This window comes from Dipodomys spectabilis, unplaced genomic scaffold, assembly GCF_019054845.1.
Source record: "Dipodomys spectabilis isolate Male_0828 unplaced genomic scaffold, ASM1905484v1 ptg000207l, whole genome shotgun sequence".
Classification (NCBI taxonomy): Eukaryota; Metazoa; Chordata; class Mammalia; order Rodentia; family Heteromyidae; genus Dipodomys; species Dipodomys spectabilis.
Genome location: NW_024870884.1, coordinates 11,843,423 through 11,915,511, shown reverse-complemented (window position 1 = coordinate 11,915,511; position 72,089 = coordinate 11,843,423). Strand labels below are relative to the sequence as shown.

Here is a 72,089-nt window from a genome sequence, read left to right as displayed (position 1 = left end):
TGTATATGTGTACCTTACACACACCTGAACTCATTTGTACAATTGGTATGCCTGGATTTTGACTACAACCTGTCACCTATGGTCAAGTAGAATTTTCCATTTCTGGCATTGTGTGAACATTTAGGAGCATTTTGAATTTTCTGAATTAGACCTCAGGGAATATTGTATATAATAGGTCTGAGCAAGTATTTTGAAAAGTAAGATATCCAAAGCAAAACAAATGAATGGGGCTACATCAAATTAAAACTTTTATGCATGGCAAAAGAAACAGCATAAGAAACCTAGAGAGTGGAAGAAGACATGTGTAAACAAGCTGATGAGGGCATAAGATGCAGAAATTATAAATTCAGTATCAAGAGAATATACAATTGCAAGTGGAAAAAAGACCTGAATAGATAATGCAAGAAATCTGCAAATTACCAAGCAGGCCTATGAAAAATATTGTTAATTAGGATTATATAACTCACAAAGCCTCAATAGATATCACCCCTACCCAATTAGAAGTCTGCTTAGGTTTAAAGGTTTTGAAGAACATTATATACTATTGGTACAGTAGTACAACCCTTATGGAAAACTGTATGGAAGTATGCTTAAAATTTATAGACATGAGCTAGGAATGCAGTTTAGTGGCAAAGCCTTTGCCTAGCATGCATGAAAGCCTGGGTTCCATTCCTCAGTATCACATAAACAGAAAAAGCCAGAAGTGGTGCTGTGGTGCAAAGTGGTAGAATGCTAGCTTTGAGCAGACGCAGCTCAGGGAGAGTACCCAGGACTGCCCAGAGGACTTCCCAAGGTCAGGCAAAAAATAATAAATTTAAAGACACAATTACCATGGGATCCACTACTGGTTATATAGCAGAGATCAAAGTCCTGTCTGCACTGCTGTGTTACTGCAGCATTACTCAAAATAATTTGAATAACTCACAAGATATAGATTCACCCTAGGCATCAATTGACAAATGGATATAGTTTGCATACACAATGGAATACTATTCAGCCATAATCAAATGCTATCATTTATGGCAATATGCATGAACCTGGAACAGTGCAGTGAGGTACAGAACAATAATCTACGGTCTCCATGTTGAAGCATCTCACCTTGGGAGAATAGTAGTCAGAGCCTGGGAAGATAGGATAAGGAAGAGTGGCCAAAAAGTACCACCTCAATAGAATGGATAAATTCTAGTGTTTGATACCCAGGAGAAAGACTATTATATATGGAATATTTCAAAAATCTAGGAGATTTCCAGTGTTTTTACACAAAGAACTGTAAAGTATTTGAGATGATAGCATTCAAATATGATACTAAGCATAGAAGTATCAGACTCTTCCCCATAGGTATGCATGTATGTCAGTGAAAAGGTTTGAAGAACGACTCACAATCTAAGACCAGAGTAGTAATTCAAGGAAACATCTTAACAGAAATAACATCCAACTAGGCTTCATCATTTTGCATCAGTATGCCACTGAGTTCATTTCAAGGAATACTTGAATCCATTCCATTTTAAGCCTCTCTGCTGAGAGGCCTCCATGACAGTATCTGACTCCAGGGACTGCTCCATGAATCTTCCTTTCCCCCATGTGAGGAGAGTCACCAGCTATCTACAAGGCTGGGCATCTAATCCTGGATAACCATCAGAAGTACAAGGATAAAGAATCGGAGTCTAAGGGATTCTGAATTATTCATAGGGTAGGAAGGGACACCCACCTATAAAATGGGACCAGAGACATGGAGGAACTTCACACTGGATATTCAGACTCCAGAGGAGCTTAGGCCCCATTATTAGCCAAGAACCTACAACATGCCTGTACATTCCAATAAAAATAGAAATAGACCTATCACCTGGCAACTTGAGAGCCTGGTAGAACCAAAGAATGTGACATGTCTTACCTGCCACATGAGAACAGTGCTTTCCCAGCCTATAATGAAATGAGAGCCATCAGACTTGGAGAAGGACCAGAACAGACTGGAGACTCCCAGTTATAACCAGATGCTGCTCACACTTAATCCCAGGGCATTTCAATTCCTTCACTACCTGCCAAATAGGCAGACAATTTTGAGTTTCTACTGTCCCCTTGTCAGTTACTACCTGCAAATACTGGTACCATGGTGTCAGGCAGCAAACCCTTGATTAGAATCTCAGGAATCAACCCTAAGAATCGCACTCACAAATCTCAGATGTCCTTGTACAATTTCTATGTGTGGAAACACAGCTATTACCATAAGCTCATTTCCAGAGGTCAGGGGCATCAGATTAAAGGCAGAGGATATTTCACTGAAAAGGTATTGGGCCCTAGGTATAGCAAGGAGCTTATAAACTTCATGACTCCACTTCTGTAATGGTAGCTGCCTCCAAAACTGTTAAGGGCAATAGCTGGCCACGGTTGAAGATACCAGTAACAGGCCACACAGCAGGAAACACTCTTAAAGTTTTACAGAGAATCAACTCAAGGTCCCAGACCAATGAGATTTACCATGAGCTGTTATAGCATCTGGGTATAATAATACATAAGAAAAAGTAGTAATTGGGAAAAGTAGTTACACTAGGACCCAAGAAGCTGGACTAAGAAAGCCTGGCAAGTCATCAAATCCAGCTGAATGGGACCACACTGACACTCTGTCTACCAACCCTAGGTAACCAGAATGGAGGTCCCAGGTTTGAGCATGGGCCCCACAGGCTCACCCTGTGTTTCCCGGATGACCACCAGCCTCAGAGGGGACACTTCCAGAGCCAAGTTCCAACATCACCTAGCATGACGAGGGCCCAGCCAGCTAGCTTTCCAGATCACCTTTCTAATAATGAATAGTAATCAGAGACACTGGAAAATTCTTCCAATTCCTATTCCACCAAGTCTCTGATGTAGGTGAGAGAGATACCTGGCCAATGGACATAAACCATCTAATAACCAGATCCAGGATTAAGCCTGAATAAAGCAAGAGGAGAGCAAGATGTCAGCAGCTGTTTACATCATCTTCTCTAAGTATTCTCCACACAGACTGTGGAGACCAAATTGACTAATGAAGCCAACAGCTAGATGGAGGGAATCAGATTTTCTGTCATATCTGAGAGTGACTATAGGACCCTAAAGGGATGTAAAAGTATTAGTCCATTCCAAGATGTAATTCCAAATCAGTCAGGGATTGGACCTACCACCTAGACTGAAAGGATGTGGGCAGAGACCAATAAATAAAACTCAAGGTAAAGGGTGGGAAGGACTCCAACCTTTGAAATATAGGCTAGAAGAGCACCTGCCCACAGACACCATCACTCATAGAAGAGAGAAAGAGGTGGCCTGGAAACCCAAGGCCCATACTCATGGTGATTTCATAGTCAAAGGGAAGTATGAAGGAAAAGTAGACTAGACACTGAAGCAAGAGAAACTCTAGGCCATAGAAAATGTGGAGCAAACATGGTCACTCATTGAGCAAGACCACACTTTGAATACTGAAGCAAGAGAAACTCTAGGCCATAGACAATGTGGAGCAAACATGATCACTCATGCAGCAAGACCACACTTTGTATGCTTGGTATATATTACCAAACACCAGAACCCTGAAGAGTGGGCATGGGCCTGGCCAATGACCCAGCACATGCAGGCTCCTCAGGAGTCTTGTCTTGCGGAGGCTACAAAAATATTTTGATTCCAGGGAGAACAATGGCTACCCAGGAGTTGGCAGAAGTGGGTCTTTCTCAAAGCTATCCGCGTCTGAGTGAAGGCTAAAGGCCATTTCCTCTTCAAAATGAAGCTAAGCATTGTTAGAAAAGAACAAAATCCAAGGAGGAGAGAGAAGGACCATTACTATCTCATGGTCATGAAGCTTTCAGCAAAAGAACACCTGCCCACAGGGGAAGTATGGGTCCTGAACTAACTCTGAGCCCACATATGATAGACAATTCCCATGTTTACTATGCAAACAGTAGACAGAGACCACTCCAGGGAGAGAGCTCAAACTGTCCCAGGCAGGCAAAAACCCTCCCTGGAAGGAGACCGATGCTGAGGCCAACAGCTGAGAGCCCCACCCCAGGCCATGCCATTCCATGCCAATACCAAGGACAATAGCAATTTCATGATAAGAGAGGGGTCCTAGAAGAAAAAACTCCAGCAACCAAGACTCAGCAAGGAACAAGGGGCTAAGCTGCATGACCAACCATAAGAGAAAATGTCCATAGCAAGATGACGTTACCTGCCTTTTCATTAATAACAAGAATCAGAGAAAGATGCTGCATGAGCTACCCCTCACCTCTGAGCCCAGAAGAAAAACACAGGGGGAGGGGTCTTGAGAATCACCTCATACCTGCTCTTGCTCAAGCTTCTGGAAGACTCTACCCCATTCTGGCCATTACCTCCTAGGAACATGTACCCCATCTGACTGGGAAGCCTCCAGCAAAGAATCCAAAGGAATTCATGATATACACAAAATAGGCAAGACATGTACTTGGAAAATAATTCTTGAATCTTCTGCCCACAGGAAACTAAGAATTTTTCTGTCCTCATGAACAACACCTGCCATAGCAGAACCCGAAGGGAACAATGTACTTTCAGCTAATCTTATACAACCAAATCACAAGCAGCTCAGCTTCTCAGCAGATCAGGTAGAGCCATGAGATCAATGAAGGCTTAAAGTACTTGAGGCAGTGACCACTTTTTGCTTGTTTAAACCTAAGATCAGCAAATTCTGTCTAGCAGAGAAATACATGGTGGTAATCCAAACACCTAGTTGGTTGTGTGCCTTCATAAGCCCTGAAAATCTTTAGCTTGGGGCTCTCCTCCTAGGCTCTTCTGTGTCGGTGTGTAGGTCGAGGCCTGAGCTGCAGCCTGACTAAATAAAACCTTAGTACAGCCGTAAAGTCTGACTCTCCGTGGTCATCTTGGTGGGGGTCCCGTGACCTGGGTACAACAATCAATGCACATCCTCAGGGCAGGCTGCATGGTTCAGAGGCCATCCATTGTACAGACACCAATGCCTCTGCTGTTTGTTCCAGCAAGACGTGGACAGAGCCTTTGCAGGGGTTCAAGCTGAACATCCAGGTGTTAAAGGTAGATATCTAAGCAACAAACAACGCAACTTCCTAATGGCCAAGCCATTCTTACCAAGACCAAGACACCATAGTGTGAGGAAAAGAAATTCAAGAGTATGTCTCTGCCCCTTGTATTCATATACTGTTTTGTAGAATGGAAACTTCTTTCTATAACTACTTAAAGATAATAATAATAATAATAATAATAATATTGTAAACAAAGAGTATGTGTCTGAAAAATTCTCAATTATCATCTGAGACAGCTAGGCTCACAAAGAAACTAGTGCATCTTTGATGTCTGCTTCACTCCAAAATGCCATTGCCCACATGGGCAGGAATTGGGGACATAAAAAGACAAGGGCAGTCTTGTTTGCTCTGCTTCTACTAAGCACCACTGGCTGGGGTACCAGTCTTGAATGGGAAACAAAGAAATGTGACCTAACTAGTTTCAGTTAGTGGTCTGAAACATGCATTCCCCACATACCAGGTTTCCAGTTTATGTGTAGGTTCTGTCCATACCAGCAATATTAATGCACACTTGTGCATTAGTGAATGCACACTTGTGGCTGCCTGAGAGTCCCACGGAGTCACTAGAAAGGGAACATGTGCTCAGTTTTAACCCCGTCACTACTGGAAAAGAAGTTCCTTTAACACATGTTTCAAGAACTTGAAAGTTAAAGGCACAAGACAGCATGGAAAAAATAACCTTCAAGAAACCTCCCACTGGTGACTTGTTTATCTGCTGCCATGGCGCACAGGTGAGCAGCAGATGGCATGGTCTCTGGGACTGAGATTTCAAGGGCCTCAAGAGGGAGCACTGCTTTGTGAGCTGCAATGTAGGAGAGGATAAATAGAGAACTCTCAAACTGCACTCACCCATTCTGTCCCATGGACTAATTAAAATAGCTACACCTTAACTGCTCCTCTGAAATAGGAACCAAGACCAAGTTCCTCAATAGGCGCTCGTCAGCATCCATGCTTTAGAGAATAAGTTTCATTTCATTTCCATCCTTGGAAAATTCCCTCCAGGGGCTGTTCAGGGGATGGATCCCAGTTTAAAATTAGAAATAGGGCAAGTATATGTATTCATCTCTCAGTCCTTGGTACTCAGTATTAACAGTCACATACTGGCTAGATCAATGATGGAGAGAGGGGATTGTCTCCCAGGTCATGCATAACCTATTAATGTGATTCGCAATTCCTCTCTAAAGTCAAATCAACGCTCTGGAGATTTCAAGATTACACATTTACATTTGATAAATATTTAAGATTTGAGTAATTGACTTAGAAGACAAACTCCAAGGAGGATAAGCATTGTGTGTTTGACATCATTCTTGCTAATATAACCTATTGTTATCAACACCAGCAATTTGAAAGAACCAACCTCAGTGGCTGAGAGGTTACTCTCACCTCACAGAATACAATCATTCCCTTCTATGGTTCAGAGATCAGCCACCTTCCTTCCACAATGGGGCTTTGACTTCTTGGTCCTCCAGTTTTGTTATAGACCCAAAAGTAGACAGGTTAGCATTTCAGGTCCTGGTCTACTGCTTAGAACACGGCATACGAACACAGTCTAGCCTGTGGCCAAAGCGAGAAGACTTGCAGTCTTGGGAGAACCAGCATCTTCTTGAGGATGAGAAGAACCACTTCTCTGCATCCCTTTCCCTAGGATCATCATCTTACTGGCATTGCAGAAGTTATATTTTTGACTTTTTAAAATGTCTGACAGCATTCTTTGGGAACTGGCTTCAGTGTTGCAAGTACTCTTACTAATGGCTCCTAATGACACTCCCAGATGATCCAGACAAGGTAAGACTAACTCACTCTGCAGGTTCTTGTATTAGCACTCAAGTATCCCTTGAAGTCACATAAGCATTCACAGGAATGATCATTGTTATAGAATTGCTGTCTCTAAGACATCTGCTGTATGCAGATAGGTGACCAAGGTGAATACAGTGTTTCATAGGCTGTATCATTATGTAAAACCTAGTCACTGAAACTATACCATGTGTGGAAAAAATATAAGCCTAAATATTTTTCCCAGTTACCATGGCTTATAAATACATTAAGTGAGATATATTGCATGATTTTCCATTTGTAGAATGTAGTCTTTAAAATACATATACATATATATGTACATGTATACACACATTACCCATAAAGCCAGATACTTATGCATGAAATATTTCTAAAAATTAGAACTAATCCTCTCTCATTGAACACTAGAACATTATAGCCACTGAAACATCCTCTCAATACCACTGAGACCTCCTCTCATATCTTTTTCTGAGGTCCCTTATGAAAGATCAAAGAAGAATCCAGAAGATTATATCCTCCCCTGATCAACAGAAGGCAGAGACAACCCTCAGGTCAAGGTCAAGCCAATACTAGTTGGGCTTAAATCAGGCTTAGCTCAAGGGAGAACTCTGTCAAGTCTATCTCCAATAATAAGATCCAGGGTTTTCTCTCTGGTAACCAAACAAGAACTGTTCAGGAACAGGAAATGCTCAGGAAGAGCAAGGCAACACATGGGCCACAGCTTCAAGAAGATGGAACACAGGGCTTCATGGATCCAGCAGCATTAGAATTGGGTCCATGTTCATTTTCTCCCATCCTTAGCACCCACTTGGTATTTATAGCCAACAGACAGCAGGGGAAGGCAAGCAGGGGAGAACTTCTCATGTCTGCATATGCTCGTTTTCAGAGATCCCCAATTTTTCTAAGGCAGCTGTAGAACTGTCATCACTACACCTATACACAAAACAATGTTGAGGAAACAGAAAAGCCAATTATCCACCTGTCATGGATCCCTTACTAAAAGGTGGTGCATTCCTTCAATATCAGGAGCTCATGAGCCTGAGAAAGAAGGGTCACAAGTTCAAAACATGGCCAGGAATGTAGTTCAGCTGGCAGTTTCCATCTCCAACTCCAAGGTGGGGAAAAAGATCCTAAGACCATATCCTACCTTTATGATAACTGTGCTGGCTCATCTATCACCTGTGTCCTGTCAGTTCAAGTGCTCCTGCCTTGACAAACACATCCTTCCATTCTCTTCACAGTGTTAACAAGCCATCTATTCTCCATTCCCATGTCTTCTTCACATCAGAGTATCTTCATACTTCAAACATAAATTTCTATTTGTTTTCAAAAATACTCAAGAGTACATGAAAAGTAGAGCATTCTTGATTGGCTTCAATTGAGAAGAGCTTCTGAAGGTATGGAGATCTCATGTAGACAGTATCCTGATGATTCCCACTAGCTACACAAGGTTGGGAATCAGAGAAGCCTGACCTAGATACCAGAGGGAAGGATCAGCTCTCCTGGTCACAGTCAAATAACTCAAACTTTTTCTTTCTCAAAATGGATTATCTTCCTATCTTAATTCTTCTTAGACATATGCTATGCCAACAAGCTGACAAATGCCTCCCCCAGACTCATCAAGGCCTTTTCTTTCTCCCAGTTTTTTTTTTTCTGGGGATCAAGTCTTTCTCAAAGCCCACAATACATCTGATTTACATCTTAGCTGGACAGGGTCTCACCAGGTCCTGCTGACCACTCCCACCCCAGTTTAGCTCAGTGGACAGCGACAGTGCTTTCATCTGTCAAGAGTGAAAAAGGCTTATGCTCGGGTTCCTCCTAGACTGACACTGACTACAAGGTATACCTGCTTCTCTCAGGCCTACTAAGGTAAAGCTGTCTGCATCCCTGAAGTTGAGATTAACACTGAGCTGACTGCCCGCTTCTGTAATCCTTTCCATTTCTTTTGTCATCTCCAAGTCGTTTTTTCTCACTTCTTCCCTGAATGGATGGTTGCTCTTCCGTGTGACCTTTGTGTGCCCCCTAATAACTTCTCTAATGGCTTTATTCTTAATGTTCAGCCCCTGCCTCCCAAGACCACTTTCCTTAGATGTATAAGCTAGTCACAACCAAGGAAGTATTACTACTGATCTTGGCCTTGAAAAATTAGCACAATTAGCCAGCATGGATGTGCTTCAGAACTGTAACAAGGTAGGAATGATAGATCTAACCAGAAGAACAGCCCCCACCATCCCCTTAGCTTATCTTCCTCAGAAGGACCCTAACACAGCCTGATCCAAAATCACCTCTGTGTCCTAACCATGCCCTCATCTGATGGGCCAGCCTTCAAGCCTTGCTACCTAGCTCTGATCCTCCCAGCCACACCCTCATTCGCCCAGCCACGCCCTCAACCCTCCTTGTCTTGTCTTCAGCTGCCCAGCCAGGCCCTCATGTGCTCAGTCCTGCCTCCTTCCACAGTGAGAGGCTCCCTAGGCTCTGTGGTCATTTCTGCATTGCTGTGGCCCATACCTCCATATACTTTGTTCCTCAGGGAACAAGCGGACAGTTCTGCTATGTTCTAGTTGCCAGAACAAACAGGAAAACACTGCCACAATTTCTTTTACACCAGCTATCTAGTGCCAGATACTACAATTTTTCTGTAAGAAAACACCATCCCCACAACTATTCAACAGATAATAGCCTCAAGGGTATTTGGATGTGAAGAACTCAATTATAACTACCATAAGAAAAACAGGAATTTTCTTATATATCTTGCAAATATTTAAACATATCTAACATGATTCTGCAGATTTCGTGCCATTGCACTCTTCCAAAAAGACAGCAAAATACAGCATCATCTGAGACAGCTAGGCTCACAAAGAAGCTAATGCAGCTTTGATATCTGCTTCACTTCCAATGGCATTAACCTCAGAAGCAAGAATAGGGCAGCCTTGTTTGCTCTGCCTCTTAAGTATCATAGGCTGTGGTACCAGCCTTGAAGGGGAAATAAAGAAATATGGCTACCATCTTCAGTTAATGATCTGAAACAAGCAGTTCTTAGACACTGGCTTGCCCATTTAAGTGTGGGTGCTGTCCACACTGGCAATAGTAATGTTAATGCACACTTTGGCTGCCTGGACAGTCCCAGGGAATCCCAGGAAAGGGAACATGTGCTTAGTTCCAATCCCTTCCTTGGGGGACAAAACGTTCCCTTAATACCTTCAGGTTACAAGAACTGAAAGTTGAAGACACAAGGCACCATGAAAAAAGGAAAAAAGACAAGTTGCCCAAAACTGAAGAACAAACCCTCAAGAAACCTCCCAGTAGCTCTTTGTTTCCCTGCTGACATGGGCACACTGGTGGGCAGCCGATGCATGAGGTCTGGGCTCAAGACTTTCAGGGCCTCAATAGGGAGCGCTGCTTTGTGAGCTGGAATATAGGAGGGGTTAAAATAGACAACTCTAACTGCACTTATTCAGTCCCATGGACTAGTTATCATAACTACTTCTTAACAGATCCTCTGAAAGGTGAACCAAGACCAGGTTCAAGAGGGGACCTATAGCTAGTCATCATCCATCCTTTTCATTTCCATCCTTGAAAAATTCCCTTCCAGGAACTGCTCAGGAGCAGTCTCTCACTTAAAATTAGAAATAGGGCAAGCATGTTTTCATAAATCAGTCCTCATTACTCAAACCAGTATTAACATAGTCACATAGCTAGCTCTACTACAGACAGAAGAGCATCTCCCAGGGATGCCTATCCTACTAATGTGCTTTACAACTCGACTTCAAAGGCAAATCAATTAGCTGGAAGTTTCAAGATGGCTCATTGATGTCTGATAATATTTAAGACTGGAATAGTTGGCAAACTATTTAAGATACTGGCAAAACATTTAAGATGTGAGTAGAAGACAAACTCCAAGGAGAGTAAGCATTGTGTGTGTGTTTGGCATTATTCTTGCTAATCTATTGTCATCAATACTTCCAGTTTTATTGTAAATGCAAAAGAAGACATGTAAGTACTTCATGTCCTGGTCTACTGCTTAGCATGTGGCATATCACCATGGGAGAAGAGCTAGAATTCAGTCTAGCTTGTGACCAAAGTGAGAATACTTGAGGGTCCAGGACCAGCATCTTCCTGGGGCTCCAAAGAACCATTTATGTACATCTCTTCCCCTAGGATCGTCATCTTACTGGCATTGCAGTAGCTATGGTTTTACTTTTTCTAATTTAATGTCTGACATCATTCTTTATGAACAGGCCTCAGAGTTGCAACCACACTTATTAAAGATTACTAAATACACTCCGATGACCATGAGCAAGACAAGCTAAGACGGACTCAGTGTATAAGTTCCTCTGTTAGCATTCAAGTGTCCCTTGACTGTCAAGTCAGTTAAGCAGCTGCAGGTATGGTCATTGTTGCAGAATTGCTGCCTCCAAGACATCTGCTGTGTGCTTAGCCGACCAAGGTGAACACAGTGTTCCATAGGCTGCATCATTACATAAAAACTACTCACTTTGAACCTGAGTCATGGGTCGAGAACGTATGAGCCTCAAATTTGTTTTGCCATTTATATTGGCTTTTAAATTCATTGTATTCAGTTGAGATATGTTGCATGCTTTCCAATTTGCAGAATCTAGACCTAAAAATACCTACATGTGTATATATGTAAATACACACATACATAGGACATTTCTGAAAATTAGACAAGCTTCTGTCTGCTCATTTAATACTAGGACATGATAGCGAATGAAATATGCTCACAAGTCTTTTCCTGGGCTCCCTTGTGAATCTCTAAGAAGAATCCAAATCATATCCTCTGCTGATCATTAAGGGCCAAAACCACTCTCAGGTTTTCTCAAAACCTTTAATGCATCTGTTTTTTTTCTTGTTGCTATTACCTGGAGTTCATGTTAATAAATAATTATTTTGTATGACCAGACTACGTAGGCATTGCACCTTTGCGTTCATCTCCTAAAAATATCCTCCTTTGGTCTCACTCTGTGTGAATGCCTATAGTCTTATATCATTCTGTACTGGGTTTCAAACTCAGACCCTCATGGCTGTGTTTGGTTTTGTTTTTAGTTTTTTGGTCAGTCATGGGTTATTGGTCTTGTGGCTTGAACTCAGGGCCTTGGGACTGTCCCTGAACTTTATTGCTAATGCATCTGGTATAAATCCTAAACAGACAGGCCCTTGTCAGGTCCTGCTGACCATTCTCACTGCAGTTAAGCTCAATGGACAGCCATAATGGTTTCATCTGTCAAGAGTAAAAAAAAGCTTTATGCTCCTGCTCCTTCTATACCAACCCTAACTCCAAGGTACACCTGCTCCTCTCACAGACTGACTAAGGTCCACATTAGTTAGGCTTAAGTCAGGATTAGCTCAATGGAGTATTCTTACTTTCAAGTCTATCTCCAATAATAAGATTCAGGGTTTTATCTCCTGTGAGCCAAACAAGAACTGCTCAGGAACAGGAACTACTCAGGGACATCAAGTCAACTCACAGGCCCAGGCTTTCAGGAAGATGCCACAGAGGGCCTCCTGAATCAAGGAGCATTTGAATCTAGTACATCTTCATTTTCTCCCATCCTTAGCACCCACTGGGTATTATAGCCACAGACAACATGGGAAGGCAAGGAGGTGAGAACACCTCATGTCTACATGCCCTTGAGGCTGAGGAAGAAGGGCCACAAGTTCAAGGTACCCCATTGCCAAAACCAAGGGCTAGAAATGTAGTTCATCTAGCATTTTCCAGCCCCAGCATGAAAGGTGAAAAAAATACTAAAGGAAGATCTTTTCATACCTCTGATCATTTTACTGCCTCATCTACTATCCTGTGACCTGTCAGTTCAAGTGCTCCTGCCTTGACAAAATACACCCTTCCATTCTATTGACAGTGTTAACAAGGCATCTGAATTCCATTTCCATGGCTTCTCCACTTCAAAGTGTCTTCCTACTCAATAAACGTATATGTTAGTTTGAAAAAGTACTCAAGAATGCCTGGGTATGTGGCTTAGTGGTTGAGTGCTTGCCTAACCTGCATGAAGCCCTGGGTTCAATTCCTCAGTACCACAAACACAGGAAAAGATAGAAGTGGTGCTGTGGCTCAAGTGGTACAGCACTAGCCTTGAGCAAAAGCAGCAAAAGAAGTTCAAGCCCCAGGACTGGAAAAAAATACTCCAGAATATACCAGTAGTAGAGTACTATTGACTGGCTTCAATTGAGAGGAGCTTCTGAAGTTACGGGTTTCTCAGGTATACAGTTTCCTGATGGTTCATACTAGCTACACATGGTGTGGGCTCAGAGAGGCCTAACATGGAGTCCAGAAGAAAGACCAGCTCTCCTGGTCATAGTCAGATAATCCATTTTGAGAAAGGAAATGTTTGAGTTCTCTTGATGTCTTAACTTGTCTTAGACATATATGATGCCAACATGCTGACAAAATACACCCCTGTCCTCATCAAGGCCCTTTTCCTTCTCCTCAAAGTTTGTCTGGGGATCAAGTCTTTCTCAAAACCCTTAATGCATCGGGTTTACATCTTAGCTGGACAGGCCCTCACCACGTCCTGCTGACCAGTGCCACGGCAGTTGAGCTCATCGGACAGCCACAATGGGTTCATCTGTGAAGAGTAAAAAATGCTTATTCTCCTGCCCCTTCTATACCAACACTGACTCCAAGGTAGGCCAGCTCCTCTCTCAGAACGACTAACATCAAGCTACCATCCATCTCTGAAGATGAGAGTAACACTAGGCTGACTGCTCTCCTCTCTGTCCCTGTCTACCTCCTTCCTTTTCTTATCTCCAAATCATCCAATGTTTTGCCTTCCTGCCAGAGACATTCCCATTGTTCCTGATGGGGTTAAAAAAGGCTTCAAAAACCCAGAGCATTTTGAACAGAATCTGACCTTCCTCCTACTAAGTTTGAAAGTTAGCTTTACTTCCTGAACAGTGGACCTCCACAAACCAGAAACTTCAAAACCAAAATATTCTGCTTTGCTTATGTTTGAAGTTTCTAGAATAGTCTTCACAGTGAAGGAATTACGGTATTAATTAATTAAATTAATTAAAAATCAAGTCGGAAGACTAGAGACAAGGAGGAGCATCAATTTATTCTTATTGTCTATAGGTCAGATCCGAATTAGACCAATGATAGATTTTTCAGCAATATGAAAGAAGCTTCCTAGACAAGGAGAATCTCCAAAGTAGGGAAATAACAGAAATATTGGAAGGGGATTGATGAGTTCAGAACAGTGAGGAAGGATATGCCAATGAATTGTACAATGACAGGCACACTATATATCAGTCTGCCCACTGGTTCATGGTGGTTATTTCTCACCTACAAGATACAAGTCTGCATAATAGTGGAGATAGAGGTACAGTGGGAATGGCTAGGCACCAACTTCCACTTGGAGCTGTACTTAGTGAGCTTGAACTTGGATGCAATACTTATTGAACTTGATCTGTGGCATATCAGGCTTAGAAGTGGCAAATCCTTAGACCTGGGAAGTACATAGGAGACAGGAGCCTAGGGTCAGATGTACACAACAAGGACATGCTATGACCTTAGAAAGAGTTGCCCCGAAGATCTCTAAAGGATCTCATGACTGCACCCTATTTCTGAAGCCTTCACTCCACTATAGCAGGGCAGAGACCAAAAGTGTAGTAGGCAGCCACCAATAGGCTTCCAGATCCCTCTGCAGGAATGGTGCTACCCCTGGCCTCCAGAAATTTCAGAGCCCAGCCCTACAGGGCAATGCCTCTGAATAAAAGCCACCCACTTCCAGACTGACCGATCTTTTTGTCCCAACTTGAAAACCTTTAGAGCTGGTTAGTTTCCAAACCCTTCCATTAAGCTGACAAGCTTTAATGGAAACTGAAACCCAGCTCATCTCTCTGCCTAGTCCCACACCCCTTTCCCAGAGTACTTCTTAAAATGCCTCAAAATAAACCCTGTGAGATTAGCACCTAGTCATGCTGTGCTTAGCCCCACAGAGCAGAGCAAGCTGAGCCACAATCACCATTATCCTCAAGACAAAAATGATGCCCCTTGGACAGGAGTGTTCTTACTACCTACTCCTATAGCTGCTGGGGAAGCAGGCCGGCATTTTGGTCTTTCTCTCAACTAAAACTGTTTCCAGGGACTTGGTTTTGTGCGGAAGCTTCCTAATGTTGGCAAGCTCTTGGGCAGTTTTCTGGGGGTCAAGTTTGTGGGAGGATTTTTGGGGTCCCTTCCTGCATACATAGCAGCCTTTACCACTGTCAGGAAACAATGGATTCCTAAAGTGGCCAAGGTAACAAATGAAAGCTCCAGCCCAGTACAGATAACTACCAGGGTATAAAATTAACCCTAAAAAATCAATTGCTTTTCTATATGCAAACAATGAGAAAAGTGTGGCTGAAATCAGGAAAGCAACTCCATTCGTAATAGCACCATAAAAAATTAAATGCCTAGGAATAAACTTAACCCATTAAGTAAAGGAGCTCTATGATGAAAATGCTAAAAACCTGAAAAAGGAAATCAAAACAGAGCTTAGATAGTGGCAAAAAAACTCCCATGCTCCTGGATTGCAAAGATCAACATCGTGAAAATGACAATACTTCCCACGGCTATCTACAAATTCAATGCAATACCTATCAATATTCCAAGCTCATTCTTCAAGGAAATAGAAGAGTTATCCAAAAATTCATATGTAATAATAAAAGACCCCGAACAGCAAAAAGGATCCTTAACAGAAAGAACAGTCCTGGAGGAATATCAATACCCAATTTGAAACTCTACTACAAAGCCATAGTAATCAAAACACCTTGGTACTGGCACAAGAACAGACCCAGGCTGAGCAACTCTTTAAGAGAAGCTAAGACCGAGAGATGGAGCTTCTTCTACTTCCACCACAACAGATCACAGATGAAGAAATTAAGTCAAGGCAAAGGATGGCTATTGAAGACAACATAAGGAACAACAGGATCATTTCTCTTCCTAGTCCCATACCCTTTCACAGGCATTAGTCAAGAACACTTCCTAAAAAGCCAAAAAAATAAGACTAATAACAATAACACCTCTGATTTCTCCACTTCCAAAGAAGGAAAATAAGTCATTTTATGAGTCAGGATTGGAATCAATGTCCAGTGTGCCATCTGAGGGCAGATCTGAGGTTGAAAGCCCTGAGCATTCAAAGGAAGAAAGTGGTTCCTGGCATAAAGGTGATATTGTAGGCTTTTTCTTCAGAGCGGAATGTGGACTTTGAACATGTAAAAACTTGGTTTATCATGTTTTAACTTGAGGGACAGACAGTGATGAATCCCCAGTTAGGTAACCCTAACTGGAAGTAAGGGTCTCAAGGGAACACAGCCCACTGAAGGAGCTGATGCTGTCCTTAGGTGATTCATCCCCACTCTCAGATGCCAGCCACCATGGCTCCATTGGAGTCTAGTTTTCTCCCTTGCTGCCCTGGAGCTGGGGAAGGAATCAGGGATACTGGAAATGGTTAGTTCGCTGTGTTATGGGTTTGAGTTGCATTTATTTGGCTTCTAAAATTATCTTTAAAACTCATTGTGGGAATCGGGCATGGGAAGAAATCTCTGTCCACAATTGTCAGGATACCATGGTATTTTGTACCATCTTAGCATTGATTAGCTGACAGTTGAAGATTGTACAAATAAAAGTCATTAACCACCCCACCCCTCCAAAAAAAGATTAGAACCTAGCCATGGTGTCCTCAGCCCCACAGAGCAGATCAAGCCGAGCCACAGACACCAGGGGGGCAGCAGTGTTCTTACTGCCCAATCCCTCCCTCCCCTGAGCACCAGAAAGCAAAGAATCCCTGGTGTTCCCCAATGTCAATGATACCACGGTCCTGAAACCTGCTGCTGGGGTAACCTATAGCTGCTAGGGTAGCTCATAGCCAATAAAGGCTCTTCTAAGAACCCCTTCATTGACTTCAAGTTTATTTTCCTCCAGGCTCAGCCTAATTCCACAGAGCTAAGACCCAGCTTCCTAGGACACATGCTGTCCAAATAGGCCATTTGGTATTTGAGGTTTCCTAGTGGTTGCACATGCCTGAAGCTCTGTAAGAGTTTAAAATATAGTAGTAGAGGGGCTGGGAAGCTGGCTCCATGGTAGAGTGCCTGCCTCCTAGGCATGAGGCCCTGGGTTTGATTCCTCAGCACTACCTAAGCAGAAAAAAGTGGAACTTGGCTCAAGTGGTAGAGCATTAGTCTTGAACTAAAAAAGCTGAGGGACAGTGACCAGGCCCAGAGTTCAGGCCCCACCACTGAGAACACACACACACATAAATATATATATATATATATTATAAATATGTATATATGTATATATGTGTATATGTGTGTGAGTGTGTATATATATATTAGAGCCTTTCTGATGAAATAGCCAAATTCACCTAGTAATAACAATTAGAGATCCTTGAATCAAGAAGTCCAAACTAAATCCATGCAACAACTTGCATGGCCTTAGACCTAGTGATTAACGCACCTGCTTTTTAGATCCATGTTGTCTAGTGACTGGAGCTTAACTCCCTTCACTTGGTGCCTCACCTAGTGCTCAGAGAGGCTGATGTAAGGGAAACCTCAGTCTCTGAAGAAAGGAAGCCAGGGAATCCAATTCAGAACAGGTTCTTCCCCTCCTTTACCTGAGAAGTCTACAATCTACATCATAAATAAAAATTGAAAACCCATTCAAAGTTCCCTTTGAATGAAGAGGGCCAAGGCACTAAGAGCTAGCATGGTCCCAGATTTCTCAGCATCCCAGGATCAAGATAGAAGCTCTATTGTGAGGAGCTGGGTTCAGTTCCTCTTATTGGATTCTGCCTCAATAAGAGATGCTTAAATGAATCCACATTCCTGAGAGGTCCTAGGTCAGTTTGGAGAGTTTAGGGTCTTCTTGCTATTGGAGGTATTTAGAGGATATTAACCCTTGTGCATGGAGTTTGAAGCTACCAATTCCTTCCCTGCCTACTGGTTAAAGGTGAACTACTATCTCTTAGACTTCTACTTAAGTGCTAGATAAAATGGTCACCTCAACATTGAGGAAAGTACAGAATCAGCCAAGAGAAGCTCAATTGCAGAACCTGCTAGAGCCACTAGCTTGAGAAAGAGTAAGCTGGCACTAATCATTAATTCTGAAAAGTAGCTAGAAAGCCAATGGCTGTACATTCTAGCATTTACTCCTGTGAACACTGAGTATTGGAGGGACCTTATCTCAGGCAATGTGGAGGAGAATGTCATCTTGAACTATGCTTAGCAGCCTCCCTAACAAGGGTCTGTCTTTGAAGATCTCATTGCTAGATCCCTTGTCCTGCATAAGAACAACTAGCTGGCTTCAACCTACCCTGGCCCTCCTGTCTTCAGTGATGGGACCAGAAAGGCTAAGATATGCCTCCCTAACAAGGGTCTGTCTTTGAAGATCTCATTGCTAGATCCCTTGTCCTGCATAAGAACAACTAGCTGGCTTCAACCTAACCTGGCCCTCCTGTCTTCAGTGATGGGACCAGAAAGGCTAAGATATGCTTCAGGCACTAAAAGCCTGAGATCCAATCATAAGGCTTCACAAGCTTTCTCAGAGAAAGTCGGAATAATAGATCGCTAAATAGAAGCTCCAGGACAATGGTACTGAGAGTTCTTAGGGAAACCCAGAGAAAGGCCACCAGAGCCCCTGTCCCTTGCAGCTACCACTGTATGTGACACATTCCTAGCCAAAGGAGCATACATCTTTTCACAAAACTCCATCTCCACAATTCAAACAACATCCATTCTTACTCTAACTGGTGATGTCTAGCTTTCTCCAAAAATTGCTAGTGAATGCCAGAAGCAGGATCATTCCAAAGAGAATTACTAAGCATCATAATCAGATGTCAGATCCTCAGAGTCAGACATATGTGTAAATCTCTAGGACTTAGATACCATGAGAATGAATGGTTGATATAAGGGAAAAGGTGGAGTTTTGAAAACAACTCCATATCTTAATAATAGTGGACCAAAATAATTGAGCTTGAAACTATATTAATAGACTAGTCCCACAGGAGGACTGCACAGCTGTTCAGGACATCTGACTACAGGATTCAGCATCATAACACTCAGATATAATCATTCCCAGAGTGAAGAAGAGGTGCCTGGACCACCTTGAGGTAGGTTTTCCCTCCCAGAGGCATCCCCAAATTCTGAATGTGGCCAAAAGGCAGAGCTCTAGAGCATTTTCTACACACCCCTACTTTTTGTGCTACACTTGTGTTTTCCTGCTGAAATGTTGCCATTCAACTTGGGTCAGAGTTGTCTTTTCGGCTGGCCTTTGTTTGATGTCTGGTAGGAAAATTAAGAGTTTGGATACCTGGCCAATGCACTGCGCAGAACAATATTTCTTGGCAGTACTGGTGTTTGAACTCAGGGCCTCTTGCTTGCTAGGTGCGTAGTCAGTCAGTTCAGCTATGTTTCTAGCCCCTTCAATAGTAATTTTGGTAGATAAGAAAGTAGTCTCCCAGAATCCTCGAGATACTTTCAGATTTCTAGCATGTCCTGGTACTCCCAAGTTCCTGACATCCTGGAGTATTAGCTCTTAGGCAGACATTAGCTATTAGGACATCAGAGCAATTAATATATATGTACATGTAGTATATATAATATATTAGCATATTCCAAGAGAATGGCCCCTATACCATTCCCTAGGGAGGCTTCCTCTATGCAAGGGGAAATAGAAAAGGCTCAGCTGGCTTCTGCAAGGAGAAGCCGGTTCTCAAGTAAACTGGGTATTCTGGGTGGTGGCTTCAGCCCAAGACACCACCTTCATAGTTTGTCAAAGCTCAGTAGGCCTAGGTGGTCAAGAGCCACCAAGAATTCAAGACCCCAGTATTTGTTCATCCTCCATATGTTGATACACTTCAGTGGCATTAACTACCTCAAAGAAGTAAGCAGCCAGAAAACAGTAGAACATCATCGTCCCTGTGCAAGCAAAGCAAATGAAGCCAGAGTTCTTCTGGATGATGATCTTTACATGTTAAGGTTGTAAAGCTGTGAGACACCAACAGACTCACAGCTACTGAGCTAGAAATGGCAGGTGGGGAGGAAGGGGGGAGGGGAGAGAGGGAAGAGATCAGGAAGGAAGGAATGGAATGATCAAAGCCAGGACACAATGGAGATGCAGAAAATTTGCTCAGGTCCAAAAGCAAGCCTAAGAGAAAACCGAGGTCAGACCAACCAAGGACTGCAGAAGGCTGAACAACTCCATCTTCCATGGCCAGTTACCTCAGTGTTACCCCAGTAACCCTGCTATCCTTCTGCCAGAATGATCTCTAGCCTCACCTGCCCATGCTGGCCCTAGACACACATTATACTACTTTTCACTTCCCGTAGTCCACAGCTGGTCTAGTCAGTCAAGGACCCCAAAAACCCATTGCCAAGAATCTTATCTGGTGGACTGCAAACCTGGCTTCTATAACCAAGGAACCGTCATCTGTCCTAGTGAGGAGAGCAGAATCTTAGATTCATCTGACATCTGACTTTGTAAGATTTCGAGATTCTAGGTGGAAGACTCAAACAATTAAAAAAAACCTCTAGCTTTTCTTGTTTTGTAAGTGCTGAACTAAAATTTTTCCCGAAGACTACTCACTACTTTTTCTTCTCCACAAGAATGGAAACCAAAGGAAAGTGTGTGCATGCTGTCTGAGCAGGGCTTCCCCCAGTATAACTGGAGTCCCAAAGGAAACTGGAGGAAAGTCATCTGTTATGCTTGGAATGGATTCCAAGACAGGGGCTCTCAGCACTTCCTTTTTCTTAATAATGGTAAGCTGTGGGCTGATCTAAGATGTCCTTTTCCAATCTTTGGATGTCTCCTTCCCACAAACCCTTAGGAAATATGCAATCCTGAAGATCTGGTTCCATCTGGACTGGATCCTTTTCTCCTCATTAACATGCTATGTCACCAGACACACATTTCTATTCTGTTCTCCTGATTTTTCAAAAAGCATGAAGACAGGCAAAACACAGAACCCATGCTGTGTGGTCACCAAAGCAATGAGAGCCTGGATTTAAACCTTGTGTCCTTTACCTTCAGGACCTCCAAGTAGAATACTCGAACTGTCTGTGGCCCCAGTCAGGTAACTGACAGCTCCCTTAGCTCAAGGATGAGCTTCCCTGCTGCCCCTACATCCAGCCATCAACCTCACCAAGAGGCAAATCGCTTCATCCTCAGAGTGACAGGGGGAAGAGTCAAGGTCAGGAGCAGGCTCCAAAGGACTTTGTCCAGAATTGAGCAAGGACTTTCAGGATTACCAACATCATAGCTCAGATGAGAGTCCCAGGAAGGAAACAAAACCAAAGTTTGGAAACTTTGACCCTGCAATGAAGGCAAAGGAAACTTTCTTGGGAACACAGCTAGAAGTCAGTACAGAGTAGCTGCAGAGGTTTGTGCACTTCTCAACAGGACTTTTCGTCCACATTACTAAGTATTTGATTTGCTTCTATTTACTGGGACTCAAAGCAGGGCAAAGTCATTGCTCAGTAAGTCAGTACTTTCCTCACTAAATTCTTCAGTCCAAGATTAGACCTGGTTCCAGCCCTGAAGATTTTTGGCACAGTTGCCAAGCTCCCCCTCCCAGAGATACAACTAAACAAACTGAAGGGAAAAGAAAAGGCCTCCAGGTAAGGCACTACTTTGACCTGGTACAAGAGGGTGGCTGTCTCTAGCCCAAGCTGGAGGTAGCTTGGTACAGCAGAGGAGAAAGGACCAAGACCAATTCAACTCCTGCTCCTCCACAAATAGATTAGGCCCTAGCTTGCTTCATACTGGCAGAAACCACTACCTCCGGTGACTTTTTTCCTTTAAGATATTGAAGTCAGAAATCTCTGAGCCAAGGAAAAACAGGTGAGAAATCCCCACATCAATCCTTGACAAGGAAGCTCCTTTACCCACTTCACCATCCCTGTTACCACCACATCCAAAACCAGTGAGTTCTTATAAACGTCATGCTGGTCTCCTGTGACCCTCTGCCTGCTAACAATGCAGATTCTGCACAAGAAGACATTTGACCTGTTTTCAGGATGCTCTGTCCCAAGACTCATCCTTCTCTATTTCTGTTCCCTGGGGATGGAGATTGAATGCTTCAAGGGCTGAGGTCTGGCCCTCCTCATAGATGTGGTTGGACCAGACAAAAGCTTTCCATGAGAAATGAACTCAATCCAAAGTGAAACAGACTCCTTCACAATAGCTACTAGATCACCCGTCAGAGGTTAAGCATTTAAGATAGGCCAAGGGGCTCAAGGCTATAAGCCAATAGTAAATGAGGCCTGAAAAACCATTCAAATATGGTATGTAAAGGCTCTGCAAGCAGAATTGTTTCAACTGAAAAGCAAGTGAGCTTCACTGAAATCTAGATTGACCAAAAATAAAATCATCTATAGATACTTGAAATGAGAGGAAGGGAGAGACAGAGGTATGTCGGAAGGGAATATTCTAAGTTTGAGAGTGTAGAGAGCACAAGGGTGCACAGCTCAGGCCCAGCTAGTTGGCTCTGGCATGTACTTTACTGAAAAGGAAGATCAGAGCTGGAAAGCAGGTGACTGATATCAGCAGGCGCTCTTTGGAGATGGCACCTTTCCAGAGAACCACCAGTTCCTTGCTGTCAAAAACATACAGGAAGTTGCCCAAGTCTGGGAATGTTACTTCCTGAGACCATAGAGAAAAGAGTGGACTGGGAGAAGTCCCCTAGCTCCCTGCAGCAGCGCAGCCTAGCCCACAAGCCCCAGGGCAGCCCACCTGGACTCTCCACCCCCACCGAGAGCAGGCACTTTGCAAACACCCGATTTCATTTACCCAGCTGCCTACACTTAGCTTGCTGCTAGCCTTACTCAGCCCTCTTGGGAACGGGGCCTCGCCCATTCTCCCTGCCCTTGGTTTCTTGTTTGTGAGAAGCCTCAACTTTGTCACCATTTTCAGTGATCTCCACACCACGGCCTGACTGAAGAGGGAGGCATCAATATCTTCCACCTGAGCCAGGGTTAGGCCCTTCTGGTTCTTCCCGCTCCTTGGTCCAACATCTGAAGCCATTTGTGCCTTCCTTCCCTGAGATCACAGCCAGTATAAGGTCTCCCCTAAGAGCTAGAAACCTGTCATGCTACAGTAGAGGCCTCAAGCCAAAGTGGGTCCCTGCCAATGCTTGTATCAAGAGACCTGTCATGAGCTCCAGTTAGCCCACTTCTGAGGTCCAGCTTGGGTGCATTCTCCCCCCTCTTGTTCCCTATCCAGGGAACCCTTCAAGTTCTGGGTTCTGGCCTTCTTCCCGTCATTGCTGGGCAGTGGCTCACACATGGCAGGTAAGATAGGAGTCACAGAAAGCTCCGGTTGTCCACACTCAAGCCTTGTGCTCAGAGTACCTCCCTGAGCTACCAAGCAAGTCAGACTCCAGCACCAGAGCTGGATGGCCACAAGGCTTTAGAAGCAAACAAGGTTATTCCTGGCATCTAACAGCCAGCTTCTTGATGAGTCAAGCCTCTGGTTTTGAGCCAGGCCTTTTAGAAAACAAACAAAAAACCCTCTTGGTTAGAGGCCCAAAGTACCCCAGCATGGGCTAGAAGAGCCCTTTCCCGGGGTCCTGCCTATGACATTCCTCTGTAACTGGGGTTGCATTCAGCCCTTCTGGGAGCTAGACAGGGTTAAAGGACCTCTCTTCAGTAACTGAAGCCAACACTGTTTCTCCCATCCAAACTCACAACCCCTAAAGTTCAGCAGGCAGAGCAGACAGCCTCAGAAAGCTCCTTGTCCCATTGCCCGGTGTCAGATCTGAACAGAACCAGTGGTAGCAGCACCTCCCTGGCTCCCTTTCCAGCCAACCCAGTAGCCAACATTACTTTTCTTCAGACCAGAAGCTGCTAGAATTCCAACTTCCTTCTCCCTCCTCTTCTTTCACCTTTTACCAGTGGGAGCCTACACTCCACCTCACACTCTGGAAATTTCTAGACCCCCACCCACAGTTCTTTCTTCTCTAGCTGCTGCTTAACTGAGGACTGGCAAGATCAACCGTCCCCCGCCGCTCCCTCCTGCTTCAGGCCTGTGCCCAGAACTCCATGCTGAAGCCAGGCTGAACATTCCCAGTGCAAAAGTGCTCATCTAGCCACTTGTCTTCTCCCTGCCTAGACAAAGTCCATCTTCTGGAGAAGCAGGCCCAGACCCTATGGAAGAGAAAGTCCCTATTTATCCTCAGCAGGCATTTGTTCCTGGCTTCCCTAAAAGCCACGAATCCCCTCCAGACTCAGCCAGGTCGGTCTACTTCCCAGTCCAATAACTCCTTCTAGTCCATGGACAGAAGCCCAAGAGACCCTCTGCTCTGTCAGACAAAGAGAACTTTAGCTTCCTCTAGAGACCTGTTTTAGCCTACAGCATGGCTGGCTAGAGTGACCGGTACAAAGCGGACCTGAGGGCTTGATGGGAAGCAGGTTTTTATAGACCCGCTTGGGCTCATTCTTCTAGATCAGCTGTTCTCAACTCTGCAGCCTGCATTAGAATCACTTGGAGAGCTTACTAAAACACACCCTCTGGGCCCCATCCCTAGAGTCCTGGATTCAGTAGGCCTGGGCTAGAATTGGAGAATTTGCTTCCCAACATGCTTGGTTCCCAGGTGGCACTAATATTACTATTCTACTGCCTCCATATTGAGACCTACTGTTCCCAAGCCTCCAGAGTCTATGGCCAGTGGAGGGCCATCAGCCAGGATTGTCTGTACACAATAGCTTCAGGATTTGGGAAATGGCTAAGAATGGTCCACTTGATTTTCTGGATGTCTTAATGTTTCCTTAATTGTGGTGGTGGTGGTAGCTGTTGCTGGTGGTATTGGAGGTGAGTGTGTGTGTGTGTGTGTGTGTGTGTGTGTGTGTGTGTGTGTTTGTGTGTGTGTGTGTGTGTGTGTGTGTGTGTGTGAAGGTGTGGTCTTGTGCTTGAATTCAGGGCTTGGAAATGTCCCTGAGCTTTTTTGTTGAAGGCTGAAACTCTGCTTCCTGCTTTCTGGTGGTCAATGAAAGAGAGGAGTCTCACAGGTTTCCCTGCTTGGGCTGGCTTCAAATTGTGATCCTCAGATCTGAGCCTCCTGAGTAACTGGATTACAGGTGTAAGCCACAAGTGCCCAGCTTGATTTTGGGTTTGATTGACAACAATGATACCTATTTCTTGGATGCAGAAAGCTGTTTTATACATTACACAGTTATACACATAGATTTTACAATATATACATTTCATATTCTGATGGTATCTATGTACAGTAACAAAGAAATTTGAATAGTTAGCTTCCCTGTTAGTTAAGAGAAACCAAGGCCTGCAGTCAGTTTCTGCTGCTTTTCCTTTTTCAAGCTTGCTTTGCAAACCAGTGTCTCCCACTCAAATATAATCGCATCAATGCCACCAGGCAGTCCCTTCATTTTAACAATTGCTAAACAAGCCCTAGGGAGATGGAGTGTTGATGGGGAAGTCAGTGGTGTTTTCCTCTTTTTCACGCATGTGCTCTTTGAGTGTACAGGTGACAGGCCTGCTACACAAGCCATGAGCAAAGCAGGAGCACCACACCTGGGAGTGACTTCCCTAGGGCCACAATGCTGCAGAGCCAGGGACCCCACATCATCAAGGCCCAGCTATGCTTAGGCCCCCAAATCTCCTGAACAGTGGGTGGGCTTTTGCTCTGTTCTACCATCATGGCTTGGTGGTAAGCTCAGGAGGGAAATCTGAGAATCTCAGCAGATTTCTTCCGATTCCATCCCAGCTCTACAGATGAGACAGATGTCCCCCATAACATGGGCACAAGTCCCATAGCCTGTAGAGCGCCACATGCCAGGGCTTTCTCCAACCCACGTTGGGGGCAGAGCAGTTCACTGAAGCATTTGGGATTTGAAGTGCCACATGCTTAGGTTTGAATTATGATTCCCACATGATCAGCTGCATGACTTTAGGCAAGTTGCTTAAACTTTCTGAATCTTTGTGGGTTTTTGCCTTCTGTTTTTTTTTATTTTTGTTTTTGTTGTTGTTGTTTTGGGTCCAGTCGTGGGGCCTGAACTCTGGGCCTCGGCGCTGTCCCTCAGCTCTTCAGCTCAAGGCTAGCACTCTACCACTTGAGCCACAGCGCCACTTCTGGCTTTTTTTTTCTGCTTATGTGATGCTGAGGAATCGAACCCAGGGCCTCATGCATGCAAGGCAAGCGCCCTACGACTTCACCTTCTCAGCTCCGCATTCTAGTTTGTTTTTTTTTTTTTGGTTGCTGTTGTTGTTGTTGGTCATGGGGCTTGAACTCTGAGGGTTTTTGTTTTTGTTTTTTTTTTTTTGGTGGTGGTTGTTGTTGGTCATGGGGCTTGAACTCTGAGTTCTGTTTTTTTTTGGTTTTTTTTTTGGTGGTGGTTGTTGTTGTTGTTGGTCATAGGGCTTGAATTCTGAGTGTTGTCCCTCAGCTCTTCACTCAAAGCTAGTACACTACCACTTGACCCACAGAGCCAAATCCGGTTTTGTGGTGGTTTATTGGAGATAAGAGTTTCCTGAATTTCTTGCCCAGGCTGGCTTTGAACCACAATCCTCAGGTCTCAGCCTCCTCAGTAGCTAGGATTGCAATCGTGAGCCACTGGCACCTGGCTTCCTTCTGTTTTTTTCAACTGAAACTACTAACCAGGAGTTGTTGAGAGGCTTCAATTTGATGCTAAAAACACTACTCCCCAGGTTGGAATCCTGTTGCCACTGCCCTTGCTGTGCATGGAATTCAGCTGTGGAAGTCTGGCTTAGGCCTACCCAGAGGGCCTGCTTAAGGCCAGGGTGACTCTTGGCTCCAAAGTCTCACTGCGAGAAGATTTCATAGAATGACCACAGGGTTGTGGTCTTAGATCTGGTGAGGCCCCATCTTTTAGTTCTTGGGGTGGCCTGACTTAGGCTGCCTATTTCTCTTATGTCTCAAGCTGCTGGCCTGTGACCTAGGCTGAGAGCCAATCCCCAGATTTGGGAGTGTTCCCCCACCCTCAACAGGAGCTGACAGGAGGTTCACTGTCCACCTCATCCAGCATTGCAGCTGCCAGGAGGCAGCCTCACTCCACAGCTGGAGTACATGGGCCAGGACCACACCCTCCAGGGGTGACTCCAGGCCTGTCTCCAGGCCAAACTACCTGCTGGCTGAAATGTCATTTCTTAGAAAACCACTGAAAAAGCCAACTGATTGTCAGTCAAACATGGCTGTGGTCAGGTGACCCCAAGGAGACATACTTGAACTATTTCAATTTCTTTTCTGTTTCTTCTTTCTTTCTCCCCCTCTCTCTGCCCCTCTCTCTTCCCTTCTCTCTCCCCCTCTCTCTCCCTCCCCTCCTCTCATCTTCTCTCTCCCCCTATCTCATTCCCCCCTCTCTCTTTAAAACCAGTCCTGGGGCTTGAACCCAGAGGCCTGGCACTGCCCCTGAGCTTCTTTCGGTCAAGGCTAGGATTCCACCAATGGAGCCACAACACCACTTCTGGCCTTTTCTGTGTATGTGGTATTGAGGAAAGAAACCCAGGTCTTCATGCATGCTAGGCTAGCACTCTACCACTAAGACACATTCCCAGCCCCTATTTCATTTTTAACCCATGTTTAAATATCAGCATCTTACTGGGCTCTGTTGACTCATACTGTAATCCTAGCTACTCAGGAGGCTGAGATCCAAGGATCCCAGTTTGAAGCTAGCCTGCGCAGAAAAGGCCCTGAGACTCTTATCTCCAGTTCACTACCATAAAAAGCACACCTGTAATCCTAGCTACTCAGGAGGCTGAGATCTGAGGATTGTGGTTCAAATCCAGCCATTTTTGTTTATTTGTTTGTTTGTTGGCCATGTGATCTCTGGGCCTGGCACTGTCCCTGAGCTCTTCAGTTCAAGGAGAGCCCTCCACCTCTTGATCCACAGTGCCACTTCCAGTCTTTGGGTATTTAATTGGAGATACAGGGCGAGGGCTCCTTGACCACCGGGAAGTAGCAGGGACAGAGAGGCCCATACCAGGGACTTGCATGGCTTCCAGAGCACCCCTGAACTCCCTGGGTTTTGGTAGCTCAACTTCAGATCCTGGGCTAGAGAGTCCAGGGAATGCTTTTGCCAGGAGGCCACAGCACACTGGGGAGCGCCAAGAGGGGGTGCATTGGAGCCTGCTTCCTGAGAGATGCAGGGCAGCCCTCAACCAGCTTGGCTGCAGCTGCTTTCACCAGCTGGCACAGCCAGAGGTAGAGGCTGGGGCCAGGGAGAGAGCACAGGGGAGAGGCTCCTGAGCCCAACCACAGGAACACATGGACCAGGACCAGGGCACTGGGCATGCTGCTACTGGAGCTGCTGCTCTGCTGGGGCCCAGGCTGAACAAGCAGGTGGGAAACAGCCAGGGACCAGATTAGGCAGGAGTGGTGGGTGGAGGGGACCCTGTTTACCCCCCCCCCCTTGAACTTCCCTGAGCCCAGCCCGAAGTAGAGGTGGTTCTTCCCTGAGTTTGCACCCACTAGCAAAGTAGGCAGGGGCGCCCCACGACACCAGGCAGATTCCCTGTACCACCAAAGTGGGCGATGGAGTGGGCCTGGGGTGATGACCCACCCAGTGGTGGGCACCCAGGAGGGAGAAGCAGGCTTACACCTGCAGGGAGACCTAGTTGTGTAAGATAAATCTACAGGAAGAAACCTATGAGGGTGGAAAGCTGCGTCCTAGAAGAGAAGGTCAGATATTCTAGCTCTCATGGCCCTTCCAGAGATGACCACAAAACTGGACACTGAATACTATAGGCAAGCATATTTTGTCTCACACCTAGAAAGCAAAGGAGATAGATAATAGAGAGTTGAAGGGTAACAAGAGATTTAGGACACACCTGTAGGACTAAAGATCTTAGAAAGATTCAAACCTGATCTCAAGCAAGCCAAATATGCCATTCCTACCACATAGGAGCTATATGTGCTGCCAGAGATGGAGGTAGTAGGCACGAGAGAGATATCAGCTTTTACTCCAGCCAAGAACCTTGAAGATCAACTTTCCAGAAGCCCAAGCAATGAGGTATACATACCATAGCAGGTAAAACAGCAACTTGAAAAGCAAGATTATAGTTGAGTCATCCAGGGAAAGAAAAAAATGTTTCATTCCATACTCAATGCACCTTCCCCATGGCCTCTGCCCTGGCTAGCAAGGTCTCAGAATGACACATCCCTGCATAGTGGGCTGCTGTGACCACAGAGACCCTGGAATGGGCCCTAGTCTCAAGCCCTCAGCTTTAGGCTCATCTCCAGGCTCTGCCACACCAAACCACAAAACAAGATGCCTGCCTCAAACTTCACCAAGTTTCAGGAGCTGTCTAGCACATGGGAGACATGCGGACAGCTTCCAGACACTCCATCTAGTCAAAGACAGTATGGAGAACACTAAAGAATGGGCTTTACTTAGAACTGGATTAGAAAAGAGGTGATGACAGGTGATGAAAAGAGGTGTTTCTCTTGTCTGTCAAACAGACCGTGAGCACTCTTGTGGAGATCAACCACCCTGGCTAGTCAACAGACAGGATCAGATCCAAGTAGGGATCTGATCTGATAAGCAAGGCATGCGTATCTCTGCTTTGAGCCTTGTTTGAAAGGATTCTCAATGTGAAATGGATGCTCTGGAGGAAGGAAGAGGCCATCCTTTATCTCCTATGGTCTTGTCCAAAACAAGGACAGTTACTGCAATCCTGGAGGTCTAAAGTTCAGAAACAGAATCAAGTATATTTCCATATTTGGCATAGGAAGGTAACCATCACAGAATAATGCTAATTCTTTAGACTTTATTGTCAACTTCTCAACACTGAGGAAACTGGGAAAACAGGCTAATGTTAAATCACAGTTGACACTACCAACACAGGAAGTCTAGCTTTGGGAAATGGCAAGCTACTTTAATGGGTATTTGGTGTCTTGTTTCCCAGTTGGGCTAGGTCACAGGAAAGGACTCATGGAAGATTTTTTTACCTTTCCAATATGTGGTTTTGTGTTAGACTTGGGCATGTACCTCAGAGAGGAAAAAGAATAACATCAAACACAGGGAAGAAATTAGATCCAGGAAGATCTCTGGCTTTAGGCAAAGCCAGATGGTGGCTGCCATCTGTAGGGGACAGGGATCAGACATCCAGGAAACTAGACTGTCTCCCAGCCAGAAGTCTTTAGTCCCAAGTCTTACTTAGATGGTAGACACCCATAGGTAGTATGACATCTTTGTTGTAGGTTTTTCTTTGTTTCTGCCTTTCTGAAGAGGTTAAAAGGCTGGAAGTTATTTGTCCCAGAGACATTAGGATCTCAAGCCTAGAGAGTTGGAAGGACCTGCCAGAATCAGTATCTTGCATACCAATGTCTTATACTTCACCTCCTGGCCAACTGCTAAGAGTCTGGACAGATTCCTGGAGTCCCCTTCTTTCTAACACATATACTTAGGGCCTCAAAAACCAAGGTAGCCACTGTCTCTGTAGCATATATTAAGGTAGTTCAGACCTATTGGATTGACAGGTCTGAGCTCTACAATTGTGCTTGTTCCCATAGACCTCAGAAAGACCTGGTGGTCAGGGGACTGTCTGTAGCTGAACTGGGCAAAATTAAGTAAAGAAGCTCAGGCCAAGACATAGAGAAGACACCAATGACTTACTCATAGCCTTATCCAGGGCTACTTCAACCTAGCTCCAAGAAAGAAGCTATTTTTAATATGGAAAATGAACAGAAGTGTATACTGCTGACATGTGGCACAGACTGAGAACTCAGTGAGATGAGCCCAGGATGAGAAGAGGGACGATCGTAACCCACGTGATAGGTTCCCGAGTTGTAACATTAGACTCAATGAGACTCATACAGGATGCGTCATCTTTCTCCAGAAGGCTTGGGTCAGAAATGTTTTGGATGTCACATAATGGGGTGTATTGGAAATGACCCAGATCTGAAGAGGGAAAAGTGCAATTCCTAAGTGGTGTGTGTTCCTTACACACACCTGAAGCTCATCATGTACAGTTTGGTATGCCTGCATCTTCTGTAGAACCTGTCATGTATGATCAAGAGGAATTTTCCATTTCTGGCATGGTGTGAACACTCGAAAATTGGAGGTTTGGAAGCATGTTGGGTTTTTTGGATTAGACTTCAGGGAATATTCCATATCATTGGCCTGAGCAAGGATTTTTTTTTTTTTTTTTTTTTTGGGTCCGGTCGTGGGGCCTGAACTCTGGGCCTGGGTGCTGTCCCTCAGCTCTTCAGCTCAAGGCTAGCGCTCTACCACTTGAGCCACAGCGCCACTTCCGGCTTTTTTCTTTTTGCTTATGTGGTGCTGAGGAATCGAACCCAGGGCCTCAGGCCTGCAAGGCAAGCGCTCTACCACTGAGCCCTCTTCCCAGCCCTGAGCAAGGATTTTTAAAGATAAGATCTCCAAAGCAAAAACAGATGAATGGGGTTATCTGGAATTGAAACAGTTCTGCATGACAAAGGAAACAGAATGAAAAATGTACAGAATGGAAGAAAACATTTACAAACTCGCTGATGAGAGATTAACATCTGTAATGTGTAAACTCTATATCAAGAGAATATACAATTAAAAGTGGACAAAAAACTTGAATAGACATTTCAAGAGACATGCAAATTACTCAACAGGCATTCCCAGCCAAGGAAGTGTTACTGCTGCCTTGTCCCAGACCCTGATGACATCTCAGGCTTATGCCCCTAAAAATAACACCCTGTGTCTCCACGGAGAATCAGAAACCCTTCACCACTAGAAACAGTAGAATGTAAGGTCTACCTGGGAGAATAGCCCACTCCCCTCATCCTCTCCTCCTCCCCTAGAAGGACAGCACAGTAGCCTTAGCACAAATGGCCTACTGGACACCAGTAATCATCTCGGAGGGTCCATCCTCTGACTGCCAGTCACTGCCTAATGCTCTGAGGTCCAGGCCTCCTCCACCTAGTCACACCCCCATCCACCAGGTCACATGCAGATCCAATCTGCCTGGCCCTGTTGTGCCTGGCCATGCCTGCATTCCCCAGTCAGAGGCTCCCTAGGCTCTGAGGTCCTTTCTGAATGCCCTCTGGCCACACCTCCTCATGGCCCTCCCCTATTTAATCCCTCTCCCCTGCCCTAAACTTTCACTCTCTGCACTGTGGTTTCCAGCTCAGGCGGGCTGGCAGTATGCTCTACTTCTTGCTTTTGCTTTTGTGTAAATCAACTCTTGCCAAAGAAAATGGCGCTCACCAGCTTTTTACCCGCACCTACTCAGCTATCCCTGGACCAACTTGAAGCTGAAGAGAAGGCAAGATCTCACAGTTCCTGGCAGACCTGCCTGGCCTCCTCACGCAGAGAAGCTCCCCCGTATGGGTGCCGAAAAGGTTGGAATCCTCGCTCGCTAGAAGATTTTGGAGATGGAGGTGCTTTTCCAGAGATCCATGTGGCCCAGTATCCACTGGCTATGGGAGGACAACAAACCAGGTCAAATGCGCTGGCCATTCAGGTCGATCCTGAAGGAAGAATTCGGTACGATGCAGTTGCTCCTCAAGGTCAGTCAAAAGACAAGGTCATTTACAGCAAATATACTGACCTGCTGCCACAGGAGGGGATGCATGCCGGTGATCCAGACCCACAGAGACCTGGCAAAGAAGCTATTCAAGAGATCACAGCAAAGACAAGTGTAGCCTTAGAGAAGTGTGTGCAGCAGAAGGTTGCCTCAGCCATGCCAGTTGGGGCAGCTGATCAACTGGCTCCTGCTCAGTATCTGCGATACACACCATCTCAGCAAGGAGTGGCATTGAACTCTGGAGCTACACAGAGGCTCATTCGCATGGTAGAGATGCAGACAGATCCAATGGAGCCTCCGAGGTTCCGGATCAACCAGAAGATTCCCCGGGGACCACCTTCTCCTCCTGCACCTGTCATGCACTCTCCAAGCCAAAAGATGACTGCCAAGGAGCAACAAGAGTGGAAGATTCCTCCTTGCATCTCCTACTGGAAAAATGCAAAGGGTTATACAATTCCCTTAGACAAGTGACTGGCCGCCGATGCAAGAGGACTTCAGATGGTACACATCAATGAGAACTTTGCCAAACTCGCCGAAGCTCTCTACATTGCCGATCGGAAGGCTCGGGAAGCTGTGGAAACACGGGCCCAAGTGGAGAGAAAAAGGGCTCAGAAAGCAAAAGAGAAGCATGAAGAGAAACTTAGAGTGATGGCCCAAAAAGCCAGGAAGAGGAGAGCTGGCATCAAAACCCGTGTGGACAGAGAAGATGGGGAGGCCTGTGGGAGGGAGGAGATCCGGCACGAGAGGCAAAAAGAGATACAACACAACCGGCATATTTCCAGGGCAGCTGCTGAGAAGAGATGGAAACCGCAGAAGAAGAAACATCGAGATATCACTGAAGTCATTGCTCTGGGTGTCCCCAATCCTGGAACCTCCAAGGAAGTTTGGTATGACCAGAGGCTCTTCAACCAGTCCAAAGGTATGGACAGCGGATTTGCAGGTGGAGAAGATGACATTTACAGCATTCATGATCTCACCTGGAGAGGTGATAAAGACATGGCCCAGACCATCTATAGGCCCAGGATAAATCTGGACTAGGACATGGATGGTGATGACCTAAAAACCAAAATCCAGACCAACAGCTTTCTTCCAGTTCAAGAGTTTTCCGGTTCAGAACATAGGCAGACCGCATGAGAAGGGCCAGTGCAGTTTGAGGAGGATCCTTTTGGTTTGGACAAGTTTCTGCAAGAAGCTAAACAGCACAGTGGCTCCAAAAGACTTGCAGATAGCAGCCGACCTGAGGAGCATGAGCATGAAGGCAAGAAGAGGAGGAAGCCGTAGATACTTCTCTCTTCCCACTCAATGAACTTCATCCAGAACCCTAGTGATGCAAGTCATGGGGATTCGCTTTGCAAAGGTTCAGAGTAAAATCCAAATGTGGATCCATTCCAGATGGATCAAAGACCTCGGAGTCAAAGCAGACCCTCAGAAAATATTACAGGATGGAATAGGAGAAAGCCTAGGTCTACTTGGCACAGGCCAAAATTTTCTTCAAAGAGACCCAGAAACACAACAAATCAAAGAAAGCTTGGACAAATGGGACTGCATGAAATTGCAGAGCTTCTGCATGACAAAGGACTTATGTAGCAAGATCAATAGAAAGCCCACGGTTTGGGAGAAGAGCTTCACTATCCATACACCGGACAAGGGTCTCATATCTAAAATAGACTTGGAACTCAAAAAATTAAATCCCCCAGAAACAAATCTCCAAAGAAACAACTGCCCGATAAATGAGTGGGCTAAAGACTTAAAGAGAAACTTCTCTGAAGGGGAAAGAAGGATGGCCAATAGACACAGGCAGAAATGCTCAACCTCTCTAGCCATAAAAGAAATGCAAATCTAAACAATCTTCTGATACTACCTCACCCCAGTTAGAGTGGCTATAATGAAGAACTCTAATAACAACAGATGCTGGAGGATGTGGACAGAAGGGACCCTTACTGCATTGTTGGTGGGAGTGTAGACTTGTTCAACCACTTTGGAAAGCAGAATGGAGGTTCCTCAAAAGACTCCACATAGAGCTCCCCTAGGACTCAGCAATCCCCCTTTGGGGCACTTACGCAAGTGTTTCCCCATCAAGACCATACTAAAGCTCCCAGCACAACTATGTTTATTGCAGCATTATATACCATAGCGAAGATATGGAACCAACCCAGATGCCCCTCAGTAGATGAATGGATCAAGAAAATGTGGTATATATACACAAGGAAAAGGTCAGATAATGTGATGTTAGGAAAATGAACCCTTAGATATGTATTTTAATGTTTTTTTTTCTTTCATGCATTTGTTTCTAACGCATTTATAAGATTATTTCTTTGTTGCTTTGTATGTCCCTCCCCCAGAGTATAACTCCCGCTTTAACTATATTTGATGTCAGTATAACTCGTGGAGGAGATGGGGAAAAACAAGTCGTTTAAGTATACAGGTGGACCTGCTGCGACAATGAGAAGTACAAGTTGTCATGTCGAAAACGAGCTTTACAACGTCGGTGCGGGGAGTGGGGGGGAGGGGGGGAAGGGATGGGTGGGGGTGGGAGGGGGGATCCTGGGAAGGGATGTGAAGGGTAAACAAAGGAGGAGGCTGCAATGCTTGGTAAGAAATGTATGCATTATCCCGCCCATGTAATTGTAACCCCTCTGTACAGTATGTTCACAAATAAAATAAAATAAAATAAAAAGAAATGTACTCATTATCTTGCCCATGTAATTGTAACCCCTCTCTATGGTATTTTTACAATACAAGAAGAAAGAAAAATAAGAAAATATGGTATATATACACAATGGAATTCTATGCCTCCATCAGAATGAAGGACATTGCCCCCATTGTTAGGAAAAGGAAAGACTTGGAAAAAATTATATTAAGTGAAGTAAGACAGGCCCAAAGAAACATAGGTCCCATGGTTTCTCTTATTTGCAATAACTAGTATATGTCTGAGACAAGTAGAAAAGGTTACATAAATTGATGTCCGGTGAAATGAACGCCAAGATGAGTATTCAAATGTTTTTTTTTTTCTTGCTATTGTTTCTTAAATAGTTATAAGATGGTTTCTTTGTTGCTTTGTGTGTCCCTCCCCCACGGTATAACCCCTGCTTTCACTGTATTTGATGTTGGTATACTTTGTGGAGGGGAAGGGAAGATACACATTGTTTAAATAGGGATACAGGTGGAACCATTGCAACAATGAGATATACAAGTTGTTAAGTCGAAAAATGAACTTTACAACTTTGGCTGGGGTGGGGAGGTGGGAGATGGGAAGGGATGGGAAGGGGAAACAAAGGAGGAGGCAACAATGCTTGATAAGAAATGGACTCGTGGAGCTGGGAAGGTGGCTCAGTGGTAGAGTGCTTGCCTTGCATGCCTGAGGCCCTGGGTTTGATTCCTCAGCACCACAAAAGCAAAAAGAAAAAAGTGGAAGTGGTGTTGTGGCTCACCTGAGTGTTAGCTTTGAGCTGAAGGGCTGAGGGACAGGGCCCAGGCCCAGAGTTCAGGCCCCATGTCCGGAACCCCCCCCCAAAAAGAAGAAAAAAAAAGAAAGAAATGTACTCATTACTTTGCCCACATGATGGTAACGCCTTTGTATGGTATTTTCACAATAAAAAAAATAGGAAAAGTTATTTTTAACGTTTCCACGTTTTCCTTTTTTCTATTTTCATTTGTCAACTTGCAGGATAAAATTCCTTCATTGTAGAAGGAACAAAATACAATATAATACAGTTTTTCCTATCTGAACCATGTGGTGGTCTCCTTTTGGCAAACCCTACACAAGGGAGCCCAACCACCTGGCCGAGAGGGTTTGGCTTCTCTCTATGTACTGAGGACATTTTAAGTGGGAGGTCAGCAGAGTAATGATTATCAATTTTCCCACAGGAAAGTAAGATTAGTTTGTCAGATCTAATGAGATCCTGCTCCCACCCCTCCTTAGCCCATATATTGGTCAGACGCCCATTGCCACCATGTGAACCACTCTGGATATCAAGCTACCCATGTTAAATTGAAACAGAGCTCTCCTTCTAAACTAAACGTTCAACTTTCTTGTTCATACTGTTTCCTAAGTCTTCTTTCCCTAGAAGAATATCCAGGTTCACAATCAAGGAACCATCTCTGCTGCCTTGTCCTGATCGGGATGACATCTGTGCATTCTATTCCAAAGAATGATACCCCTGTGTCAGCAGGAAGTAGCCAGAGAGAAAAGGCTCTCCATCAAAAGTGCCAAAATGCTGGAATGTTAGGAGTGCCCTGGGAAACAACACTGCCCCCAACACCCCTCCTGCTCTCCTCCTCCTTTCCAGGAGAGGGCAGCATGGTAGCCTTTCCAGAATTCTCCTGCTGGAAAGCAGTAATCTCCTCAGTCAATGTCCTGAATGAGAGTCAGCAAAGGGCTCCAGGCTCTGAGGTCACCACCTCACCCTCTGAGGTCACCCCCTCACCCACCCAGCCCTGTCTCCCTAAGCCCAGCCACGCCCTTATCCACCCTGTCACACCCTGATAAGCCCAGTCACTCCCTCATCCGCCCAGCCCTGCCTGCTTCCACCAGTGAGAGGCTCCCTAAGCTCTGAGGTCATTTCCGCCTCCACTGTGGCCACGCCTCCTCCCCGCCTGGCACTATATAAGCCCTCTGGCTGGTGTTAAGCTTTGTCTCTGGGCCAGCCTCCCTCCAGTGCAGGTCGGCGCGCAGGTTGGTCTTGCTCCCTCCTGTCACTCAGCTCTTCCCGCGGACTCGCTTCGTTGTTGGGAAGCTTGGTAATGTCAAGAGCTCTCTGTCGGGCAGCTCTCTGCGATCCCAGTGTGTGCGGACATCTCCCAGGATCTCCTGCAGACATGGCGGTCTCCACCGCAGTCGGGAAACTGCGGATCCCTCAGGTGGCCAAGGTCAAAAACAAAGCTCCAACTCTCGTCCAGATCACCGCTGAGCAACTGCTGAGGGAGGCCAAAGAACGAGAGCTTGAGCTTCTTCCACGTCCACCTCAACAGAGGATCGCAGATGAAGAAGAATTCAATGACTACAAGCTGAGGAAAAGGAAGGCCTTTGAAGATAACTTAAGGAAGAACCGGACTGTGATTGGGAACTGGATAAAATACGCGCAATGGGAAGAAAGGCTCCAGGAAATTCAGAGGGCTCGATCCATCTACGAGCGTGCTTTAGACGTGGACTATAGAAATATCACCCTCTGGCTGAAATATGCAGAAATGGAAATGAAGAATCGCCAGGCCAACCATGCCAGAAATGTGTGGGACCGTGCCATCACAACACTGCCACGAGTCAGCCAGTTCTGGTACAAGTACACATACATGGAAGAGCTGTTGGGGAACATGGCCGGTGCCCGGCAGGTGTTTGAGCGCTGGATGGAATGGCAGCCCGAGGAGCAAGCCTGGCACTCCTACATTAAGTTTGAGCTGAGATACAAAGAGGTGGAGCGGGCACGGACCATTTACGAACGCTTTGTTCTTGTGCACCCGCGGGTGAACAACTGGATCACATATGCCCACTCTGAAGAAAAACATGGTTATTTTGCCCACGCACGGAAAGTGTATGAGAGAGCTGTTGAGTTCTTCGGAGAGGAGCATATGGATGAACACCTCTATGTTGCCTTTGCCAAATTTGAGGAAAACCAGAAAGAATTTGAGAGGGCCCAGGTCATCTACAAGTATGCCTTGGACAGAATCCCAACACATGAGGCTCAAGAGCTCGTCAAAAACTATACCATCTTTGAGAAGAAGTTTGGTGACAGGCGGGGTATTGAAGCTATCATTGTGAGCAAATGCAGATTCCAGTATGAAGAGGAAGTGAGGGCCAGTCCCCACAATTATGATGCGTGGTTTGATTACTTGCGCTTACTGGAAAGCACTGCAGAAGCTGACACAGTGCGAGAGGTTTATGAGAGAGCCATTGCCAATGTCCCACCCATTCAGGAGAAGAGACACTGGAAGTGTTACATCTACCTCTGGATCAACTATGCACTCTATGAAGAATTGCAGGCAAAGGATCCTGAGAGGACAAGGCAGGTGTATCAAGCCTCTTTGGAATTAATTCCTCATCAAGAGTTCACATTTGCCAAAATGTGGCTCTATTATGCACAATTTGAAATAAGACAGAGAAATTTATCATCTGCCAGTAGAGCTCTGGGGACTTCCATAGGCAAGTGTCCAAAGAGCAAGTTATTTAAAGGCTACATAGAACTGGAAGTGAAGCTTCGAGAATTTGACAGATGCCGGAAGCTTTATGCAAAGCTGTTGGAATTTGCACCTGAAAATTGTACCTCCTGGATTAAGTTTGCAGAATTAGAGACAATCCTTGGTGATGTGGAGAGAGCCAGGGCAATCTATGAGTTAGCCATCAGCCAGCCTCGCTTAGACATGCCAGAGGTGCTTTGGAAATCCTACATCGACTTTGAGATGGAACAGGGAGAAATTGAGAAAACACGAAATCTTTACCGACAGTTGCTCCAACGGACACAGCATGTCAAGGCATGGATCAGTTTGGCTCACTTTGAGTTGTCTGCAGGAGAAGGGAGTGTGTCTAAATGCAGACAGATTTATGAAGAGGCTAACAAAATCATGCGGAACTGTGAAGAAAAGGAAGCGAGGCTTATGCTGCTGCAATCTTGGAGAAGCTTTGAGTATGAATTTGGAACAGTATCAGATAAGGAGAGAGTAGACAGACTCATGCCAGAAAAAGTGAAGAAGAGAAGGAAGGTTCAGATGGATGACTGGCCTGATGCAGGCTGGGAAGAATACTGTGACTACATCTTTCCAGAAGATGAAGCTGGCAGCCAAGCTAACCTCAAACTTCTGGCTATGGCTAAACTTTGGAAGAAACAACAGCATCCTGACTCAGGATGCTTTCTCTAAATGTTGCCACATTTTGGTGTTTTATATTTTTATTTGTAATGTTGTAAAATTTTGTAATATTGTAAAGTTTGTAAAATTTTTCCTTGTTGGAAGGAATAAAATAAAATAAACTCTTACCTATCTACAGCATGTTGTGGTCTCCATTTATTGAAACTTACATTAGAGAACCCAACAACCCGGCCCAGAGGTTCAGCTTCTCTAAACTTACTGAGGATACTTTAAAAAGGAGGTCAGGAGACTAGCGATTATCAACCTTCCCTCGGAAGAGCAGGACAACGTTGTCTTATATATGTATAAATGGTAGTTCTTTGTTTTCATATGGAAGATATTGAAGTACAGTTGTTTATTTGATAGTATTACTTAGTACATGTATAGTTTTTATCAATTCACTGGGGATGGACATTTGGCTCAGACACTTGAAGCTGTTAGGAACACCCACATTGCAGACTTGGGATGGACATCCACTTTTAGTATACTTGTTTTGATTCCAAGAAAGAGATTGCCAAGTCCTATGGTAGGTATGTATTCATTTAGAAGCTACTATAAAAATGTCACAGTGCAGATCAGAAGGAACAATTCTGCCCAACTAGAGGTAAGGTATGTGAAGTACTGTTGCCAATGTTGACCATGTTAATTCCATCACAGGTCTTCATGGTAAGCACTTCTCAGGCTTGTTTCTTGAAATGTCACATCTGACCTTTCCCTGTGCCTGGTTGACTGGATTAAGGAGGTCTGACCAACAAAGCTTCTGCTCACCACTGGCAAGCCATGTGGATGTCCAGACCTAGTAACCCTTCAGCCCCTGCAGGCGCCTGACTTCCACCCTACTACAGATCCCAAGGGAGATCAGTCAACTCATGGAAACATGAGGAAGAATGATTTTTGATTTAAGCTCTAATAGTGTTTGCTTGTAATCCCGGCACTTGTGAGACTGAGGTAGGAGGATTGGGAGTTTGAAGCAGGCTGGACAACATGGATAGAGCATATTTAAAAGAATATTTTTGGTTATTGCTGTCGAAAAATTATGGATATTTGATAGACAACAGGAACAAAGGTCATCACCCCAAAGTAGGATGTGACCATAAAACCAAGTAAGCTGTCAAGTCATTTCCTGTTGATTTGGTGAGGTGTGTTAGTTTCTGAATGGATGGTAGGGGAAGGCAGAAGAAAGGATTTAAAACTTTTTGCTATTATCTGTGTCAGTATTATTTTCTTTTTAGCTTGTGACATATTGTAAATTTCATCTTCTCTGCCTGCAAATCCACTGGTTGAAGAGCTGTTGGTCATACTGAACTTCATTTGAGGTGCAAGGATTGGGGACACCCCAATGACTTCAGTGATTATCTGCTGTTCCTTTTTCTGCAGTTCTGATCCCTTCCCAGCAACTGTCCAGGAAAGATAATGGTCATGCCGTCTCTCTTTTTGCCTCTCCTGCTGGATCTCATCCCTCCTATGTGCATGCCTCCCTATCATCTGTCCACATGGGTTTTGATCCCAGCTCTCCTCTCCCTGGCTTTTGTGCCATCACTCTAAGTTTCCCTTTCATTCTGAATCCTTTTTCTCTCCACTTGGGCCCATCTTTCCACAGTGTCCAGAGCCTTCCAGTCAGCAATATAGAGAACTGCAGCCAGTTTGGCAAATTTCTCATTGATGTGTACCATATGAAGTCCTCTTCCACTAGCGGCCAGTTGCTTGTCTAATGGAATTTTGTAACCCGTTGCATTTTTCCAGTTGGAAATGCAAGGAAGAATCTTCCACTCTTGTTGCTTCTTGGCAGTCATTTTTTTACTTTGAGAGTGCATGACAGGTTCAGGAGGAGTAGGTGGTCCCTGGGGAATCTTCTTGTTGATCTTGAACCTCAGAGGTTCCATTGGATCTTTCTGCATTACTGCCATCTGAATTAGCCTCTGTGAAGCTCCAGAGTTAAATGCCACTCCTTGCTGAGATGGTGTGTATCGCAGATACTGAGCAGGAGCCAGTTGATCAGCTGTCCAAACTGGCATGGCTGAGGCAACTTTCTGCTGGACACACTTCTCTAAGGCTACCCTTGTCTTTGCTGTGATCTCTTGAATAGCTTCTTCACTGGATCTCTGCGGGTCTGGATCATTAGTATTCATCCCCTCCTTTGGCACCAGGTCAGTATATTTGCTGTAAATGACCTTGTCTTTTTGTTTTTTTGCTTATGTGGTGCAGAGGAATTGAACCCAGGGCCTCATGCGTGCAAGGCAAGCGCTCTACCACTGAGCCACCTTCCCAGCCCCATGACCTTGTCTTTTGACTGTCTTTGTCAAGCAATTGCATCGTACTGAATTCTTCCTTCAGGATCGACCTGAATGGCCAGTGCATTTGACCTGTTTTTGTTGTCATCTCTATCCAGTGGATAATGGGCCACATGGATCTCTGGAAAAGCATCATCAAAGTCCTCTACCAAGCGAGATATACAGCCTGTTGGGTATCTGTATGAGGAAAGTTTCTCTATGTGAAGAGGCCAGGGAAATCTGCCATGGACTGTGTGATTCTGCCTTCTCTACTGCTTCAGGTTGGTCCTGAGATAGCTGAGTAGGTACAGGTAAAAAGCTGGTGAGTGCCATCTTCTTCAGTAAAAGTTGATTTAGTGAAGAGCAGGAGCAAACGGATGTCCTGCCTGAGTTGGATGCATGCACAGTGAGAGCATAGGGCAGGAGAGAGGAATTATATAGGAAGGGCAAGGAGGAGATGTGTCCACAGCAGATGTGGAAATGATGTCAGAGCTGATGGATCTTCTCTCTGGCAGGAAGAGGCCTGACTGGGGCAGATAAGCACAAGACCTCAGAGGATGAGGAAGTGACCTCAGAGCCCGGGGCCTTGCAGACTCAATGAGGGGATTGACACTTTGATGTGATTGATTACTTGTTTCCCACAGGTGATTTCTGGAATGGTTACTGAGCTTTCCTTTCTAGCAGAGAAGAGGAGGAGAGCAGGAGGAGAGTGGGCCAATGTCATGGGCATACCTAACATTCTAGCCTTTTGACAATTGAGAAGAGCCACTGATTCTCTCTGGCTACTTCCTGTTGACACGGTCATTTTTAGGGGTAGAAGGCTGAGATGACATCCCGACTGGTATAAAGCAGCAGTAACAGTTCCTTGGTTGTGAATGTTTATATTTGTCTATGGAAAGAAGTCTTAGGAGGCAGGGGCTGAACAAGAAGTTGAAAGTATAGCATAGAATGAAAAGTTCTGTTCCACTTTAAAATGGGTGACTTGATGCCCTTAGTGGTTCCCATGGTACCAACAGGGGTTTGACCAAAGATTTGGTCTGGGGAGGGTTAAGGGGGAGGGGTGAGGACCTGAGTGGACCACTTCACATCTCCAGGTCTGAGGAGCAAAACTCTAGTATTTCCACATCGAAGTGAGAGGGGCAAAGGTGGTCCAGTGATGTAACAGGATAAGGGACAGAGGACAGCAGCACTAACTCCTGGTGGCCCATCTGTAGGTCAAAAGTGCAAGAGAGCCTGGGAGCTGATCCCAGTGACAACTCCTGAGCATAGTCAGGTTTGACAGACCAAGTAAGGGAAGGTATGGCCATGAACACACAAGCATGTAAGTGCATACACATGCCCATGTGTAGGTATGAAGTTTGACTAGGTAAGCCAGGTTTTACAGAGAGAGTCCGGGGACACACAGGTTTAAGGAGACAGGTGTTGTCCAGCACATCTAGAGAATGAGAGGGTGGGTTAATCAAGGCCAGAGAACCTGCTTTCAGCGTGTATTAAATGTTTCACCCCTGGCCCTATTAGAAACAGGCTGCATGTTGTTAAAGAGAAAGAAGTTTCATAGCCTACAGCCCTTCAGAAGGCTTCAGAGCTAGAGAACAAAGCTCACTCAGAAAAGTCAAGTTCGGCCTGGGAAGGTGGCTCAGTGGTAGAGTGCTTGCCTTGCATGCCTGAGGGCTGGGTTCGATTCCTTAGCACCACATAAGCTAAAAAGTAAAAAGCCAGAAGTGGTGCTGTGGCTCAAGTGGTAGAGCGCTAGCCTTGAACTGAAGAGCTAAGGGACAGTGCCCAGAGTTCAGGCCCATGACTACATCCCTCCCCCCCGCCCCCGCAAAAAAAAAGAAAAGTCAAGGTTTATGGAAGTGGCACTGTGGCTCTAGAAATAAAGCGCTTGTCTTGAGCTGAAGAGCTGAGGGATAGCACCCAGGCCCAAAGTTCAAGCCCCATGACTGACAAAAAAAAAAATAGTAAAGTCAAGGTCCAGATCCTACTCCTGTCCTCTTCTAGTCCTAGCCTGAGCATGACATTAGTTATGAAAATCAGATTTAAAGATATTGACTCCTTGTAGACAAGGCTCACATTGACAGGGAAAGGCTGAACACCTACACACATGCTTAAGGTCTACAACAGAAAGGAAAACACTGGATGCCTACTCACATTCCACTGTCTTTACTACCAAGCACCACTTGAGAAGGCATGACATTGCAGTTGCTTAGATCCAACCATTCCCTGATTCCTGACAGGTTGATCCAGTCTCATGTGCCTTCTGATCCTTTTGTTAAAAAAAATCTATCCCAATTCTGTCATGATGCACACTAATGGAATGCATAGTGCATCCTTCAGAAGTTTAGGTAAACACTATTCACAAGGAGGAGAAATGCAGATTATTTAAGACTTTTATTGCAACAAAAAGAAGGCCATGGGTGTATGTTTTCTTCTCTACAATTCCAGCTCATTGGGCATGTAGAGGGCAGAACATTCTCAACTCAGGGTGGCCAGTATTGGGAGGTCTATTTGCAGGGCCGAGGGAGGGGGAGTCACAGGGAAGTTTACCCCCCCGCCCCCCGGCTGTATTTCCACATTTCCTCAGTGTGATCTTGCTTTGTTGAGAGATCTCATAGACTTTGACATCACCCAGCCATTACTGTAAGCTCCCTCTGTCTATTCAAAGTTGCAGCTACAGAAGACCACAGACTGCCTCTACATCAAGAAGAGAGCAGCATTCTTCCTGGTTTAGCTCTGAACCAGCAAAGCTGCGATCACTAAGATGGGAGTCGTTTGTTTGGTGGGGCCTCTGGTGTTGCCGTGGGAGATGCCACGTTCATTGTCCTCCTGCAGTGTCTGAGCTTGAACAGCCTGGTAGAGGGAAATGCAATTGCCTGATATGAATGCTCAGGACACAGGCTTCACCCAGAGACAGTACCACAGTCTCCCACAGCAGAATGTCCCTTGGTGCCATGATGGAGACTTTGGAAGCCTTTCCAGGGTTCTACAAGGCCAGCTGCTTCTGGGATGATCTGCATGCCAGAAGTTTCCATGGGCACCAGCCTGTGGATTCACCAGTGCAAAGAAGGCACTTTCTACATCACAAGCAGAACTGATGTGGAGTCAGTGACACCAAGTGTTACATTGAAAGTCCTGAGTGTTATAAAAAAAAGACTATCTTTCAGACAAAGAAGTGTAAAAATCCAAGCAAGAATCTTGTAAAGGCAAGTGGCTCCATCCTATCACAGCAGTCCAATGCCACCAATTGGCCTTTGGATGGCTGGCTGCCTCCCAGGTTCAAGAAGTTTATCAGGGTCACTGTTGCAGCAGTATCAGTTCAGCCTTTTAAAGACATTGAAGTCATGGGTCCTACCTTAGATCCATTCAAGTCATGGATCCCACCTATGGATCATTTCCTCTAGAGCACTTCATCTGTGAGTCCTTTCAGGAAGCAGTAGAGTGGCTAGGGAAAGAGGCAGGTCCATCTGAAGGCAGCCATCTTGTTCAACTACCTGAGTCTCTCATGGCCAGGACTTTGAGTATTCAAGGGTACCGTGTTTTCACTCCAAGTGCTCCACCTATATATTCCCCAGCTCAGTCTCTTCATAAATCATAATGTTGCTACTTCTAAGCCCATCAGTTAGAATGACTTCATTTTAGACCATTTGTCTGTCCTACTAGGCAAAAACAAAGTGACAACCCAGAGTCCTGCCCTTTAGGAAGACACCTTCTTACTATGGTCCTTCAAGGCTAGCTTGCACCAAAATCTCAGAAGCTCCCAGGAGGATAAAAGATGTGATAAGTGTATTCCACCACCTCCACCAGTAAAGAAGAAGGACTCCAAGCCCTCTAGTCTTTGCCCAGAACAACATTAACAGCAATTCCAACTTATCAAGGCGAAGCAGAGGGTGCTGAAGTAGCTGGTGTTCTGTGCGCATATCAAGCACCCAAGACGATCATTGCTATGTATTTACAAGTCTTAAAATGTGAATGAGATCAAAGCCTCATTCAGACTGCCTGGGTAGTCCCTGATGGAATTACATGAATGATAGTCTGTGACCAATGTTTTTGTTCACTTCCAACCAAAGACTATATCGTGTGTGTGCATCTACCTGGCGACTAGGGCGCTCCTGATTTAACTGCCCACTCCTCCTTCTTTTTGTTGGCACTACAGAATAGGAAATTGAAGAAATATGCATAGAGATGCTTTGGCTGTATACCAGGAAAAAGCCTAACTGAATTTCTAGAAAGGGACGTAGAGAAGAGTAGCCTTATAGGAAGCCAAGTTGAAAGCAAAGGGACTGAATATGGATGAGACCCCAGCCCTGTCTACCTTGGGTGGCTTCTCCTGGGCCTTCAAGCTGTCATCACTTAGATAGAGAAGCAATAGCCAAAAGAAGTCACTGGCATCCCTCAGTGTGAAGATGATCAAAGAGGAACCTGAAAATGTCACTGTACATTGGACCTGAGTCAGAATTTGCCAGTTCTTCCAACATATGGCTTCAATTGTCTGTTAATACCATGAGGGCTTCTGATGCTTAGCTGTGAATTTGAAAGGGTTCAAGAGCTTGGAATGCCAGCTCAAAGTGCCCTCGAAATGCTCAGAGCTGAGCCCGATTAAGGCCTAACGGTCGAGGCTGACAAAGGTAAAAGTTATTACCCCCAGTTGAGTGGGGAGCTGCTTGAATGCGATGAGTTTAAGGCCTTGGGAATAATGTGGATGTCTGCTTTATGGAAGGAATGTTTTATTATTCCCTTTTACTCCCTAATGATAAAGGAGTCAATTATTTCTATGTATACAAATTATACCTCATTAATGTCTATAACCGCAAGATAGATTGATACCTCGTATGTGCAATGATCTGTATTTGTCCCTCCCCCTGAACTGAACTCAATAAAACTCTTCTTAGGGGTCCCTTAGGACTTGGTAGCAGGAATCCCATTCAGTCACCTGGCTCCCCAAGACCTCAGTTCTGTGGCCTGGTTTCCCATTATTGTCTTGTCCCCAGTCACAGCAGTCAGCAACACTTTCTTATGTATCAAGGAAGACCCTTCTGTCCAAAATACCCCATCACACAATTTAGTTGGACTTGCTGTCAGTAGGGAAGGGTACAAACACCTAACCCAGTATGAACATGAAATCTTCTAGTATGAATAAACCCTGGAGCTTGAACTTAATAAAAGGAACCTGAAGATAGACAGCAGGCTTCCTAAAGCTCTTACCATGATATAAGAAAAGACTGCAAGAGAAGCAACAAGACAGCAAGAGCAGAAGTGTTGCTCCACAACAGGCGGAGCTGGCCTGGGACACACAGCTCGAGGTCCCCCAGCAGGTCCCCCAGCCACAGGGAGGGCCATTGGGCCACCACAACCATGCCTCTCCTCACCTGGAGGCCAGTGCACCAGAGACGACCCTCAAACAGATGTGGCCATAGGAGGAAAAAGTCCTGTTCTTGATTTAGAACAAGCCCTGCGATCATTCCCACGCTGTTAAGCAGCACAGACTCGAGCCAGCACAGGGACTTGGGCAACGGTCTGCTCCTTCGAGGGGTCCACAAGGGCAAGCACCACGGAAGCAGCCGCTTGGGCTGTTTCCTACTAGTCGCAGCATTTTGTACAATGTTGCTTTTTAATATATTAAAAAAAGGAAAAACAATGCTCAGGAGGAGGAAGAGAAGGAGTACTTGAGTAGCCAAGAAACTGATAACAATGATGGTAGTGATCCAAGCTCTCCCTGAAAACATCACCAGACAACACACTGAATTGTGGCTGGATAAGAAGTCGTCTCAGTATCTCAGTAGTGTCAGGCCATTTCTGTCCTAAGATGGCTAAAGCCAGTTCAGCCAGTTCAGTGAATTGGTTACTGACGTGTCCTGAAGCAGAAGATCACGTCAGATGTTGGGAAAGAAGTCACAGAAAGATAGCTTATAAAAACACATTAAAAACTCAGGTGAATGAGTACAATAGCCAGGAAATTAGGAATATCAAAAAATTCCATGGAATAAAAGCACAAAGCAGATCAGGGGACCAAGATTAAGTCCCCATGTACAGATACACAGCATGGCAGGGCACCTAGGTAAATGGAAGACTAGACACTGCATGCTGCCTCCTGTTTCTGTCTCCACTTGAGGTATAAGACAGATTGTAAGGAAGAGTTCTGGCAGGCCATGGGCACACACTGCTGGAGCTGGACTTGGGTTCTTGTCTCATTCCTGACACTGTCCCAACACTGGCATCCTAATCTCAAAGCTGCTTTTGTCTAGGATCAACCAGGCCCTTTAGTGATGCTGACACATGTACCCCAGCTTCCTGCTCTCCTGGAAGCTGCTGTCCCTTGGGCCACAGGATGAACAGCAACCACCGATTTTCGTACCCCTGCATCTAGCCTCACTCTCCAACAATAGAATCCCAGACATTGTCCATGGAGCAGGTAGGATCCTGACCCACCTGTGTAGGCCATGGGAACAAAGGCTAGCCAAGCAGGAGTCTAATGACAAGTCAGAAGAGTGATCAACACCTTTGTCTCTGATAAGGCAATCACAGGCACTCATTCAAGTATGCATCAACTCTGGTTGACTTTTCTCATCTTATAGACAGTTCTTGAATAAATATAAAAGCCTTATAACCAATGGCCATCTGGCTAAACCAAGGCTAGAAGCAGCTCTACCAGATCACTGATTCTTAATGATGCATGCTTTCTAATGAAGACAATTCTCAATAGCTGAGTAGTCAAGGGTTTCCTTTTAGAATTCTAGACCAAAGATAGAAGGCACAGACAGTGTCACTGAGTGGTAGGACTCCTGTTCACAATCACTGCATGTTACCCATGAAAAGCATTTGGCCTGGTCCCTTTGAGAACAGCCCCCATGGGCCATGCCAAACGGCTAAAGGTAATGTATCGTGGTGGTTGCTTTTCCTTGCACCTCAAATGCTACCTTTGGGGCCAGCAATGTTGTATATTGATCAGAGGTAAGTTCCTCCTCAGGACACAGATAAGTCAATAATGTCAGGGTTAAGGATTTCAGGGTGCTGAGCCTGCCTCATCCAGCAGGAAGTTCTGTCTCTCTACACCTCCAAGGTACAGGTTCTCTCCCCCACCTCAGAGCTTAAAGCTAGTGTCAGAATAGTCTCAGAGATTCTCCAGGCTGATGTTGTATAGGTTTGTGAAGCTACAAGAAGATCCTGAGACGTTATCTCCCCAAAACCTCGGCCTCTAAGTCCCATCTGACCATTAAGTTTGCTATACTCTGAGCCTCATCATGTAAGAAGGCCTACCTCTCCATTCCTGCCATGTCCATTGCTGAAGCCCTGTCAGTGGAGACCTGCTACATAGCAGTCAGATGTGAGCTCCATCTAGTCCAAGTAACCCTCGCCCCCAGAACACTGTGCTTGGGACTACAATAGAAATATAAGTGGATAGAAGAACTCTTTAATGAATGGGAGCTACTGGGCATCAATCAGGGACCCATAAGCAGGCCCCTGAGAGCAAACACAATCTGATCAAAGTCACCCACAGTACTTGGGTATCACCAAGTGAAGTGGCTTCTGCTCACTCAGGAGGTTTGGAACACAAAAAGAAGAGGCACAACTAGGAGCCAGCTCTTCCTTCTTCCCCTCTAAGAGACTCTGCATCCCAAATGTAGACAGCAAGCATTGTCGATCTCCAGAGACAGTCTTAAACTACCATTTACTAGCTAATGACCACGTAGAACGTTGGCTTTCTAACCTCCCCAATTTTTAATAATGGAAACAGAAAGTGTCTAAAACTGAAGCTTCTGGAAAAACACTTGTTCTTGCTGGTCTCGTGTCTCTCCTCAAACTTGGCCTTGGCCTCCCATTGGGAACTTTGAATTTCTTGCCTGATCAGGAGAAACGGAAACAGACTTTTGCCACTCAAATATTGTGGAAATACCAGCACAAATTGTATCATCTGCTATTATTCCACATGGAACATTATGAACATGATAGATTCTTTTGGCTAGAATAGGTCAACCATTTAGATGCTTCCACATATTAAGAATAAAGACTTATTAATAAGTGGAAGCCACTAAAGAAAAAAGAAGTGGAAGCCAAACCATCCTAGAAAACAAGGCATCTCTACAAGATGAAATAAGACTCTCCATCTACTCTAAGACTAGATCTAACCAGATACAAGACATTCCACTAAGTTGGGAATTTTTAAACCATGAAGAATACTTGGGGTCAATAGGGCAAAAATGAAAGTACCAACACTCACCAATGTAAGCAGACAGAGCTAAGGAAAGGGGTTATAAGACAGCATATGCAATCTGAGCTCATTTCCCATATAGAGGGAACTAGAAGAAGTACCAAATTGTCTCTGTAGCCATCTCCAGAGATGAAACCATGAAGTCATTCTTCATTCCTCTGCTTTCCTTAATGGCAGTATACTGCTCTGATCAAAGAGAAAAGCTAAAAGCAAAGAAGAATATAGAGAAGTGCACTATGTGTTATTTCACTAAAGCCAAAGGCTTGATAGACATGAATCTTAGAAATGGTCCCTGTATAGCCTCCTCTGTTCTTCTTTTTTGTGGTCAGTCATGGGGCTTGAACTCTGGGGCTGGGTCCTGTCTCTCAGCTCTTCAGCTCAAGGCTAATGCTTTACCCCTTGAGCCACAGTGCCACGGACTCTGCTGTTCTATAGGAAAAGTATGCTTGTCTCCCACACCAGAGATGCTTGAAAAGACATGTATTGTCAGGACAGTCTCCAAAGGGATAGGAGTGGTGGATGTGGTGCCCCATAGCCAGACTTGGTTACACCACCTCTCTGACAGGAAGCCCACCATGACTGGTAATAATTTGCACAGGGTCTATGTGAGGGAATAGAAAACAAACCCTTCTTTCCAAGCTTGGTTGTTTCCTCACATTGCAGAAAATGTAACCTTAACTGTATTTTGCCACTTTGAGACAGAATGATTCAGTTCAATGGAAAGTTCTGGATAGGCAAGTCACAGGCAAATTCCAAAGGACAAGGACAAGGGGGGAACCAATGCAACAGTGACATACACAAGACAAGATGCAACTTGAGGGGGATTGGGGAGATAGGGAGAGTAGGAGAAAAGCGAGGGGAGGGGTAAGAAGTTCAACAAGAAATGTACTTATTACCTTACTTATGTAACTGTAACCCTTCTATACATCACCTTGACAATATTTTTAAAAAGCAGTGGTGCTGGGAAAGCTGGATAGCAATATGTAGAAGACTGAAGGTAGAGCCCTCTCTACTCACCCTGACAAGCTATTCAAAATAGATCACAGATCTTATGGTGAAGACCTGAAACTGCTAGGGGAAATCCAACACACACACAGAGACAATTGTCACACTCAAGAGACAACACACAGAATGGGAGGAAAATCTTTGGCTATCAATCTTTAGCTGATGAATAGCTGGCAGATTATATAAATAGTCCCTTACAAACACCCATAATGCCCTAATAGTCATCTACTCCAAAGTTTGTGGATATCACCAGAAGATTCTGGGACATGATTGTCCTCAGCAATCACAGGAAGAAAGCCCACATGCCTGTAAAAGAGAAAGCATGAAAATTTCCTGCCACATATCCAAACTACACTCAAGAGCAGTTCACTGACCTTTAGTGTGGGTATTTGCTAGAATGGAAGAAACTCCATAATCTTGAGATACCTGTGAATGCAGATCTCAGTTACTTATGTTTAGCTCACAGTGGGCTTAAGATGAAGGATATTGTCATTTCAAGGGTGGAAATCTCCCTCAAAAACCTTTTGAATCCTAACCAACTGTACCCAAGGAGATGTCTTTACAGACTGTATTTACAGAAGTAATTCAAGTTAAATTGAGGTCATTATGATCACCTATAATCTAATGGAACCAGAGAGGGCCTCACCATGACCAGAGCAATCCTGAGGAAAAAGCATAAAGCTAGAGCTCTGTTTGACCTCAGAATATACTACAAAGCTGTTGGGACCCAAAGAGCATGGGGCTGGCATAAGAACAGCAGAACAGGACAGACACCAGAAACAAACCAGTATTTTTAGGCAACTGATTTTCAGAAGCCCAAAGAACACAATAGAGAGAAGGTCCTCATCAATAAATCGTGCTGGGAAAACTCGATAGTCATACTTGGAAGCTAGACCTCTAACTCATACACGAAATCAACTGAAAATATAAGATTTCCAAGCTAAATCCAAACACTGGACTCAAAACAATGAGACTCCTACAAGGTGAGTCATCCTTCTCCAAATGCCTTGGTCAGAAATGTTTTGGATGTCAGATCATGGGGATGTATTGGAAATGACCAAATTTAAAGAGGGAAACATGAAATTGCTATATTTTGTGTATGTGTACCTTACACACACCTGAACTCATTTGTACAGTTTGGTATGCCTTGGTTTTGACTACAACCTGTCACCTATGGCCAAGTAGAATTTTCCATTTCTGGCATTGTGTGAGCATGTAGGAGCATTTGAATTTTCCAAATTAGACCTCAGGGAATATTGTGTATCATAGGTCTGAGCAAGGATTTTGAAAAGTAGTATCTCCAAAGCATAAACAAATGAATGCGGCTACATCAAAATAAAACTTTTATGCATGGCAAAAGAAATAGCATAAAAAAACTTGAGAGTGGAAGAAGACGTGTAAACAAGCTGATGAGGGCATAAGATGCAGAAATTATAAATTCAGTATCAAGAGAATATACAATTGCAAGTGGACAAAAGAGCTGAATAGATAGTTCAAGAGTTCTGCAAATTACCTAGCAGGCCTATGAAACAATATTTCTAATTAGGATGATGTAACTCAAAAAGCCTCAATAGGTATCACCCCTCCCCAATTAGAAGTGTGTTTAAGTTTAAATGTTTTGAAGAACATTATATACTATAGGTACATTAGTACCCCTTATGGAAAACTGTGTGGAAGTACGCTTAAAATTTATAGACATGAGCTAGGAATGCAGGTTAGTGGCAAAGTGTTTGCCTAGCATGCATGAAATCCTGGGTTCCATTCCTCAGTACCACATAAACAGAAAAAGCCAGAAGTGGTACTGTGGTGCAAAGTGGTATAGAGTGCTAGCTTTGAGCAGAAGCAGCTGGGAGAGTACCCAGGATTGCCCAGAGGACTTCCCAAGGTCAGGCAAAAAAATAATAAATTTAAAGACAATTACCATGGGATCCACTACTGGGTATATAGCAGAGATTAAAGTCCTGTCTGCACTCCTGTGTTACTGCAGCATTACTCAAAATAATTTGAATTACTCACAAGATATAGATTCACCCTAGGCATCAATTGATAAATGGATATATAGAGTTTGCATACACAGTGGAATACTACGCAGCCATAATCAAATCCTATCACTTATAGCAATATGCATGAAACTGTAACAGTTCAGTGCTGAAGCACAGAACAATAATCTATGGTCTCCATGTTGAAGCATCTCATGTTGGGAGAAGAGTAGTCAGAGGCTGGGAAAATAGGATAAGACTGGCCAAAAAGTACCAGTTCAATAGAATGGATAAATTCTAGTGTTTGATGCCCAGGAGAGAGACTATTAATATTTCAAAAATCTAGGAGGATATTTCTAGTGTTCTTACACAAAGAACTATAAAGTATTTGAGATGAGAGCATTCATATATGATATTATGCATATAAGTATCAAACTCTTCCCCATAGGTATGCAGTTATGTCAGTGAAAATATTTGAAGAACATCTCACAACCTAAGACCAGAGTACTAATTCAAGGAAACACTTTAACAGAGATAACATCCAACTAGGGTTCATCATTTTGTATCTGTATGCCATTAAGCTCATTTCAAGGAATACTTTAATCCATTCCATTTTAAGCCTCTCTGCTGGGAGGCCTCCATGATAGTATCTGACTCCAGGACTACTCCATGAATCTTCCTTTCCCCTATATGAGGAGAGTTGCCAGCTATGTACAAGGCTGGCCATCTAATCCTGGACAACCATCAGAAGTACAAGGATAAAGAATCTGAGTCTAAGGGATTCTGAATTATTCATAGGGTAGGAAGGGGCATCCACCTATAAAATGGGACCAGAGACCATGAAGAACCTTCACACTGGATATTCAGCCTCCAGAGGAGCAAAGGCCCCATTATTAGACAAGAACCTACAACATGCCTGTACATCCCCATAAAAATAGAAATAGACCCATGAATTGACAACTTAAGAGCCTGGTAGAACCAAAGAATATGATATGTCTTACCAGCAACATGAGAACAGTGCTTTACCACCCTATAAGGAAATGAGAGCCATCAGACTTGGAGAAGGACCAGAACAGACTGGAGACTGAAAGCCCCATATCAATGAGACTTACCATGATCTGTAATAGCCTCTGGGTATAGTAATACTTAAGAAAAATAAGTAAGTGGGAAAAGTGGTTCCACAAGGCCACAAGGAGCTCGACTAAGAAAGCATGGCAAGTCATCAATCCAGCTTGATTGGGACGACAGTGAGACTCTAAGATCTCTAGGTAACCAGAATAGAGGTCCCAGCTTTGAACACGGGCCCTACAGGCTCATCCTGTGTTTTCCAGATGGTCCCAGCCTCAGAGGGGACACTTCCAGAGCCAAGGTCCAACATCACCTAGCATGACTGGGGACTCAGCCAGCTAGCTTTCCAGATCACCTTTCTAATCATGAATAGTAATCAGAGACACCGGAAAATTCTTCCAATTCCTATACCACCAAGACTCTGATGTAACTAGGAGTATAAACTGGAGTTTGAGAGATTTACCTGGCCAATGGACATAACCCATCCAATAACCAGATCCAGGATTAAGCCTGAATAAAGCAAGAGGTGAGCAAGATGTGAGCAGCTGTTTACATCATCTTCTCTAAGTATTCTGGACCCAGACTGTGGAGACCAAATTGACTAATGAAGCCAACAGCTAGATGGAGGGAATCAGATTATCTGTCAGATCTGAAAGTGACTATAGGACCCTAAAGGGATATAAACTTATTAGTTGATTCCAAGATGTAATTCCAAATCAGTCAGGGATTGGACCTACCACCTAGACTGAAAGGATGGGGACAGAGACCAATAAATAAAACTCAAAGTAAAGGGTGGGAAGGACTCCAACCTTTGAAATATAGGCGAGAAGAGCACCTGCCCACAGACACCATCACTCATAGAAGAGAGAAACAGGTGGCCTGGAAACACAAGGCCCATACTCATGGTGATTTCATAGTCAAAGGGAAGTCTGAAGGATGATGCATAAGGAAAGTAGACTAGACACTGAAGCAAGAGGAACTCTAGGCCATAGACAATGCGGAGCAAACATGTTCACCCATGCAGCAAGACCACACTTTGTATACTTGATATATATATATATATATATATATATATATATATATATATATATATATATTACCAAACACAAGAACCCTGAAGAGTAGGCATGGGTTTGACCAATGACCCAGCACATGAAAGCTCCTCAGGAGTTTTGTCTTGCAGAGGGTACAAAAATATTTTGATTCCAGGGAAAACAATGGCTACCCCCGAGTTGACAGAAGCGGGTCTTACTCAAAGCTATCCTCGTCTGAGTGAAGGCTAAAGGCCATTTCCTCTTCAAAATGAAGCTAAGCATTGTTAGAAAAGAACAAAGTCCAAGGAGGAGAGAGAAGGACCATTACTATCTCATGGTCATGAAGCTTTCAGCAGAAGAACACCTGCCCACAGGGGAAGTATGGATCCCAAACTAACTCTGAGCCCACATAGGATAGACAAATCCCATGTTTACTACGCAAACAGTAGACAGAGACAACTCCAGGGACAGAACTCAAACTGTCCTAGCCAGGCAAAAACCCTCCCTGGAAGGAGATGGATGCTGAGACTAACAGCTGACAGCCTCACCCCAGGCCATGCCATTCCATGCCAATACCAAGGACAATAGCAATTTCATGATAAGAGAGGGGTCCTAGAAGAACAAACTCCAGCAACCAAGACCCAGCAAGGAGCAAGGGACTAAGCTGCATGAGCAACCATAAGAGAACATGTACATAGCAAGATGACATTACCTGCCTTTTCTTTAAGAACAAGAATCAGAGGAAGATGCTGCGTGAGGCCAGAAGAAAAACACAGGGGGAGGGCTCTTGAGAATCACCTCATACCTGCTCTTGTTCAAGCTTCTGGAAGACTCTACCCCAATCTGGCCATTACCTCCCAGGAACATGGACTTTCAGCCAATCATATAGATCAACATCACAAGCAGCTCAGCTTCTCAGCAGATCAGGTAGACCCATGAGATCAATGAAGGCTTAAAGTACTTGAGGCAGTGACCACTAGTTGCTTGTTTAAATCTAAGATCAGCAAATTATGTCTAGCAGAGCAATACATGGTGGTAATCCAAACACCTGGTTGGTTGTGTGTCTTCATGAGCCCTGAAAATCTTTAGCTTGGGGCTCTCCCCCTAGGCTCCACTGTGTCAGAGTAGGATGAGGCCTGAGCTGCAGCCCTACTAAATAAAACCTGAGTACAGCTGTAAAGTCTGACTCTCAGTGGTCTTCTTGGTGGGGGTCCTGTGACCTGGGCACAACAATCAATGCACATCCTCAGGACAGACTGGATGGTTCAGAGGTCATCCATTGTACAGACACCAATGCCTCTGCTGTTTGTTCCATCAAGACATGGACAGAACCTTTGCAGGGGTTCAAGCTGAACATCCAGGTGTTAAAGGTAGATATCTAAGCAACAACCAATACAACTTCCTAATGGCCAAGCCATTCCTACCAAGACACCATAGTGGGAGGAAAAGAAATTCAAGAGTATGTCTCTGCACCTTATATTCATATAAAACTTCTTTGTACAACTACTTAAAGATAATACTAATACTAATAATAATATTGTAAAAAAGAGTATGTGTCTGAAAAATTCTCAATTATCATGAGACAGCTAGGCTCACAAAGAAACTAGTGCAGCTTTGATGTCTGCTTCACTCCAAAATGCCATTGCCCACATGGGCAGGAATTGGGGACATACAAAGACAAGGGCAGTCTTGTTTGCTCTGCTTCTACTAAGCACCACTGGCTGGGGTACCAGTCTTCAATGGGAAACAAAGAAATATGATCTACCTAGTTTCAGTTAATGGTCTGAAACATGCATTCCCCACATGCCAGGTTTCCAGTTCATGTGTGGGTCCTGTCCATAGCAGCAATACTAATGCACACTTGTGCATTAGTGAATGCACAATTTTGGCTGCTTGAGAGTCCCAGGGAGTCACTAGAAAGGGAACATGTGCTCAGTTTTAACCCCGTCACTACTAGAAAAGAAGTTCCTTTAACACATGTTTCAAGAACTTGAAAGTTTAAGGCACAAGACAGCATGGAAAAAACAACCTTCAAGAAACCTCCTACTGGTGACTTGTTTATCTGGTGCTATGGCACACAGGTGAGCAGCAGATGGCATGGTCTCTGGGACTGAGATTTCAAGGGCCTCAAGAGGGAGCACTGCTTTCTGAGCTGCAATGTAGGAGAGGTTCAATAGAGAACTCTCAAATTGCACTTACCCATTCTGTCCCATGGACTAATTTAAACAGCTACACCTTAACTGCTCCTCTGAAACAGGAACCAAGACCAGGTTCCTCAATAGACGCTCGTCATCATCCATGCTTTAGCAGAATAAGTTTCCATTCATTTCCATCCTTGGAAAATTCCCTTCTAGGGGCTGTTGAGGGGATGGATTCCAGTTTAAAATTAGAAATAGGGCAAGTATATGTATTCATCTCTGAGTGCTTGCTACTGAGTATTAACAGTCACATACTGGCTAGATCTAGGATGGAGACAGGGGATTGTCTCCCAGGTCATGCATACCCTATTAGTGTGATTTGCAATTCAACTTTAAAGTCAAATCAACTTTCTGGAGATTTCAAAATTACACATTTTACAGTTGATAATATTTAAGATTTGAGTAACTGGCTTAGAAGACAAACTGCAAGGAGGATAAGCATTGTTTGTTTGATATCATGCTTGTTAATATAACCTACTGTTATCAACACTAGCAATTTGAAAGACCAACCTCAGTGGCTGAGAAGTTACTCTCACCTCAAAGAATACAATCATTCCTTTCTATGGTTCAGAGTTCAGCCACCTTCCTCCCACATTGGGGCTTTGACTTCATGGTCCTCCAGTTTTGTTATAGACCCAAAAGAAGACAGGTAATCATTTCAGGTCCTGGTCTACTGCTTAGAACATGGTATACCACCACAGTCTAGCCTGTGACCAAAGCGAGAAGACTTGCAAGTCTTGGGAGGACCAGCATCTTCCTGAGAATGAGAAGAACCACTTCTCTGCATCCCTTTCCCTAGGATCATCATCTTATTGGCACTGCAGAGGTTATATTTTTGACTTTTTAAAATGTCTGACAGCATTCTTTGGGAACTATTTTCAGTGTTGCCAGTATTCTTATTAATGGTTCCTATTACACTCCCAGATGAGAGTGACCCAGACAAGGTAAGACTAACTCACTCTGCAGGTTCTTTTATTGGCACTCAAGTATCCCTTGCAGTCCCTTTAGCATTCACAGGTATGGTCAATGTTACAGAATTGCTGTCTCCAAGACATCTGCTGTATGCATACGTGACCAAGGTGAATACAGTGTTTCATAGGCTTTATCATTATGTAAAACCTAGTCACTGAAACTAAACCATGTGTGGCAAAACTACAAGCCTAAATATTTTTGCCAGTTACCATGGCTTATAAATTCATTAAGTGAGATATATTGCATGATTTTCAATTTGTAGAATGCTGTCTTTAAAATACATATACATACATATGTACAAGTATATACACATTACACATAAAGCTAGATATTTATGCATGAAATATTTCTAAAAATTAGAAATAATCCTCTCTCACTGAACACTAGAAAATGACAGGCACTGAAACATAATCTCAATACCACTGAGACCTCCTCTCATATCTTTTTCTGAGGTCCCTTATGAAAGATCAAAAAAGAATCCAGAAGATCATATCCTCCCCCAATCATCAGAAGGCCAAGACAACCCCAGGTCAAGGTCAAGCCAATAATAGTTGAGTTTAAATCAGGGTTAGCTCAAGGGAGAACTCTGTCAAGTCTATCTCCAATAATAAGATCCTGGTTTTTTCTCTGCTAACCAAACAAGAACAGTTCAGGTACAGGAAATGCTCACAAATAGCTAGTCAACACATGGGCCATAGCTTCAAGAAGATGGAACACAGGGCTTCTTGGATCCAGCAGCATTAGAATTGGGTCCATCTTCATTTTCTCCCATCCTTAGCACCCACTTGGTATTTATAGCCAACAGACAACAGGGGAAGGCAAGCAGGCAAGAACTTCTCATGTCTGCATATGCTCGTTTTCAGAGATCCCCAATTTTTCTAAGGCAGCTGTAGAACTTCCATTACTACGCCTATACACAAAACAATGTTGAGGAAACAGAAAAGCCAATTATCCACCTGTCATGGATCTTTTACTAAAAGGTGGTGCATTCCTTCAATATCAGGAGCTCATGAGCCTGAGAAAGAAGGGTCACAAGTTCAAAAAAGGGCCAGGAATGTAGTTCAGCTGGCATTTTCCATCTCCAACTCCAAGATGGGGAAAAAGATCCTAAAGGAAGATCTTATCCTTCCTTTATGGTAGCTGTGCTGGCTCATCTATCACCTGTGTCCTGTCAGTTCAAGTGCTCCTGCCTGGACAAAACACATCCTTCCATTCTCCTCACAGTGTTAGCAAGCCATCTATTCTCCATTCCCATGTCTTCCTCACATCACAGTATTTTCATACTTCATACATAAATTTCTGTTTCTGTTTTTCAAAATACTCAAGAGTACATGAAAAGTAGAGCATTCTTGATTGGCTTCAATTGAGAAGAGCTCCTGAAGGTATGGAGATTTCAGGTATACAGTTTTCTGATGATTCACACTAGCTACACAAGGTTGGGAATCAGAGAAGCCTGACATAGAGACCAGAGGGAACGATCAGCTCTCCTGGTCATAGTCACATAACTGAAACATTTTTTTTTTCTCAAAATGGATTATCTTCCTGTCCTAATTCTTCTTAGACATATGCTATGACAACAAGCTGACAAATGCCTCCCCCACTCATCAAAGCCTTTTCCCTTCTCCCACAGTTTTTTCTGGGGATCAAGTCTTTCTCAAAACCCTTAATGCATCTGATTTACGTGTTAGCTGGACAGGGCCTCACCAGGTCCTGCTGACCACTCCCACCCCAGTGTAGCTCAGTGGACAGCCACAGTGCTTTCATCTGTCAAGTGTGAAAAAGGTTTATGCTCCCGTTCCTCCTAGACTGACACTGACTACAAGGTACACCTGCTCCTCTCAGGCCTACTACGGTAAAGCTGACTTCCATCCCTGAAGATGAGATTAACACTGAGCTGACTGCCCTCTTCTGTAATCCTTTCCATTTCTTTTGTTATCTCCAAGTGGTTTTTCTCACTTCTGCCCAGAATGGATGGTTGACCTTCCCTGTGACTTTCCTGTGCCCTCTAATAACTTCTTTAATGGCTTTGTTCTTAATGTTCAGCCCCTGCCTCCCAAGACCACTTTCCTTAGATGCATAAGCCTAGTCACAACCAAGGAAGTATTACTAATGACCTTGGCCTTGAAAAATCAGTACAATTAGCCAGCATGGATGTGCTTCAGAACTGTAACAAGGCAGCAATGATAGATCTGCCCAGAAGAACAGCCCCCACCCTCCCCTGAGCTTCTGTTCCTCAGAAGGACCCCACCACAGCCTGACCCAAAATCATCTCTGTGGCCCAGCCATGCCCTCATCTTATGGACCCACCTTCAAGCCTTGCTACCAGGCCCTGATCCTCCCAGCCACACCCTCATTCGCCCAGCCACACCCTCAACCCTCCTTGTCTGGTTTTCAGCTGCCCAGCCAGGCCCTCAAGTGCTCAGTCCTGCCTCCTTCCAACAGTGAGAGGCTCCCTAGGCTCTGAGGTCATTTCTGCATTGCTGTGGCCCATATCTCCTTGCCTTTCCCTATATAATCCCTCTACTCTGTCCTAAACCTTCATTCTCTGCCCATCTCCAACTCCACCAGGCCAGTAAGCTGGTCTTTCTCCTGAATAATCTCTTTCAGAAGAAGTCTTGCGCAGGCTGTTTTAATTCAAATGGGTGGTGGACAGGACTCGTGGAGAGTGAAAACTTTAGAAGAAATTCTCCAAGAAAAGAAGAGAAGGAGAAAACAGGAGGAGAAAGTGGAGATGGAATGCTTAAAATGTTCTGATGACAGGGATTCCAAGCAGGACTCGGCTGAACAAGGGGAGCAGAGAGATCCCCGAACGGAGATCACAATCAGAAATTCGCCCTACACAAGAAAGGACTCGATGGAAGACAGAGGAGAGGCAGAGGAGTCTCTGGCCATCCATCCCTCACAGCAGATGTCTCGGCCAGCAAAGGCCTATCTCTGCAAAAAGAGAAAAGAGAAGCACAGACATCGCAGCCACTCAGCGGAAGGGGGGAAGCATGCTCGAGTGAAAGGAGAAAGCAAGCACGGACCTCGGAAGCGACACCGAGAAGAGCAGGACCAAGACCACCGCGAATGGCAAACACAGAAAAGGAGGAAATGGGTAAGAGAACGTCCCAGGAGAGAGGGGGACCGCCTGGAGCAGGTCAAAGGGAAGCGAGGATGGGAGCGCAGGAGGAGCAAGCACCAGAAGGAGACGCGGGACCAGAAGGGACAGGGATGGCGCCAGGAGCCTGAGGCCCGCAGGGAGGGCTTGGCACACCACTGGAGGACCAGGGAGGCCTACAGCGACAAGGGCAGGGCCACTCCCTGCAGTCGCAGCCCGGTGTGGCCGCCCAGGGAGAGCTTTGCACTGGGAGCCAGACCGAAGCCAGTCAAAGGAGAGAAAACCGAGGCAAGAGATCTGCTGTCTAACCGACAGGACAGTGTCAGTGACAGGGAGAGCAAAAGCAGCTCTGCCAGGTCCTCAGTGGAATCAGGCTCGGGCTCGGAAGATCCACGGAGCCACTGGGAGGAGGCCTCAGAGCAGTCTGCAGACCTAGGAAACGAGCAAGAAATGAGTGAGGGTGAAGAGCCCGGCCACGAAGACCACATCATGGCTGTTCCAGAGTCGCGATCTGAGGGAGATTCCGGGGACAGTGAAGAGGAGGAAGAAGTGGGCGAGGGGACCCCGCAGAGCAGCATGTCCACCGCAGGGGACCACCCTCCTGACTCCCCAGCCCTGTCGCCCACCGAGCCCAAGCAGGAGCTGCCCAAATACCTGCCGGCGCTGCAGGGCTGCCGCAGCGTGGAGGAGTTCCAGTGCCTGAACAGGATTGAGGAAGGCACCTACGGGGTCGTGTACAGAGCCAGGGAAAAGAAGACAGACGCCATTGTGGCTCTGAAACGGTTGAAAGTGGAGGGGAGAGAAGGGTTCCCAATCACATCCCTGAGAGAAATCCACACCCTCCTCAAGGCCCAGCACCCCAACATTGTCACCCATCCGGGAGATCGTGGTGGGCAGCCACATGGACCAGATCTACATAGTGATGAACTACGTGGAGCATGACCTCAAGAGCCTCATGCAGACCATGCAGCAGCCCTTTCTGCCAGGGGAAGTGAAGACGCTGATGCTTCAGCTGCTGCAGGGGGTGAATCACCTGCATGACAACTGGATTCTGCACCGGGACCTCAAGACCTCCAACCTGCTGCTGAGCCATGAAGGCATCCTCAAGATCGCTGACTTTGGGCTGGCTCGAGAGTACGGGATGCCCCTGAAGGCCTACACCCCTGTGGTGGTGACCCTGTGGTACCGAGCCCCCGAGTTGCTGCTTGGCGCCAAGGAGTACTCCACACCCGTGGACATGTGGTCGGTGGGCTCCATCTTTGCAGAGCTGCTGACACATAAGCCCCTGTTCCCAGGGAAGTTGGAGATGGATCAGATCCACAAGATATTCAAGGATCTGGGGACTCCAAGTGAGAAAATCTGGCCTGGCTACAATGAGCTCCCGGTGGTCAAGAAGATGACCTTCAGCCAACAACCCTACAATCACCTCCGGAAGCGCTTCGGGACTCTGCTCTCAGACCAAGACTTTGATCTCATGAACAGGTTCCTGACCTATTTCCCTGGGAGACGGATGACTGCAGAAGATGGCCTCAAGCACGAGTATTTTCGTGAGAACCCCCTCCCTGTCCACCCTTCCATGTTCCCCACCTGGCCTGCCAAGAGTGAGCAGCAGCAGCAGCAGAGGGTGAAGTGTGGCACCAGCCCCCAGCCCCCCAGCGGTGGTCTAGGCTTCAACCAGCTGGGTGAGAAGGAGGAGGTGATGGAGACAGGCTTCCACCTCACCACCACCAACCAGGGGGCCTCAGCCGTGGGTCCAGGCTTCAGCCTCAAGTTCTGAAGTTAGAGCCACCCCGCCTCACCCAGTGCTGCTCTTCCATCCAGAGCCTCCCTCAGCCAGGACACCTGACTGGAAACACTTCCGATAAACCTCTCCACTTGTTCTGTATTTTGATTTGTAAATTTGTATAATTAAATGACTATTGCCTTTTGGAAGGAACAAAAATGAACTCTTTCCTGCCTGAAACAAGTAGTGGTCTCCTGTTTGAGAATCTTACACAAGGGAACCCAACTACCTGGTGTGATAATCCCCACTAAAAATTCAAGGTATCTGAGTTACTATTCAGTGGCAGAAAGTTCCGTCTATTCTCTGGCCTCAGTCCCTCCTGCTACAGGAAATTTTCTGTCTCCCCTGAGGCAGCAAAGAAAGGATATCCATGAGAACAAAATGTGAGATCAAAACAGAACAAAATTATTGATCAAGAGGTAAACCTCTTGGTAAAGAAAAACCCCAGGCTAAGGCTGACCAGCTGTCAGGGATAGCCCCTTTACCTCCTTGCTAAAAAGTAAAAGAACATCTGTCTTTCTTTCAAGCTTCCTAGGCTGGCAGCTTTGCAGTTGACTACAAACTCTGCTGAAGGCCACTGACAACCTTGAGGCTTATCATCGGCTGTACTGACTTGCTGTATTAGTCCAGAGCTTATAATAAAAATCATTTCTGTTCCATAGACTACCCCCACCTGAGATTGTATTTTGATTTCTGTAATCCAACGATATTGTTTGTTTTTTGTAATCAAGTGTCAATAAATTGATAGTATCGATCATGCTGACCAAGTGAAGATTATGTGTTGCCTATGTTCTTGTGACTCAAAGGCTATGTTTTACTTCTTTAATCTTGCTTGCTTGATGCTTTGGCAAACATGACCTAGGTGAAACCCCTTCCTATAGAAATCCCATGAAAAGCAAATGGGGCTGTTCTCTGAATCTCAGAGCTGGAGACCGATGCCATGTGGCTGGTGAGTGCTGGTGACTCTTTGCAGATTGGGGGTTTGAGTCCCACCGGTCCCAGGAAGCTGGGATATTTCATTGGGCCCAGAGGTTTAGGTTTCTCTCTATATAGTGAGGAAATTTAGGAGAAGGTTGGGAGACTAGTAATTATCCACCTTCCCACATAAAAGCAGGATTACATTGTCAGATTTAATCCCTTCCACCCCTTCCCCAGCCCATTCCTTTAATCAAGCTCCTTTTGCCACATTGGAACCGATGAAGGCAACAAGTTTCCCATATTATTTTTATTTTTATATTTTCCAAGTTAACGTTCTTTTTTGTTTTTTTTTCTTTTTCTTTTTTTTTTTATTGTAAAGATACTATACAGAGGGTTACAGTTACATGAGTGAGGTAATGAGTACACTTCCTCTTGAACATTGTTACCCCCTCCATTGTTTTCCCCCTATCATCCCTTCCCTCCCTACCTTCCCTGAGGTTCTTTTTTTTTTTTTTTTGGATTGTGATTAAGTGATTACATAATTTCCAGAATTTCACAGTATTGTGGAATACTGATGCTCTTTTAAAGTCACAAGTTCATTCTAACTTTCCTGGAGCAAATTGTCTATCACAGTCTATAACATATAACGGTGTTCACATGTTATACACCATACATGTGATCAGCAGCATGGGGATATTTAGTAGTGGTTCGACCAGATGAGTGGGAGTTCTTTGTTTCTTAAGTCCTGTTAGTTTTGTCATATCACTAACATTTTGGATTTAGCATCCACTTATCCGGGAGACCATGTACTGTTTGTCTCTTCGCTCTTGGCTTACCTTGCTCAACATGATTACTTCTAGCTCCATCCATTTCCCTGCAAATGCCATTATTTTGTCATTTCTAATGGCTGCATAATATTCCATTGTGTATAGATACCACAATTTTTGGATCCATTCATCTGTGGTGGGGCATCTGGGTTGTTGCATATCCTAGCTATTGTGAACAGTGCTGCAATAAACATGGAGGTGCACGTGTCCTTGTATATTGGTTCCTGTTGTTCAGGGTAGATGTCTAGAAGTGGTATGACTAGGTCGTAAAGGAGGTCAATCTTTAGCTTTCTAAGGACCTTCCAGACTGCTTTCCAAAGTGGTTGTAGAAGTGTACATTCCCACCAGCAGTGTAATAGGGTTCCTCTTTCTCCACATCCCCTCCAGCATTTGTCGTTGGCTGATTTGTGGATGTGGGACATTCTGACTGGGGTAAGGTGGTATCTCAGGGTTGTCTTTATTTGCATTTCCTTCACCACCAGGGATGATGAACATTTCCTCATGTGTTTCTTTGCCATTTTTATTTCTTCATTTGAGAAGTCCCTCTTTAATTCCCTTGCCCATTTAGTAATTGGTTTGTTAGGTTTGGGAGGGATTAGTTTCTTGAGTTCCCTGTATATACAGGATGTTAACCCCTTGTCTGATATATTGCTAGTAAATTTTTTTCCCAATTAGTTGGTTATCTTTCTAGCTTGGTTGCAATAGATTTAGCTGTGCAGAAGCTTTTTAAATTAGTTCCATTTGTCGAGTCTCTCTCCAACTTGTTGTGACCCTGGGACTCTGTTTAGGAAGTTCCTTCCTGTGCCTATTAGTTCAAGTGTCTCTCCTACTCTGTCCTGCAGTAGTTTCAGAGATTCAGGTTTAATGTTAAGGTCTTTAATCCATTTTGAGTTGATGTTGGTGCATGGTGATAGGCTGGGGTCCACTTTTAGTTTTCTGCATGTGGCCGCCCAGTTTTCCCAGCACCAGCGGTTGAAGAGGATGTGTTTCTTCCATTGTATGTCTTTGGCTCCTTTGTCGAATATCAGCTGGCTGAAGGCCTGTGGATTTATTTCCGGATCTTCTATTCTGTTCCATTGGTCTTCGGGTCTGTTTTTGTGCCAGTACCATGTTGGCATTGTCTCAGGTTGCTTAGGTAATCATACTCCCTAACTGTTAGATTTTTTTGTGGGGGATATTGGGCCTGAACTCAGGGTCTGGATGCTGTCCCTCTGCTCTTCCTCTGCTCTTCAGCTTAACCCTCAAGAAACCTCCCGGTAGCTCTTTGTTTCCCTGCTGACATGGGCACACTGGTGGGCAGCAGATGCATGAGGTCTGGGCTCAAGACTTTCAGGGCCTCAATAGGGAGCACTGCTTTGTGAGCTGGAATATAGCAGGGGTTAAAATAGACAACTCTAACTGCACTTATTCAGTCCCATGGACTAGTTATCATAACTACTTCTTAACAATTCCTCTGAAAGGTGAACCAAGACCAGGTTCAAGAGGGGACCTATAGCTAGTCACCCCCCCTGATTTACTACTAGAAGCTTCCTTTCCATTTCCATCTTTGGAAAATTTCCTTCTAGGAACTGCTCACGAAGTCTCTCACTTAAAATTAGAAATAGGGCAAGCATGTTTTCATAAATCAGTCCTCGTTACTCAAACCAGTATGAACATAGTCACATAGCTAGCTCCTCTATAGACAGGAGCATCTCCCAGGGGATGCCTATCCTATAATGTGGTTTACAACTCGACTTCAAAGGCAAATCAACTAGCTGGAAGTTTAAAGATAGCTATTTATGTCTGATAATATTTAAGACTGGAATAGTTGGCAAACCATTTAAGATATTGGCAAATTATTTAAGATGTGAGTAGAAGACAAACTCCAAGGAGAGTAAGCATTGTGAGTGTGTCTGGCATTATTCTTGCTAACCTATTGTCATCAACACCAGCAATTTGAAAGAGCCATCCTCAGTGGCTGAGAAGGTACTCTCACTCAGAATGCAAACATTCCCTTCTATGGTTCAGAGACTCAACCACCTCGCTTCCACATTGGGGCTTTGCCTTCTTGGTCCTCCAGTTTTATTGTAAATGCAAAAGATAACATGTAAGCACTTCATGTAATGGTCTACTGCTTAGCATGTGGCATACCACCATGAGAGAAGAGCTAGAATTCAGTCTAGCTTGTGACCAAAGTGAGAATACTTGAGGGTCCAGGACCAGCATCCTCCTGGGGCTCCAAAGAACCATTTATGTACATCTCTTCCCCTAGGATCGTCATCTTACTGGCATTGCAGAAGCTATTGTTTTACTTTTTTTCTTTAATGTTTGACATCATTTTTTGTGAACAGGCCTCAGAGTTGCAACCACTCTTATTAAAGACTACTAAATACACTCCGATGACCATGACCAAGACAAGCTAAGACTGACTCACTGTGTAAGTTCCTCTGGTAGCATTCAAGTGTCCCTTGACAGTCAAGTCACTTAAGCAGCTGCAGGTATGGTCTTTGTTGCAGAATTGCTACCCCCAAGACATCTGCTGTGTGCTTAGCTGACCAAGGTGAACACAGTGTTCCATAGGCTGCATCATTACATAAAAACTACTCACTTTGAACCTGAATCATGGGTCGAGAAAGTATGAGCCTCAAATTTGTTTTTGCCATTTGTATTGGCTTTTAAATTGGTTGTATTCCGTATGATTTTGCATGCTTCCAAATTTGCAGAATCTAAACCTAAAAATACTTACATATGTATATATATATATACACACACATTATAGAAATAGACAAATACCTACATATGTGCATATGTAAATACACACATAGATAGGACATTTCTGAAAATGAGAATTAAGTCTTCTGTCTGCTCATTGAATAATAGGACATGATAGCAAATGAAATATGCTCACAAGTCCTTTCCTGAGGTCCCTTATGAAAGATCTAAGAAGAATCCAGATCATATCCCCCGCTGATCATTAGAAGGCCAAGACCACTCTCAGGTCTTTCACAAAACCTTTAATGCATCTGGTTTACATACTAATTAGACAGGCCCCTTGCCAGGTCCTGCTGAGCATTCTCACTGCAGTTAAGCTCAATGGACAGTCACAATGCTTTCATCTGTCAACAGTAAAAAAGCCTTATGCTCCTGCTCCTTCTATACCAACACTGATTCCAAGGTACACATGCTCTTCTCACAGAAACGTCAACATTAGTTAGGCTTACGTCAGGATTAGCTCAATGGAGTACTCTTACTGTCAAGTCTACCTCCAATAGTAAGATTCAGGGTTTTATCTCCTGTGAGCCAAACAAGAACTGCTCAGGAACAGGAACTGCTCAGGGACATCAAGTCAACTCATAGGCCCAGGCTTTCAGGAAGATGCCACAGAGGGCCTCCTGAATCAAGTAGCATTTGAATCTAGTACATCTTCATTTTCTCCCATCCTTCGCACCCACTGGGTATTATAGCCACAGACAACATGGGAAGGCAAGGAGGTGAGAACACCTCATGTCTACATGCCCTTGAGGATGAGGCCCTTGAGGATGAGGAAGAAGGGCCACAAATTCAAGGTACCCCATTGCCAAAACCAAGGGCAAGAAATGTAGTTCATCTAGCATTTTCCAGCCCCAGCACGAAAGGTGAAAAAAATAAAGGAACATCATTTCATACCTCTGTAATAGTTCTACTGGCTCATCTACCATCCTGTGACCTGCCAGTTCAAGTGCTCCTGCCTTGACAAAATACACCTTTCCATTCTATTGACAGTGTTCACAAGCCATGGAATTCCATTTCCATGTCTTCTAAACTTCAAAGAGTCTTTCTACTTAATAAACTTATATGTTAGATTGAAAAAGTACTCAAGAATATTTGGGTATGTGGCTCCAGCCAATTACATATAACTGCTGAGCAACTCTTGGAGAGAAGGTAATGAACAAGAGTTGGATCTTCTTCTCCTTCCACCTCAACAGATCACAGATGAAGAAATTAAGGAAAAGGATGGCTATTGAACACAACATAAGAAAAAACAGGATCATCTCTCTTCCTCTACCCATTCGCTTTCACACGCATTCACACGCATTAGTCAAGAACACTTCCTAAAAGCCATAAAATAAGCCCAATAACAATAGAACCTCTGATTTCTCCACTTCCAAAGAAGGAAAATAAGTCATTTTATGAGTCCAGATTGGAATCAATGTGCAGTGGGCCATCTGATGGCAGATCTGGGGTTGAAAGCCCTGGGCATTCAAAGGAAGAAAGTGGTTCCTGGCATAAAGATGATATTGTAGGTTATATCTTCAGAGGGGAACGTGCATTTTGAACATGTAAAAACTTGGTTTAACTTGAGGGACAGACAGTGATGAATCCCCAGTTAGGTAACCCTAACTGGAAGTAAGGATCTCAAAGGAACACATCCCACTGAAGGAGCTGATGCTTTAGGTGATTCATCCCCACTCTCAGATGCCAGCCATCATGGCTCCATTGGAGTCTAGTCTTCTCCCTTCCTGCCCTGGAGTTGGGGAAGGAATCGGGGATACTGGAAATGGTTAGTTCGCTGTGTTATGGGTTTGAGTTGCATTTATTTGGCTTCTAAAATAATCGTGAAAAATCAATGTGGGAATCAGGCATGGGAATAAATCTCTGTCCACATTTATCAGGATACCATGGTATTTTGTACCATCTGAGCATTGTTTAGCTGACAGTTGAACATTCTACAAGTAAGTCATTAACCCCCCCCCCTCCAAAAACAAGATTAGAATCTAGCCATGGTGTCCTCAGCTCCACAGAGCAGATCAAGCCGAGACACAGACATCACTGGGGCAGCAGTGTTCTTACTGCCCAATCCCTCCCTCCCCTGACATCAGAAAGGCAAAGAATCCCTGGTGGTCCCCAATGTCAATGACACCAAGGTCCTGAAGCCTGCTGCTGGGGTAACCTATAGCTGCTAGGGTAGCTCATAGCCAATAAAGGCTCTTCTAAGAACCCCTTCATTGACTTCAAGTTTATTTTCCTCCAGGCTCAGCCCAATTCCACAGAGCTAAGACCCAGCTTCCTAGGACACATGCTGGCCAAATCAGTCATTGGATATTTGAGGTTTCATAGTGGTTGCACAAGCCTGAAGCTCTGTAAGAGTTTAATATATAGTAATAGGGGGGCTGGTATGGTGGGTCAGTGTTAGAGTGCCTGCCTCCTATGCATGAGGCCCTGGGTTTGATACCTCAGCAGCACATATGCAGAAAAAAATCACAAGTGGAACTTGGCTCAAGCGGTGGAGCATTAGTTTTGAGCTCAAAGAGCAGAGGGACAGTGCCAAGGCCCAGAGATCAGGCCCCACCACCGACAAACACACAGGAATATATATATATGTTAGATCCTTTCTGATGAAATAGCCAAATTCACCTAGCAATAACAATTAGAGATCCTTGAATCAAGAAGTCCAAACTAAATCCATGCAACAACTTGCATGGCCTTAGACCTAGTGATTAACGCACCTGCTTTTTAGATCCATGTTGTCTAGTGACTGGAGCTTAACTCCCTTCACTTGGTGCTTCACCTAGTGCTCAGAGAGGCTGATGTAAGGGAAACCTCAGTCTCTGAAGAAATGAAGCCAGGGAAGCCAATTCAGAACAGGTTCTTCCCCTCCTTTACCTGAGAAGTCTACAATCTACATCATAAATAAAAATTGAAAACCCATTCAAAGTTCCCTTTGAATGAAGAGGGCCAAGGCACTAAGAGCAAGCATGGTCCCAGATTTCTCAGCATACCAGGATCAAGATAGAAGCTCTATTGTGAGGAGCTGGGTTCAGTTCCTCTTATTGGATTCTGCCTCAATAAGAGATGCTTAAATGAATCCACATTACTGAGGGGTCCGAGGTCAGTTTGGAGAGTTTAGGGTCTTCTTGCTATTGGAGGTATTTAGAGGATAGTAACCCTTGTGCATGGAGTTTGAAGCTACCAATTCCTTCCCTGCCTACTGGTTAAAGGTGAACAACTATCTCTTAGACTTCTACTTAAGTGCTAGAGAAAATGGTCACCTAACATTGAGGAAAGTACAGAATCAGCCAAGAGAAGCTCAATTGCAGAACCTGCTAGAGCTACTAGCTTGAGAAAGAGTAAGCTGGCAATAATCATTAAATCTGAAAAGTAGCTAGAAAGCCAATGGCTGTACATTCTAGCATTTACTCCTGTGAACGCTGAGTATTGGAGGGAGCTTATCTCAGGCAATGTGGAGGAGAATGTCATCTTGAACTATGCTTAGCAGCCTCCCTAACAAGGGTCTGTCTTTGAAGATCTCATTGCTAGATCCCTTGTCCTGCATAAGAACAACTAGCTGGCTTCAACCTACTCTGGCCCTCCTGTCTTCAGTGATGGGACCAGAAAGGCTAAGATATGCTTCAGGCACTAAAAGCCTGAGATACAATCATAAGGCTTCACAAGCTTTCTCAGAGAAAGTGGGAATAATAGATGGCTAAATAGAAGCTCCAGGACAATGGTACTGAGAGTTCTTAGGGAAACCCAGAGAAAGGCCATCAGAGCATCTGTTCCTTGCAGCTACCACTGCATGTAACACATTCCTAGCCAAAGGAGCATACATCTTTTCACAAAACTCCAACTCCACAATTCAAACAACATCCATTCTTACTCTAACTGATGATGTCTAGCTTTCTCCAAAAATTGCTAGTGAATGCCAGAAGCAGGATCATTCCAAAGATAATTACTAAGCATCATAATCAGATGTCAGATCCTCAGAGTCAGACAGAATATAAAAGAGAAGACATATGTGTAAATCTCTAGGACTTAGATACCATGAGAACGAATGGTTGATATAAGGGAAAAGATGGAGTTTTGAAAACAACTCCATGTCTTAATAACAGTGGACCAAAATAATTGAGCTTGAAACTATGTTAATAGACTAGTCCCATAGGAGGACTGCACAGCTGTTCAGGACATCTGACTACAGGATTCAGCATCATAACACTCAGATATAATCATTCCCAGAGTGAAGAAGAGGTGCCTGGACCACCTTGAGGTAGGTTTTCCCTCCCAGAGGCATCCCCAAATTCTGAATGTGGCCAAAAGGCAGAGCTCTAGAGCATTCCCATTTTCTACACACCCCTGTTTTTGTGCTGCACTTGTGTTTTCCTGCTGAAACTTTGCCATTCAACTTGGGTCAGAGTTGTCTTTTCGGCTGGCCTTTGTTTGATGCCTGGTAGGAAAATTAAGAGTTTGGATACCTGGCCAATGCACTGCGCAGAACAATATTTCTTGGCAGTACTGGTGTTTGAACTCAGGGCCTCTTGCTTGCTAGGTGCGTAGTCAGTCAGTTCAGCTATGTTTCTAGCCCCTTCAATAGTAATTTTGGTAGATAAGAAAGTAGTCTCCCAGAATCCTCGAGATACTTTCAGATTTCTAGCATGTCCTGGTACCCCCAAGTTCCTGACATCCTGGAGTATTAGCTCTTAGGCAGACATTAGCTATTAGGACATCAGAGCAATTAATATATATGTACATATAATATATTTAATATATTAGCATATTCCAAGAGAATGGCCCCTATACCATTCCCTAGGGAGGC

General features: G+C 44.7%; 2 protein-coding genes and 2 pseudogenes across 2 annotated transcripts; all 4 read left to right on the top strand.

The window, feature by feature from the left end:
* Window positions 1–32,013: 32,013 nt before the first annotated feature.
* Window positions 32,014–33,679, top strand: LOC122122322 (annotated as a pseudogene).
* A 3,482-nt stretch (window positions 33,680–37,161) lies between these two features.
* Window positions 37,162–41,868, top strand: LOC122122230 (crooked neck-like protein 1). The gene is made up of 2 exons (XM_042696306.1): window positions 37,162–39,164; window positions 41,808–41,868. Exons 1-2 carry the CDS (start codon window positions 37,162–37,164, stop codon window positions 41,866–41,868), a joined length of 2,064 nt encoding a protein of 687 aa, XP_042552240.1.
* A 2,612-nt stretch (window positions 41,869–44,480) lies between these two features.
* Window positions 44,481–46,886, top strand: LOC122122229 (annotated as a pseudogene).
* A 13,664-nt stretch (window positions 46,887–60,550) lies between these two features.
* On the top strand, window positions 60,551–62,789 carry LOC122122311 (cyclin-dependent kinase 11B-like). Its single transcript, XM_042696459.1, is given in 2 exon segments — window positions 60,551–61,885; window positions 61,887–62,789. Coding segments are annotated over 2 exon segments (2,238 nt in total).
* The last annotated feature ends 9,300 nt before the right edge of the window (window positions 62,790–72,089 follow it).

Excerpts from the sequence above, each read along its gene's own strand:
- LOC122122230 (XM_042696306.1), top strand. The coding sequence starts at position 37,162 with ATGGCGGTCTCCACCGCAGTCGGGAAACTGCGGATCCCTCAGGTGGCC. Across the intron at positions 39,165-41,807 it reads AAACTTTGGAAGAAACAACA|TGAAGAGCAGGAGCAAACGG; the intron begins GCATCCTGACTC and ends AAGTTGATTTAG.